The sequence below is a fragment of the Nicotiana tomentosiformis genome, chromosome 3 (assembly GCF_000390325.3).
Source record: "Nicotiana tomentosiformis chromosome 3, ASM39032v3, whole genome shotgun sequence".
Lineage (NCBI taxonomy): Eukaryota > Viridiplantae > Streptophyta > Magnoliopsida > Solanales > Solanaceae > Nicotiana > Nicotiana tomentosiformis.
In genome coordinates this window covers 129723129-129795217 of record NC_090814.1, presented here as the reverse complement: position 1 = coordinate 129795217, position 72089 = coordinate 129723129, and the positions used below count along the sequence as shown (strand labels likewise).

The following is a 72089-nucleotide window of genomic DNA, read 5'->3' as shown; positions in this document are numbered from 1 at the left end:
TTAAAAACAGCCATTCAATTTTTTTTTGACAGAGACCGTACTATTCAATCGACCACTAAGAATTCAATCTAGTGAATCTACTTTACTAATAATCCATTTCACTTAAAAACAAGATTGTATAAGGTCGAAATAGATTTCAGCCTTGGCATGTTCGATCGAGTTCGAAGGGTGATGTATCGAATTAAGATCCCGAAGGGTGGACCAACTAACCTCGAACCCGGGAGGCCGGTCCGTGTCGAGATCGATATCATAATCAAACTCGAATAAGAATCGAACCATGATGCAGGGTAGACCTATTGTGCTAATAATCGAGAGACCAACGAACATTGACCTGGAATCAATTCGAGAGCTCGAACCAGGATCGGGCCCAAACCAAGATCACAAGTTCGAGCCGAAATCAAGCTCAAATCAAAATTGAGGATTCTAAGCAAGATCGAGCTCACAGACAAAAGCCGTTGTAATCCCACTAGAGAGAATCTTGGCAGAAATTATGAAAAAGCTGATTTATCATGAGTCTCCCACTGAATATTTATTTTATTATGCTTGGAGCCAAATCCCTCCACTATAAAAGGGCTTGGTTATCATTTTTGTAGCACAAGTTTTCTAAGACTTACATTGTTATAAAAGTACTACATTCTTCTACAGTAAAGAATCACTCTTTCAGTTTCTTAGATTGATTCTATTTGTCGAATTCTGAGGTTCATTGTTCTTGATAACCTTATCTAGATTGCATTCTCTCCAGTCTACATTTATATTTTATTTATCCTTGCATTTTGTATCAAGTTGCACCACATATCCTCGGAACTACGTATAAATTTAACTCTATCCATTTTTCGGGTAAACAGTTTGGCGCCCACTGTGGGACCGAGGATAACAGTGGTCATTTGATACAAATCTGAAAAAACACGTCATTGTGCTTTGCACTTATTTCCGAAAATACTTTGAATTTCGGGTCAGCTACGAATAACCACCGATCGAATGGCTTCACCGATCAATTACGAAGCCGGCCTCAAGATAAAACCAACAACTTGGCACCCGAGGCTCGAATTGAAGTACTCGAAATTCGAGCCGAAATACCATTGGATGTCAATTCACAAATAGCTTTGGAGGCGAACCAGCGTTCCGAACAGGAAAGAAGCATTCAGGGTGGTACTCGATCCGTAGCCCGAGACACCCCAAACCCAGGGGAAATTGGGGCTAGCTTACGTATGATCTTCGAGATGCTGCAAGCCCAACAAGTAGCGATAGCTCAGCTACAGAGCCAAACTCGCACACAAAGCAGGCCGGTTTCCAATCTATTTCGAGAAGTCACCCCCAGAACAGAGCCTGCCATAGTGAAATCTAACGAGCAAAAATCGGGGACTACTCCCGGAATTACTAAATTGCTCGAGGAACTCACAAAACGAGTCGAAGCCAACGACAAGAGGGTGGAAACGTACAATGCCAGGGTCGACCAAATCCCGGGGGCTTCACCAATGATAAAAGGGGCTTGATTCGAAAAAATTCATACAAAAGCCTTTTCCGTCGAGTGCGGCACCGAAGCCAATCCCCAAAAAATTCCGTATGCCCGAAATTTCCAAATATAACGGTACGACCGATCCTAACGAACATGTCACCTCTTACACATATGCCATAAAAGGCAACGATTTGGAAGATGATGAGATCGAATCCGTGCTGTTGAAAAAGTTCGGGGAGACCCTCTCGAAAAGAGCTATGATCTGGTACCATAATTTACCGCCGAATTCCATCGATTCTTTTGCCATGTTAGCAGATTCATTCGTAAAGGCACATGCTGGTGCCATAAAGGTTGCAACAAGGAAATCAGACCTCTTCAAAGTAAAGCAAAGGCAAGATGAAATGCTGAGGGAATTCGTATCCCGATTTCAAATGGAACACATAGAATTACCCCCGGTCACAGACGACTGGGCCGTACAAGCCTTCACCCAAGGGTTGAACGAGCTAAGTTCGACAACATCACATTGGCTGAAATAAAATTTGATCGAGTATCCAGCGGTAACTTGGGCAGATGTGCACAACCGATATCAATCGAAAATTAGGGTCGAGGATGATCAGTCGGGAGCCCCGTACGAACCCGTTCATCAGAACATGACAGTTAGTAATCAAAAGCAGATCGACAGAGAACAAAGGTCGAACAGAGACCAATATCAACCGTACGTCGCAGATCGGGTGAACAACGGTTCAGCACGCAACGCAGTTCGGAACAATCGAAGGATTAATCGAGGACAAAATTCTCAGGGGCTTATGAGTAAGAACGACTTCGATAAATATGCCGATCTTATAGAAGCACCTCGATTATCAGAATATAACTTCAGCATTGGTGCATCCGCTCTCGTGTCGGCCATCGGACGCATCAAAGATACTAAATGGCCTCGACCAATGTAGACTAATCCTGCCCGAAGAAATCCCAATCAAACGTGTGAATATCATGGTACCTATGGCCACAGAACGGAAGATTGCAAGCAACTAAGAGAGGAAATAGTTCGCTTATTTAACAAAGGGAACCTTTGGGAGTTTCTGAGTGATAGGGCAAAGAGCCATTTTAGAAGTAGGGATTTTAGCAAGCAAAATGAGCAAGAAGAACCGCAGCACGTCATCCACATGATCATCGGCGGCATCGATACCCCTTAGGGACCAATGCTTAAACACACTAAAACATCGATGGTGAGGGAAAAGCGATCTCGGACTCAAGATTACGCACCCATTGGGACTCTGTCCTTTGATGATGAAGATGCAGAGGGGGTCATCGAACCTCACAACGATGCACTGGTAATATCCGTACTCGTGAATAAAACTAAAATTAAGCGTGTGTTAATCGATCCAAGTAACTCGGCCAACATCATCCGATTGAAGGTAGTAGAGCAGCTCGGCCTACAGGATCAGATCGTACCCGCAACTCTGGTCCTAAACGGGTTCAATATGGCATGCGAAACCACCAAAGGTGAGATAGTCCTACCAATAAACGTGGCCGGAACCATCCAGGAAACAAAGTTTCACGTGATGGAAGGAGATATGAGATATAACGCCCTTTTCGGAAGGCCATGGATCCACAACATGAGAGCTGTGCCTTCGACCCTACACCAGGCCCTCAAATTCCCGATGTCGAGAGGTGTCAAAACGGTGTACGGAGAACAACCAGCCGCGAAAAAAATGTTCGCCGTCGACGAAGCTAAACCAGTGTCCTCACTTTCGCCGATAAAAGGATCGGGCCCGGAAGGAGAACGGGACACCAAATAGCAATCACAGACATCGGCTTCAACCCAGCCAGACAACCAGAAAATCGAAGAGGATGGTGATCAAAGGGTCCCTCAATCTTTCATGATTCCCGATGACTCCGATGCCACAAAATCGACGATCGAGGAGCTAGAGCAAGTCATATTAATCGAGCACTGGCCCGAGCGAAAGGTATACTTGGGAACGAGGTTGAGCCCTGAACTCAGGAAGAAACTCGTTCAATTTCTTATCGATAACATCGATTGTTTTGACTGGTCCCATTTAGATGTAACAGGGATCCCGCCGGACATAACGACGCATCAGCTAAGTTTAGACCCCAGGTTCAGACCGGTGAAGCAAAAGAGAAGACCCCAGTCCGATAGAAAGCACGCATTCATAAAGGACGAGGTAACCAAGCTTCTCAAAGTAGGGTCTATTCGGGAGGTGAAATATCCCGAATGGTTAGCCAACGTAGTTGTAGTCTCTAAAAAAGGGAACAAACATAGAATGTGCGTGGACTATAAGGATTTGAATAAAGCATGCCCCAAAGATTCCTTTTCGCTGCCCAATATCGATCGCATGATCGATGCCACGGCCGGCCACGAGATCCTCACTTTTCTCGATGCCTATTTCGGGTATAATCAAATCCAGATGAACCTGGAGGACCAGGAAAAGACTTCATTTGTCACCAAATATGGAACGTATTGTTATAATGTAATGCCCTTCGGGCTAAAAACCGCAAGGGCTACTTACCAACACCTAGTAAATAAAATATTCGAAGAACAAATAGGAAAATCAATGGAAGTTTATATTGATGACATGTTAGTTAAGTCCCTGCGCGCAGAGGACCATATAACTCATTTGCAGGAAACGTTCGAGATTTTAAGAAAATACAACATGAAGCTCAACCCCGAGAAATATGCTTTCGAGGTCGGTTCGGTCAAGTTCCTCGGCTTTATGGTGTCACATCGGAGAATAGAGATTAACCCCGATAAAATCAAGGCCATCGAAGACATCGTCGTTGTGGACAGCGTGAAGGCCATACAAAGGCTAATGGGTCGGTTTGCCGCCTTAAGCCGGTTCATCTCAAGATCATCTGATCGAAGTCATAAATATTTCTCTCTACTCAAAAAGAAGAATGATTTTTCTTGGACCCCGGAGTGCCAACAAGCATTAGAAGAACTAAAGCGATATCTATCAAGCCCGCCACTGCTTCACACTCCAAAAACAGATGAGAAACTTTATTTGTACTTGGCAGTATCGGAAGTCGCCGTAAGCGGTTTCCTAGTTCGAGAAGAGCAAGGTACGTAATTCCCCGTTTATTATACGATTCGAACCTTAGGAGAGGCGGAAGCTAGATATCCGCTCCTAGAAAAATTGGCACTTGCACTGATAAGCGCCTCAAGAAAGTTAAGGCCGTACTTTCAATGTCATTCCATATGTGTATTGTCCACTTACCCGCTTCGTAATATTTTGCACAAACCCGAGTTATTAGGCCGACTGGCCAAATGGGCCGTCGAACTCAGTGGGTATGATATCGAATATCAACCCCGCACGGCCATCAAGTCTCAAATTTTAGCAGACTTCATGGCCGATTTCACACCAACCCTCGTACCCGAAGTCGAAAAAGAACTGTTGAAATTAGGTACATCATCAGAGGTATGGATCCTTTTTACGGACGGGGCTTTGAACGTAAAAGGGTCCGGGATGGGCATAGTTTTGAAATCACCCACGGGTAGCACTATTAGGCAATCTATTAAAACTATCAGGTTGAATAACAATGAGGCCGAGTATGAAGCCATGATTGCAGGTCTCGAGCTAGCTAGAAACTTGAGAGCATAGTTCATTGAAGCCAATTGCGACTCCTTGCTGGTGGTGAGTCAAGTAAACAAAACCTTCGAAGTTCGAGAAGGTAGAATGCAAAGGTATTTAGATAAACTGCTTATCATTTTACGCCATTTCAAACAATGGACTTTACGGCATGTACCACGGGAACAGAATAATGAGGCCGATGTGCTTGCGAATTTGGGGTCGTCGGTCGAGGTAGATGATACGGGCTCGGGGAATGTTGATCAAATTTTGAGATCGGTAATCGAAGAAGGTCACGTCAAAATAAATTCTACAAGCTTAACCTGGGATTGGAGAAACAAGTATATTGAATACTTGAAAAGCAGAAAACTCTCATCGGACCCTAAAGATTCCAGAACCCTACGGACCAAAGCTGCTCGATTCATATTGGCTTCGGACGAAACGCTGTACCGAAGAACATTCGATGGACCGTTGGCGGTATGCTTTGGTCCGGGGGATGTCGATTACGTCCTACGGGAAGTGCATAAGGGTACTTGCGGGAATCACTCTGGAGCCGATACATTAGTCCGAAAAATAATCAGAGCAGGGTATTATTGGATCGATATGGGCAAAGATGCGAAGGAATTTGTTCGTAAATGTGACAAATGTTAGAGGTTCGCACCGATGATCCACCAGCCCGGAGAGCAACTCCACTCAGTCCTATCCCCGTGGCCATTCATGAAATGGGGAATGGATATCGTCGGCCCTCTGCCATCGACCCCAGGTAAAGCCAAATTCATTTTGTTTATGATTGACTATTTTTCTAAATGGGTTGAAGCGCAGGCGTTCGAGAAAATAAGAGAGAAAGAAGTTATAGACTTTATTTGGGATCATATCATATGCCGATTCGGAATACCCGCCGAAATAATATGTGATAATGGAAAATAATTTGTTAGCGGCAAAGTAACAAGATTCCTCGAAGACTACAAGATAAGAAGGATACTGTTGACGCTATACCACCCCAGTGGGAATGGGCAGGCCGAATCGACAAACAAAACTGTCATTCAAAACTTAAAGAAGAGGTTGAACGACGCTAAAGGGAGATGGAGAGAAATCTTGCCCGAAGTCCTTTGGGCATATCGGACAACGTCAAAATCCAGTATGGGGACGACCCCGTTCTCCTTAGTATATGGGTCCGAAGCATTAATACCAGTCGAAGTTGGTGAACCCAGTGCCAGATTTAAATTCACGATGGAAGAATCAAATAACGAGGCTATGAATACAAGCCTCGAACTATCGGACGAAAGACGAAAAGCTGCTCTCGTCCGAATGGCCGCCCAAAAGTAGCGAATCGAAAGATATTATAATCGAAGAACCAAGCTCCGCCATTTCAAGCTTGGGGACTTAGTGTTGAGAAAAATTACCATCAATACCCGAAATCCAAATGAAGGGAAGCTAGGACCGAATTGGGAAGGACCATATCAGGTACTCGAGAACATCGGGAATTGGTCGTACAAGATCGGCATTATAAACGACAAACAACTATCAAGCAGCTGGAATATATCACATCTAAAACGGTACTACTGCTAAGGTACAACCTTTCCATATTCGTTTATATCTCAAAACTGACCCCTGCAGGAGTCCGAACAAGGGACAGATCTCTCGCTAGAAAGCACGCGTTGCACTCTTTTTCCCTTAGACCGGTTTTATCCCAAATGGATTTTTCGGCAAGATTTTTAATGAGGCAACCATTGATCGTGCAGCATTTATGACAATATCCGAGGTCCCGCAAGAAAGTTATTTCACAGCAACAGGGTCCCAATAGGAAAAACTGTAAGAGCCAAATGATCGAAGCGAACCATGCTCATATAGATTGGCCCGAACCCAGGCGCGTAATAACGTGCGAAGAAAGTTCTCTTCTTTATCGGCATCTTATGTCCAATGAAAATTCCTCTATTTTGAGATTTATTGTGCAATCAGAATTAAGATACATTCGACCATTAAGCCTACGGGCTACATTACTTTGAGTTCGAATCATTCACTCGACCAAGCCTACGGGCTATTTTTATTTCGAGTTCGAGCAAACACTCACTCGACTATTAAGCCTACGGGCTACATTACTTCGAGTTCGAATCACTCACTCGACCAAGCCAACGGGCTATTTTTATTTTGAGTTCGAGAAAATACTCACTCGACCATTAAGCCTACGGGCTACATTACTTCGAGTTCGAATCACTCACTCGACCAAGCCTACCGGCTGTTTTTATTTCGAGTTCGAGCAAACACTCACTCGACCATTACGCCTACGGGCTACATTACTTCGAGTTCGAACCATTCACTCGACTAAGCCTACGGGATACATTACTTCGAGTTCGAATCATTCATTCGACTAAGCCTACGGGCTACATTAATTCGAGTTCGAATCATTCATTCGACTAAGCCTACGGGCTACATTAATTCGAGTTCAAATCATTCACTCGACTAAGCCTACAAGCTACATTAATTTGAGTTCGAATCATTCACTCGACTAAGCCTACAAGCTACATTTTCGAGTTCGAGCAAACACTCGCTCGACCATTACGCCCACGGGCTATATTTCTTCAAGATCAAATCATTGACAACTAATAAGCCTAAAGGGCTACATTGCCCCAAGTTTGAGTAAACGCTCGCTCGGTTACAGAGGCTACGAGGTCCAAATTTGATTAAGTTGTTTAAAACATTCATAAGGCGAATAAAGTCCTCGCAAGACGGGAAACAAAAACAGAAGCAAGTCGGCAAAAGGGGAGATATGTCTATACACAAATTTATCTGCATGGGTGATTACAACGTAAAAACTAAGAACTAAATTTCTCGACCGGGATCGGTCTCTTCTTTTTCAGGTTCCCCCCCATTTTCGGATCCGCTCTTGCTCCCATCGTCGTCGTCATCACCATCAGAAACCAGAGCTTCAGCATCAGCTTTGAGTTCTTTTGCCCTTTTTATCTCTTCAGCGAGATCAAAGCCACGAGCATGAATCTCCTTGAGAGTTTCCCTTCTCGATCGACACTTAGCAAGTTCGGCGACCCAATGCGCTCGACTATCGGCGGACTCGGCTGCCTCTCTTGCCTGGATTTGGGCAGCTTCAGCATCGACCCGATAGACCGCCACGAACGCATCTGCATCGGCCTTTGCCTTTTCAGCATCGAATTCGGCCTTGGCAAGTACAGAGGCCAATCGAGCCTCAAGCTCCTCAATTCTTCTTGCTTGAACCAGGCCTTTTTCCTTCATTTTCTGAAGTTGGGTTTCGGACGATGATAACTGGGCTCGAGCAGTCTCTTTTTCTGCAGCAAAGCGGTCCATACCTTCTTTCCACCGCAAGGACTTCATCCTTATCACGTCGACCTCCTCACGAAGCTTCCCGATCATCTTGATTTTTTGCTGCAGCTGTGAGACCGACATGTTAGCTATCGTTCCGGTATCAAGCCCATAGGCTTTCAAAAGCATCATTACCTGCTTAGACAAATCATTCTGATCTCGATAAGCCTTGGCCAGCTCAGCTCGGAGGTCTTTTTTTTCCTCCTCTCTCTGCCCTAAGGAAAGTCTAAGGGAGTTCCTCTCGTCAGTAGCGCAGTGTAGGTCGGCCGCGTATCGATGCAGCTCATTTTGGGAACGAGAACATTATTCTCGATGGACTGCCGCTGCCTACAAAGAAACAAGAAGCGAAGTTAACGAAAAACGAACATAAAGATAGTACCGACAAAATAATTTTAAAGGCTCACCTGATTCAAAGCCTGCCGCAATCCGTGAAAAAGATCCGATTCATCACCGGCACCGGAACGTCCTCAATACCGGCAGACAAGTCACGAAACGGATCTTCTTCATCGTGAGGCATGTCTAGATCGAGGGATCCCAGAGCTTGAGCTTCCCGAATCACCCCTGCGGAAAAAGTGGGAAAGGTAGGCAAATCCTCGATCGCTGCTGCCCCAAATGACTCGCTTGGAGCGTTCCCCTCGGCTCGGAGGGGTTCGAGGGGCTCTTCGATCGTATCCCCTATCGGTTGACTCCGATGAGAGGCGTCTTCGACATCCGATAGTTCGGGGACTCTACCTAAATCTTTCTTCGGTATATCTTCAGTTCAAGGCGGAGCCTCATAGAGCATCATCGATCCAGCCGACGATGAGGCATCGATTTCTCTCTTCATTCGGATCGCCAGCGCGGATTCATTGTTCTCTTCTTCTTCTTCTTCTTCTTCTTCTTCTTCTTCTTCTTCTTCTTCTTCTTCTTCTTCTTCATCCCTTAGATGCAGAACGGATTCCACGTTAAAAGGAATGACATTCTTGTTCGGCTTACGAGCCGTCCTCTTCTTCGGTTTTGGATATTCGGGAATCGAGGCTCTCTTCCTTTTATTTTCCTTCATCGGCTTTGGGACAGAGGTCGAAACATCCTCCTTATTGGACAGGGGCCTCAAGACCGCGTCTTTACCCAAACCTGCATATGGGAAACCTTATAAAAAATATTTTGAGAAATGCCTCGTTCGGATCATTAGAGTCCGAGAAATGAGCTTACCGTGATTTTTGGCCTCCCACCGACCCTTTGACAAATAACGCCATGAGCGTTCGGCGTATGTGGAGGTCGAAACAAGAGCTCGTACCCAGTTCTTGAGATCGGGAACCGCTCCGGGCATCCAGGGAACCGCTACATCACAAAAGGAGGAGTTTCGATAAGAGAATAAATGGAAGAACAAAATAGAAGTAACAACAAGATCACACTTACGTTTCATATTCCACTCCTCGGGAAAGGGCATTTTTTCAGTCGGAATCAGGTCCGAAGTCCTTACTCGAACGAACCTGCCCATCCAGCCCCGGTCCCTGTCCTCGTCAATACTCGAGAACAGAGCCTTGGTAGCCCGACACTGGGGACGGTACAACCGGATAAGATGATCGAGGGTGAACGACATCCCCTCGATTTTGCTCACAAAATATCGGATCAGGATAACGATCCGCCACAAAGAAGGATGAACCTGGCCTAGGGTTACTTGATATTGTCGACAGAAGTCAATAATGACGGAATCGAGGGGACCCAAAGTGAAAGGGTAAGTATATACATTCAAAAACCCTTTCACGTAAGAAGTGATATCTTCGTCAGGGGTAGGTATTATTACTTCTTTTTCACCCAAATTGCAATCCTTCTTTAATAGATCGAGGTGCTTCTCGGTTATCGAACACATGTACCTCGATACCGGCTCATACCGGCCAGGGACCGATGAACCTTTATCAACCTTAAAATCTGAAGTAAGGACACACGCCCCGGGAACACACTCCTCAGGCCGTGGTTCTGCCGTGTCTCATCGGCGACACACTGTGAAGATGAAGCCTTCTCTTTCTGAGGGATGGTTTGCGATGTTTTCGTCATTTTTGAATTCAAAAGTAAGGAATAGAAGAAAGTAACAGAGATTTGATAGAATTGAAGAGGGGTTTTTGCGGAAAGAAATCACAGCTTTACTGGTAAGTTGGAGAGTACGAAGAAGAACTTGGGAAATTTTGGAAGATAGAAGATGTAAAAATGGTAAAAGATAAAAGTAAGGGTTATTTATAGGTTCAAACGATGGCGGTTCAGTATCAGCAGTAGCCAACCACCGCCTGACATGCATTAAATGACTTGAAAGACTAAACCGACGAGACAACTACCAGATGCGTCATGGTCGAACCCGATAGAAACGACAAGATATAATCCGATCGAGCTGTTGGAAATCATATCGTTTCTTGCCATATTCTTTCTGAGAAACGGGGGGACTATTTATATACGGCCGAAATAGATTTCAGCCTTGTCATGTCCGATCGAGTTCGAAGGGTGATGTATCGAAGTAAAATTCCGAAAGGGGGACGAACTAACCTCGAACCCGGGGAGGCCGGTCCGTGTCGAGATCGATAGCATAATCAAACTCGAATAAGAATCAAACCATGATGCAGGGTAGACCTATCGTGCTGATAATCCAGAGACCAACCAACATTGACCTTGAATCAATTCGAGGGCTCGAACCAGGATCGGTCCCGAACCAAGATCACAAGTTCGAGCCGAAATCAAGCTCAAACCAAAATTGAGGATTCTAAGCAAGATCGAGCTCGCAGACAAAAGCCGTTGCAATCCCACTAGAGAGAATCTTGGCAGAAATTATGGAAAAGCTGACTTAATATGAGTCTCCCACTGAATGTTTATTTTATTATGCTTGGAGCCAAATCCCTCCACTATAAAAGAGCTTGGTTATCATTTTTGTAGCACAAGTTTTCTGAGACTTACATTGTAATAAAAGTACTACATTCTTCTACAGTAAAGAATCGCTCTTTCAGTTTTTTAGATTGATTCTATTTGTCGAATCCTGAGGTTCATTGTTCTTGATAACCTTATCTAGATTGCATTCTCTCCAATCTACATTTATATTTTATTTATCCTTGTATTTTGTATCAAGTTACGCCACATATCCTCGGAACTGCGTATAAATTCAACTCTATCCATTTTTCGGGTAAACAATGATTGTCACATCCATGATCATGACCATTACCGAAGAAAATACATGTTTTCGGTAAAATGAAAGGAAAAAAGAAATGGAGAGAAATTATCTCCACGAGAACATATAGTTGAATCTATGAAAGCTAAAAATATCAGTATAACTTGGGCTTTCTCCGTGCCGCACTTATTTTGCCTAATGCTTGCTTCTTACGTTTCCTTCTTCACTTTTGATCTGGTATTGAGTCAAATTAAAAACACAAGGAAACATAAAATAAAAAAGAAAAGGGAACTAAAGTCTAGACTTGAGTTCACTGTATGAGGTTGGAGGTTGCTAATATGATATTGAAGAAGTGGGAATGGGTACCCAAAAAATCAAACCCCGTTACAACTTATTATAGCCTTTGTTTGAAATTTTTCTTCAGATTTTTTTTCAACCAAACACCACCACCACCAACAACAAGAGGTTGTGAGTTCGAGTCACCCCAAGAGTAATGTGCGGAGTTCTTGGAGGGAAGGATGCCGAGGGTCTATTGGAAACAGCCTCTCTACCCCAGGGTAGAGGTAAGATCTGCGTACACACTATCTTTTTCAGACCCCACTAGTGAGATTATACTGACCATGGTTGTTATATTTTTTTTCAACCAAACAACATGAAGTGTAAACTTCAATTTTTTTTAAAGCAAACACCTCGACGTTACAAAGATGAGTTAGCAGAATAAATAGTCGATAATCAATAAAGTAGCATAAAATATTGGATTCGGTGCGACCGTCCAACAACTCAACCCAACTTCCGGAACTTGTACATTTGTCCTTTCCTTGCCATTGTTCTTTTTACCGCAATTTGATTTCTTCTCGTAGGTTCTAGTGAAATCCTAACTTTAAAAAGTTAGAGCAAGATCAAATTCCTACATAAAATGACAAACTGGCTGCTTATCTTTGGATATATCTTAGTTCATCCTTTAAATGTATTTTTGAGCACTTTTGATCTTTTAAATGGATATCAAGCATAAACACATTGATATTGGACATTCTAAATTATTTATATATTTGACTATTAGAGACTAAGTGCTCCCTCTTAATTAAATTGGACAAAAACTGTTCAAAGGTATATATAAAGACTATATTATTAAAACATAAGGGATCGCTTGTCATTTTTTCAGGATTCATGCAATAATTGACACTAGGGGTGTATATGGATCGGGTTGGTTCAGATTTTATCCAATTATATCGGTTTGGATGAGTTCGGTTTTGTCGGATTTTTCGGATTTTTTTGTTAAATGAATATTATTTCAATCTTGCATTATTAAAGTTATAGATAAAATTTTGATAATTGAATATATGTTTACTAAAAATTAAAAAAAATAACAAACATATGATTTATTAAAGTGATCTTATGGGAGAATTGTTTTAAGTAACACATAATAGTTTATTTTCTTAGTCGTCTACCAATAATTTTTGGTTGATGTACGCTTCCAGGGTTAACCAAATTTAATAATTAACACATAAAAATTAATATGATACCTAAATAATGATAGTATGTTCTATGTAATTTTAGATTATCGAAATACCACTTCAAATTCGAAAAACATATAATAACATATGAATATGAAAGAACAAAAAGATGATTGACGCATTTCAATAATACATAATAAGAAAGTGATACAATCTATTATTTAAAGTAAATAAAAATGAATGCAATTTATAGTTCTATTAAATATTATACCCCATTAGAAGATCTCAAATATTTTTATATATTTTTTAAATAAAATTCTATATAAAGTCTTAAAATTAAATATTTATATGTCAGTTTGGTTCAGATTTTTTTTCTCAATACCAAATCAAATCAAACCAAATATAGTCAGATTTTTTAATCGATTTGGTTTGACTTTTTCGATTGGATACGATTTTCCGATTCTTGTATACAATTTCACACTACCGAAATCATTTCTCTCTCCTACTGTCCTACCTTGTCAAAATAGAATGGACTAGTACTAATTTTGCCACGTAGAAACCAATAATTTGAAAGTGACTTCAACAAACATTAATCCGTATCTAAGATTTAAACCGTAGATGTCAAGTCAAACGCCTACTTACAGGTTTTGTTTGCCAACATATTTTTTTACTCCCCGAGGCATCTCCAAACCTCCCCATTTCTTCGGGGCAACTTTTACCATAATGGAGCTCCAATCCTTCCTTTTTTGCCTTCAAAACGAAGATGAATAGTATTCCTCCAAATATGGGGACACTATTCATCTCCCCATTACTATTCATGCACATTTTATTATTATTTTTATTATTTAACTCTTTTAACTTATCTTTTTATATATATCTAATTATATTTATGTAATATTTTTATAATATTAATTTTACATCTTAACTTTAGCATATAATTTTGATAAATTAATTTTCGTGTATTTATTATTTTTATATAAAATTGTAAGTTAATTTTATTATAAATTATAATATTTAATATGAATTTTACCATTAATGAATATGTATTGAATTATCTTGTATCTCAATGAATTCACTTTTATTTGAATTATCCTTTAATATATATAATATATTATATTTGCTTACAAATTATATTATTTAAAAATTTATGGTGTAAAATAATTTTATATTAAATTATATGTGATGAATATGTAAAAAAGAAAAAAAGATAGATTTTCTTTATTAGAAATAACAAAATAAAATTTATATAAAGATAATAATATAATATTGAAGAGAGAGAAGAATATAAAATGGAATATTCTTTTTTGGAGTAAAAAATGGAGTAATGGTTGGAGTAAGAGGGTGTTTGGATTGACTTATTATCTTTTAAACACTATCCTAATTTTTGTGGTGTTTGGTCAAATGATAAAAAGTGCTTAAAAGTACTTACTTTTAGGCATAAAAAGTACAAAAATAAGCCAAAAGCCAAAAGTTGGGTATTACCAACTTATGACTTTTGGCTTTTAGCTTATAAGTTACTTTTTGAAAGCCAATCCAAACACCCTCTAACTTTCCTGCATTTTGGAGGAGAAAATGGAGGTAAGGGTTGGAGTTGGCCTAATATCTAATACTACTATGTTTGCTCCCAACTGATCTGATACTATCTCTTTCGCGTGATAGATAACTAGATTATCGTTGATCAAAACAACGAAAGGTTATATACCATGGAGAGCTGCAAGTCCAAAGTATAGCTGAATTTGCTGCTTATCGTCTAAATATACAGTACCAAATTATACATGCCATTCTACGAATACCGCATTTCTTCTAGACTAACATTATTTTGCACCATCTTGAACTTCCTGTCCTAATAACCGAGGCCGCTTTTCAAAGATTTGGGATGGCCATACATCAGCTGGAGTAGGATATCTGGGCTGTGGTTTCTTCACAGTAGATGTGGGCGTAGCCGTGGACTTTGTAGCATCGGGCGCTGGATAAACCTGGGAATTAGAGCTAAAGGGAAAGACATAAGCAGGGTTCATAATTTGTGAGTCTTGAAACGCATGTTCTGAAGCAGGTAATCTCATATAATTATTGTGTGAGGCGAACTCTGGGTGCTGAATTTCAGGAGGAGCTAGATTTAGGTCAAGATTTGTCTCGGCTTCCCTTGCTTTGACCTCATTCTGCAGTCTGCCAATTTCAGCCTCCAAAGCTGAAGTTTCATCCTGAAGCTCCTTTTTCTCCACACTCAGCTGTCAAGAAGACAGATTTAAGAACATGTATGAGAGTGTAAAATCCGAGAAAGTCGCTAATGCAGATTAGAACAGCGTAACAGCTGAATAAATAAGAAGCAGTCATAACTTTAAAATGCATACACTACAAATGAGTGGATTTAAACATTCTGAATGAGGAATGAAGGCAGAAGCAATCATGCATAGAAAATAAGAAAGAAAAACAAAGTACAGCGTCTCCAAGCTAGTAGAATTCATAGAAATTAGGACACTTACATACTGAGATTCAGACAGCAAAGTTGTATTTTCTGTCCTCAGATGCTTGATCTGAGAAAGCATGTCCTTTACAAATCGAGCAGCTTCATTCAAGATGGAGGCTTTTCCATTCATCTGCTCAGATAGTTCTGCAACAACAAGGCATCTCTGTTAAAAAATTGGCAATATCTAAACTGAAAATGTAGAAATATTAAATAGAGGAGCCACGTTTGGGATTTGTCAATAATGAAAATGGTAAAGTTAGTAAGTAGCAATCAAGACATTACCAAGAGCATTAGCCAAACCAAGGAAAAGCTCATTTAGATGCTCTCTCTTCAGCTTCTCTCTCTCAGCTTTATGAACTCTTTTTGGGGCTTTCTTTTGATTCTTCTTGCCAAGATGAGAGCTGTAACAAGAGAGCTTTACACAATCAGGACTCACTGTAGAAGTGCCACAGATAATGATCAGTAGAGCAGTCAAAATAAATATATGAGCGTGAGTACACAAACTATTACTGTACTTATACTGATATTTGGAAACCTTTATGCGGATCCAAAGAAATAAGAACAGAGTTATGAAGAGGCAGAAGTACATTCTCTAAATTTTTGGGAGGAACTTTTGCAATTTAGTCAATTTATATTCAAAACTCCAGATTCCGTTTTTCCTGTTAAATAGGTAATTCCAGATATCTATTTTTATTGCGATGCTGTGATTAACATTGTAGAGCAGGGTAACAACTTCCAGGTAGTTCATTTTGGGGGAAGCTGGGCTACGATGGGCTCTCAAACTTGAAGACTGCATTCTGTTCAAAATCTTCAGATCCTTCCATGAACAATAAGGGAAAGATCACCAAAACAACAATTCACCTGACAAGCCTAGATGACTAAATGGTCTATAGGTTCTTCTACCCAGCAATTCACCAAGTATTCACTAAACAGTCCAGCTTCTTCTACCCGGCAAGCCTAGATGACTGGATGGATTAACTGAGGGTGATAGCTCAGCTGGATCTCTTTGACAGATGAAAAGGAACAGAACCTCAAATATTATCAACTTTTGGCAGTTAGAAAAAACTGCTGTCTTACTCAAAAGATTTTATTGCTTAGTTCAAACTTGCAGAAAGGACTAAAATTTCTTGCTGAAAAATTACAGGGTTTGCAAAGAGAAAGCTAAAATTATTTGGATTATATAATTAAGCATCCAAATCACAATGCAAACTGCCAAGAAGCATATAATATCTTCCAACTTAAGGCGAGATATCTACAAATTGAGTCATTGGGTAAGGTGGTTTTGAGCTTTTGTATAGTGCAACTGTCTTTTGAAAACAATAGTTTCTGGTATCATCAACCACAAAAAGATCCACGCCTCAACTAGGCCAACAAATTCACATGCACCTTTTCTAGTTATAAAAAAGAAGAAAAAAAGGATCCTCACCTTATCCAGACACACAAGATTTCACTCCATCCATGTGGATACAAAATCTGTTACTAGGGCCCTTGAATAGTTTATATAAATCAGAAGCCAAGCTTCAAATAAGATTCTATTTGGCATCAACTTGGTATACAAATCACATCGTAAGTTGAAAAGTAATTAAAAGGTAAGACACATGCTTATTGCAGATTGCAAAATTTCAGAAGAAAATAGAACAATATGACATTCATGCTACAAAAAGTGAACTTGATCTAAAAGGACTGACCTATCTAGCGAAGTCTCCACAGCTGTAGTATCCTTTTCAACTATTGGAGGATTTTCTGTATCCATCTCTAATTTGAGTCCACCTTGTAGGCGTCGATAAGAAATGCTACAGACTGTCTTATGAAAAGGAGAAAAGGGGACAAAAGAAAAGGTATTATGTTTAGGATAAGATATCCGGTTGATCAAAGATGGACGAGCAACGTAACCAAGGTGTTATTATCAAGCTAAATTCATTTGAAAGTAACAAAATTGACACTTCATAAACTCAGGAGAGTGCTGATCACTACTTTGCAATCCATTTTTCTACGTTTTGCTATTAAACAGCAGAATACAAGTTGTACTGTTTAAATCCAGCGTCATTCACTGATTAAATTGAGGTAACTCATGAGAAGCAGAAGCCTAAAAGAAATAAGTACTCCTTGTTTCAGAACGTTTGGTTGGAAATAACAGCATTTAATCCCCATTTATAAAATTAATTATTTATTGATAAGAAGCATTTAGTCCCCATTTGTTCACCAAAGCAAGAACAGAATTTTGTAAAAGAAGCTCCATGATCCAGGTAAAATATGTACGGCACTAACATTCAAAACCTAAAAGAATTTCGTAAAAGAAGCCCCAAAGAATTAGCATCCTAAATGAAGTAAATCAGTATGAAAAATGAAATTAATAACCAAGGAGATTCATAGCAAGACGAGACCCCCGAAAATTCGGGCTAAAATGAAGAAAAACTAAAAGAATCCGTTAAAAGCAGGTAGAAAGAAATATGAGAGATATGTACCTCTTTGGTTCTTCAGAATATTTTGACTTTTGAGAGTTGCAAAATAAAATTAGGGAAGTTACATAAATAAAATTACATTTATGTAAGAAGAGGAGGGCGTGTGGCGAGCAGCTGCTTGTGGGGAGTATAAAATGGGGAACACATGAGAAGCGTGCCACGCGAGTTGTGTTCTTTTGTCAAATAGCAAAACCATACACGTTCCGTACTTGCATTTACCACTCGCTTCGCCGCTTTGCCCATAGTCCCATACTATACATTTCATTTCTATATTTATATTTACGCTCACACACGTCACACGCACCCTCCTCTCTCCTCTCTTCAATTATTTAACCCAACTCTATCTTTATCCTCCTTTTTTCCCCCTCACATCACATCTTCTCTTTGGCTCCATTACAATTTGATACTCCGCACTTAAGCCGGTAAAATAGAGATACATACTAACTAGTAGTACCTACTTAGAAAAAATTAGACCAAGCTTACAATGGGGGCAAGTGGGCATAGCGCATTTGTGGGGCAAGTACACATATAACCATTCTCAAAGATATTTAGTTAGTATTTAAAAATCTTAACTTCAGGACAATTCAAGGTATCTTTATCTTGAAAATTTGAACTGTAAAACTGAAATTCAAAACGTATTGACTAATTCTTAAATAGTAACCCTTTAGAGTGGCTACATGGTATCTTTTCTACCGCATTTGTTACCAATAATCAGGAGGCATAATGGAGAGGGATGAAGTACGCGTTGAGAGAAAGGAACTCCCTTAGCTCCCCCCCACCCCCCACACCCCCACCCGGGAATGCCAACTTCTTTCGATCTGTTTATAATGTGTTCAAAATGCATAAGTTGGAACTCATATAAGAGTTTTATACACAAAATCAAATATAGAGAGACCACAAGCAAAAACCAAATAATCGAGGGACTGAACTTGCATTATTTTCCTCTTAACTTCAACAGAAAGGTTTTGTTTTGTTTTTTTTTGTTTTAATATATGGTGCTAACTTCTTCAGAACTGTTTATGAAATGCAAAAAGCTGTCTTACAAGACTTTTGTGCACAAAGTCAAATATAGAGAGACCAGAGAACGTACAATGGGGGACCGAGATTGGATTTCTTTCCTCTTAACTCATACACCAAAGATTGTCACTTTTACAAACGTTTACCACAGACTACTAACAAACTTATATGTATAACTAGTAAATTTGTATAAAAAAAACCATATATCAATACAAACACAACATTTTAACTAATGTTTTCTTTTGCTCCTATCTGTATTTCCTTCCCACTCTTCTTATAAAGAGAGAAAAGCAACTCACCCTCTTCCCTTTGCCTGCCTAAAAAAATTATCTCCATATAAGCAAATAAACAGAAAAGGAGAAGGAAAAAAATAAAGCGATTTCAAATAGAGGAGGCTCCTTTTATTTTTCCTACAAGAACACTTGCAATACTCCCCTCCCTCCTCCACATAAATAGTTTCAAAAAAGAAAGAACAATAGTTTTATGGAGCATTTAAAAAAGCAATATATGTCAAGAGTCATTAAAGGGAACATAATCAAATAGGGTAAGTAAATATATTAATTGTCACGCGTAAAACCGCTTGTGAAATCTTATTTAAATAGCAGCTGGCTTCACAGTATAAAGTGCAACATCTATCAAGATCTAAAACTTTTAAATGAAATTTGATCTATTTACGCTTTCAATATTAGAAAAAGTGAATGTGAAAGCATAATATTTCTACTCTTGTGACAACTTTGAAGTTACTGACTACTTTGAAAAGTTTAAATTCTTGATCTTTCACCCTCAAACACCTACAATCAGATTTTGTAACTTTTACGTGACCCAAAAATTAGGAAAAAACATGAGAAAATATATTGTAAAAGCTTAACTAAACATACCTTGATTGACAATGTGATTTGTTAGTCTTAATGTTAAGAGTGACTTCCATATTTGCATCTGACTTTCTACGTCAAGAATGATATTATTTTGTTATGGGACCCACGGAAATAGAGAGATGTCACCATATATTAAACATTGATACTTCCCCAGTGATAATAAAAATAATAATAAAAGGATGAATACCAACAGAAATTGAAATATTTAAATAGACCGGTTTCACCAATCAGTAGAGCAACATATATGTTGTTTCAGAAAAGCTATCAAATTAATACAGTTGAATGAATAAATGCTTATAACCCGAATGAAAACATTGCAAGGAAAAGAATATTATTACCACAACAAAAAATAACTTGCCTCTAAAGAATATCCCCTTCATGAGTTACAGTTTCATAGTGAAGATGTCAAGAAAAGAGGAGTTGTACATACATTTTGTTTTTGTGATGTAATAACGCTGGGCAAGAACCAATCTTGACTTCTGAGAATTGAGATTTTGGAAAGACAAATGGTATAATATAGATATTTGACCCTTTGTTAGCAAATTACACACATTTAATAGTGGCCTTAAATGGGAAGGGAGAAAGAACCAAATTGGTTTGGGAATTGATCTGATTGGTAGTTGTAACTGTTGAAATCTGTTTTTTATCAAAACATAATTGCTAAAAATTGTGATTTATGTTAACCGTTGTTACTGTGCGCCTCCGCACCATTATTGTCATTAATTAATAATTAATTTATTTTCTATTGATGTGTTACGTAGATAGATATTTAAGATTTAAGATGAAAAAGCATTATTTTAGTAGGAAAAGGTGGGAAAAAGTCAAAAAAATGAGAATAAAGATAAATGGTAAAGCTGGCCAAAGAGATATGCCACCTCACTCTTTTTTTCCCCAACTATATATATATATATATATATATATATAGATTTTCAAGTATCATGTAGAAATGTTGGAAGAGCAAACAATACATTGTAATATCCAACTTCTAATGCTCCTAAATATATAATGGAGGCTGAATAAAGCTGTACATCAGAATTCGCATGATCGATCCCCATGGATAGGTGAACACCGAGGTCTATGCCATATCAATAACCTATTCTCATAAGTAGAATATTCACACTTTCGAACAGCCAAGCTGGAACTTGCGGACTTTCATTCTCCCATTCAACGCAAGCGCTAATATGTCATATTCCTCCACATTCCAGAGCTCACTGACTGTTGCCTACAACAATTGAAGTAAACATTATAAATGCAAATACCAATCAAAATCAACCACCAACACTTTTGTCACCCAAAAAAGAAAAGCAAAATTGTAAGAGAACAATTAAAGGGTGGAGTACAAAAACTCTAGGACATACCCTTGGCACTGATAAAATTAAACAATGCAAAGCAGGCCAGAACAGTGTTCCTAAAATACTGGCACAGTCACAAGATACGTTGGCCAAAACCCAATTAAAACTTAGTTTCCATTTCTCTTATCTTTTGGGAATACAGTAGCTATGGACCCTCTATTATTGTAGCACGATAAATATCAGAAACCAATATATTAAGACACCTAGATTCTGGTTAGAATCGTCTCGGGTTTCTCTCCTTATGTGTCTAGTTGGCTGCACAGTAAAGGTTAACTTCAGTACCAGAGAATGCCTTTCTCTTAGTAACTTGATTAAGCCAAACAAGTTCTATATACTACGAATATGAGCTGCTATATGCAAGACATTGTTGTAGAAGTCTACCAAATACACGTTGTAAATTAACAAGCAAAGAGAGATGTCGAATTGACCCTTCATGAGCATTGCAGAGGCTACAGAGCAGAGTCTCCCAACTCTCCAGTGTGCTTAGTTATTGAAAAAAGGTCAACGAAAGAATGGCTGCCTTCTAGCTATCCTCAGGTGGCAGGCACCAGCCAATTTCACCCATTCACTCTGTGCTTTTCTTAGACCTAAAAGATTGCAAGCATTCTTGATTGAAAAATCCCTCCGAGTCCATCTCCTCTCCATCTAATTGTATCTGTTCCCTAGTACAAGAAAACTTAGTAGCAGGAATGGCACTTATCAACACAGAGCATCCCTTGATCTTCTCCACTTTGGTCAATGCCATTGATTATCAAAATCGTGTTTACTACCTTGGAAATCAAAGTCAAGACAAGATGCCTAAGTAAATTTGGTGCGACATATAGAGCAACAGAGATGCCAATTATTAAACCAGAAATATGCTTCTTCGCAGCTGCAAATGATATACTGAATATGGGGTCTAATAAGTGGTCCAAATTTTAGCATCTTAGCCCTGGAGCAGTTCTATGGTATGAATAACCAAACAACAAATTCCTAAGGTCTAGAAGCTCTATATGCAGAGAATCCTATTTGCAGGATGTTTAGAGCATATGTTCTTGCAATCAGCAACTTTGAATTTTCCATGTTACAAGGTCATATAATCCCAAGCCACTGCTTCATCAAAGGTCTACAAAGAATGTCCCAACTTCTTTTGCACCCAGCTATTCACCTACATGACTTTCCCCCAAAAAAAGCTCTAAGGAGTTGTATTATCACTTATCAGTTTGGAGGTTATTTTTAGGTAAAATAACGGAGAGCAAGATTGGCTTCTATATGAAAGTGGGGAGACAACAAGACCACACATGCTCAATATTGCTGCAAGTCTTGCAAACTGTCATCTCATTTTGAGATTCTGAAATTCAAGCTTCAAATTGTTTCTTTCTTTTAAGAAACACATTGAAGTGTATGGGAAAGCAAGCCTCATATTCATTCCAAATGCACAATCATGAGCTCCAGACATGGCAAAGACAAGCACATCATACCAGGGGGGAGGTCAATGCATTCATTATGAGGCAATAAGGATTAATTTAGATAAAACCAAGAATTACCTTAGTGCCGTGGATTTTATTGTTTAATCTAGTCACGAGCTCATGGAGAAATTGGAGTTCTGAAACCTTATTTGCTTCCTGTGAAAAAACAAGAAAAAATTCACTTAACCAAGTGAATAATTTTCTTGGATGAAAATTAACCAAGTGATAATACTCATGGTAAAACTTTGCAACGAAAGAAAAGAGCTCATGCTGAAGTGATGTCTATGTCTTATTGTAGTTATTTTGACCTCAGACTGTGTTGCCAATTTACCTTCCCCAGACCCCACTTGTGGGATTATACTGGGTTGTTGTTGTTGTTGTACTGTGTTGCCAATTTCCCACAACAGCTAACAGTCTCTTTAATTGAATCGCCCTCAGTCATGTTCTTGACTAGCTTGTAAGATTTGAAATTTACTTCCTTTAAACAAGCATTATTGATCTATAGAAAACCTTATTCTGCCAGTTCAAGTTAAAAGTTTGGGTTTTCCCTTATCTCCTCACATTCAAGAAAAATGTTTTTCTCCCTCAATAGAAAGATGCTCAATACTAGGTGGCAAACTGGAAGTGTGGGAAGGATCTCTATCAGGATTTTATTGTTTTCCCTCGTCCCCTTATGTTTTAACTCCTCTGTGAACTATGACAAGGTGTTAAACATCCTGACTTTAATAACTTCTTCTAGATAATAGTCATTTCCTTTTAGTACCAAAAACAACGTGTCATAGGGGGACTAAGCAGTGATTTCTAGGATTAAAAAATTAATGAAACAATGGAAGGCTTGAAATGCAGGCGACAGCTCACAGATGCTAGTGTTAAACTACCTCAGGCCAACTGCTAGGGTGTCCCAGAAGCCTGGCAAATGATGTATGAAGCATTACACCATCATACTGCAGCAACAAGAATGTGTAATTAGCAAATGCTTGAAATCTTGACATACTATTTTAACAGTTCTATCTTGAGAACACAAGACTTATAAATCAAAGATAAGAGTCCTAAAACTTAGAGGGGATGGGGAAGAACCATGCAGTAAGCAATGACAGATTTGTGATTAAAGTGCATAATGGTTTACTTCCCACATTGTTTGATAATATGTGACTTTACTAGCAATAAGTGGTTGAAGTGCTAAGACTTTAGCATCTTCACCAAGATGTAAAGCAGAAAAGGTTTGTTTGGTTCTCACAAGTTGCTTTGCAGGAGCATGCGGAAGAGCATTTCTCAATTTTTGTCGGATAGTTACAGGATCAGTTCCAGAGTCCACCTACAAATGAAAACATAAAATGAAAGTGTAAAAAGGCAGGGAATGCAATTTCACCAACTTATATCTCCTTGAATCTTTTTTTTTTTTTCAACTTAATGATTTCAGCATATGATGACCATTGCAGAATGATGCACCATTTGTAGAGTACCATTTGAGTCAATCATAAGCCAGTAATAAGGGGAGACAAACAACATAAATAAATAAAAAGGGATAACTCATTGCTATGGCCATTGAGATGAGATGAGATGTCGTGATTCATGTACATGGAAAAAGTCAGCGTCTCAATTATGCCACAAGATACACCCAGGTAAATACACATCCTTTATATTGAACATCGTTAAAGTAGGCATGTCTTGCATATATAACTATGTATCTCTTGATAAAGGAATAATAGGTACAGCACTACTTTTACATATAAGACTAAACTACTAGTTGGAAAAGTAGACCTAAAATTCAACTTATACATAATAATCTGAAGTCCCTACTATGTTACATGGATTCGTACATGGTCTACCAGTAAGGGTATGGGTGGTATCTGGTATGGGAATGTGCAAATTTCTTTGCTAATTCTTACCGTATTTTGAATAATACAAGATACCCATAGCATGTCATACCAACATAGATATCGGTGAAGATGAATGATCCAAGTAATGTAGGTCCTTAATCATCTCTTTGCGGGCATAAGTAATATGACATAGAGTGCAAGACTATATCCAGAAGGCAAAGTAATATGACATAGTAATATGCCTAAGAAGAAAGTTTGAAACAATCATTGTATCTTGAAATGATAGTTGAAAATGTCCTACATTCAGGATAGAGGAAAGAACTAAAACTGTAGTGGTGCGCACTAGCAGTATGCTTATCTCAAATATATAAGTACTTTGAAGACTTCCTGAAATACTCCAGAGAGATAGATCAAGTGAAAGAGAGGTAAAGATCAGGGTTTTTTGAAAGACCTGCCAACAACCTACTAGCACCCCAGTTGATGTCAGAACCACTCTGTCTAGGGAAATTTTTAGTGGGCAGATTGTATCAGAAACAGCTCTAACAGCATTTCCTTCAGCTTCAATCTGAGGAAACACTAACAGTGTCAGTTCCATCAACATAAGAGTTCAATGAGAAGAAAGGCCATAAACTAACGTTTCATCCAAAAGCATTTTTACCTGTGCTTCAGAGGCAGGGACGGCTGTTATGTGATGTGAAGCATGGAACATGCTAAAGTGATATAAGCTAGAATTCTGAAACCAAATTGCTAAGCAACAGGCGTATAAGCATCCAAATTGATAGAATAAGAGATGCATAATAAGCGTTTAACACATTCCTCCAATAGTAATCATTAAAAAAGACACCATACCTTTATCAAAATGTGGCGATAATATAGCTCTCACAGCTTCCCTTTACAAAAACAAACGAGGACAAGTGTGAATATAGGAATTCCAAGTTCAATTTGCAAAGTAGAATCATGCATAATTGAACAAAATTGTAAAGTAGCCAACGTTCTCCTTCAAAATAGGCCAACTTGGCTTTCTTAAGAGTAACTAAACGTAACTGTTTTTGCTTCAGCGAGAGATGGAAATTTTTGTGGGAGATTTTTGTCCAGAGAAATCAACATGCAGTACTTACGCAATAGGGACAGAATACTCTGGGTTGAGATACAAAACATTTGCTCGCACAGGGGGGTTTGCAGCCTATACACAGAAGGAAATTAATCACCTTCATGTTAAACATGACAAACGAGCATATGGCTGAATGCTGCTTAATAAGTAAAATTAACCTTGAGTACAGGAGTGACAACTCCATCTTTGAAAGTAAACAGATCTGACAGGGTAAGTGATTGAGTAGTTTCACCCTGTTTGAGGAAAGCAGCTCCGTGCTCCTCCAAGTCTTTTTCCATCTTATGATACAATCTAGACCTCTGCTCCGCATTTGAGATAGACCATTCTGTTCCAACCATTTAATTATTTGTCAATTCAAGTAACAGAAATAGCTTCTTTTTGTGTCTAACACATAGCTAGCTATGATACATAAAATGGTTTCTCCATATATTAGTTCCTAAAGATGTTTTTTTTCTTCTGGATTACATGCTAAAAAACCAGAATTCAGTGTTGCCAACATCATCGTTTAAAAAGGGAGAGAACCTTCTTTTCTGGAGTAGATTCAGTATAGGAGACTCAAAATGACACTGCATTTAAATGTACCATCACTGATATAAGGAAAGGAATGCTTTCCATTAAAACCACTTATAAAAAATAAATAAATAAATAAATAAATAAAATACTCCTTCACAACAACCATAAATAAAACAAGCATAACGAGCAATTTACAGAAAACTCGCGCTCTCAACTTTCATCTAGATAAATAAGCAAAAAGCCTCCCAAATTCAAGTCAGAATCTACTATTTTATTCATATTTTAAAAATAAAAAAAATTATTTATAAATAAAAAACTTTTCGGGCTTTACATAGAGAGAATTACAGTTACCAAAATCCTTCATTTGAGATGTATCTATATCTCTGTCTTTTACACTGCCTATCTCAGTATATATAAATTCAGGCATGGAAAGAGTGTTTATATATACTACTAATATATATGGAAAGTCAATCCGAGCTAATTAATTAAGGATAACAAGAAGCTAAATTATCGGCGGAGAAGCAGATAAGGAAATAGTAATATAGAAGATGTACTTCAGATTAAGAAATAAAGTACTAGTAAACTAAAGAATCAATTTAAGTAATTAATTACTTACTTTCTTGATATAAGCATGGGGAAATCTGATTGCACAAAAAACATAGCAATTTTTTACAAAAATCAAAAGGAAACAACTTGATGAATATAATCTACATTACAATTACCTGTAGAATTGCGGATAGCCATAAGGAAAAGAGCATAGAAGGTAAGGGCAGAGATTAACCAGATCCAAATCACCGGTTTTGAGCAGTTCCTAGCCCTAGCCATTTTAGTCCAACAGATTATATTCATTCATTATCTGCCCAAATTTCACTTTAGTTTTCCTTTTCCACAGATCAATTCATTACCTTTTTTTAAAAAATCAGCACTTAGCGTCAGCTCACCAACTTCACTCTCCGCCACTGTTCATTCATTTCACGCTGGTCCAACACCTGTCAACTTATTAAAGTCGATAATTTCTAACTGAAAGTCACTTATTATTTTATTTTTTATTGCAATAATTCTGATTTTACGTTACAATTCCTCAATATTATTATTTACAAATGATTTAATGATAAGACTTTGTCTTGTTTCTATGTAAACAAATTTTATTCCGAAATATTAGTAAATAGATACCAAATTCACGCTGAAATTAGATGCAATTATCCTAGCATTTCAACTTCTCTTTCTTTCAGGGACAAAAAAGAATGAAAAGTCTTTGGAAATTGACTTCGAATCTATTACATAAGTAACAAAATTCATTAACTTTAGAAAAGAAAAGGAGATTGTTCAACATAAATTTTACAATTTGAATATAAGAAAATGATTTTACAAAAATTCCTTATATATTATTTATTTGTTAATCTTTTGCGTATAAAAAATAAAGATCTCTTGAAATAATTAATACTCTATAAAAACAAAAAAAATTACAATGAACCACAAAATCAATTGGCTCCTCTAAAATATAGTAGCAGTATAATAACTTTGTGCCTTTACTTAAAACTATTACCATCGTATTCAATTTATTTTATGATTTTAAGGTGCTTTTCATTATTATAAAATCTTATTTGAGGATCATAGTAAAATAGTAAATTGACATCGGCAATAGTAAAATGGAATCTTAAGAGGAATTGATAAATTCCCTAGTAAAATGTCATCTTCAGCAACTAATCAGGGTCATGGAGCTTGTCTTTTTCTTTTCCCCGTTCCAGTTGATTGTCTCGGCATCACTTATACACTTGGCTAACAATTCTACAAATTATCCTTTTTTCTGTATAAAAATTGTTTTGAGGCTACATAATTATGAGTACTGTAACAAGGTGTTTTTAACTTCTCTTGTTGGACCGAAATTTTTGTGAAAGAAAATATTATTTTGAGATAACTCAGATTGAACAGTAAAAATAATGTAAAATGGAGGCAAAATTTATCTAATGGTAGCAAGGAGTTTTTAGTTTAAAGAGATTAGTTGATCATACTCTTTTGTCATAATATCATTTGGACTCGTGAGATTGAATATTTGGTTAATATGTGCTTTTTGGACAAATTTAGATTTTGAAAGCCGATAAGTATGAAATTAGGTTCAATTCTCATAGTTTTTAGTTTGTTCAATATGATTTGGCTATCCATTGTCAATGCTTTTAGGCTTTTATTTGCTAAGCCCAATTTTTTGGCTAAAATCCTGCCAATAATCAATTTTCTATTTTTTTTTTGTTACAACCTTTTTATAGAAATGAGGAAGAAAATAACGAAATGAATATATCAAAAGCAATTCAAAGAAAGAAGAAAACAATTGCTTATTGCCTAATAATTGCTTTTTCTCCATGTAGGCTTTGTGAAGTTCTCTCCACTCGGACCAGTATGGCGGAGACGGTGATTGAACATGGCCATATCTTCCACATTCAAAATATTTTTCATCATTCTTGTCTTATTCATTATATTGCATGGTTCTTCTAGGTGGTGTGGTGTTTCTCTCGAAGGTTGCACGGTGGTTCAAGGCGGCTAGGTTTCTTATGTTAATCAAATGTGGTGTTTTGGTCTCATTTGCTTACACGTGAATCACACATATATATAGGGAGATATTTTGACTACACTAATTGGGCCCAAAGCTTCAGATATACCAGTTGGGCACTACACGTTCTGAGCCTGTTTAATAGAGTTATATTGAGTAGGTTTTATCAGCTGTAAATATTTATTTCATATCTGTTAGTTTATTATAAGAGAACAAATAGAATAGGGACAGGTGGATAGGTAAGTTATTTTTAGATTCCATTCTTTCTTGTTAATATACATGCACTGTACAAATTACAATTCATTCAATATACAGAGAAAACTTTTTCTACAAGTTTTTCTTCCAATTTTGTCGTGGTATCATAACATGTCTAATCTGCTCTAATATTTTTCTTCTCCTAGCTCATTTTTTTTACAGATCAAATTTTCAAACACAACTTCTCACTACAACAATGGCTACTGAATCTTAGACCACTGATGGACTAACCCCAGCTACTCCGATTGTAGCTACATCTGTTGCAGTTGGTTCCACTGCAACTGGGTTGTTTGATTCTGGTTACCCATATTATCTTCATCCCTCAGATTATCGAGGGATGAATCTCGTTTCTTCAGTCTTTGATATAAGAGGATATGGAGGTTGGAAGGAGAACTGTTGTCATAGCTCTTTTAGCCAAGAACAAACTGGGATTCGTTGATGGGGATCCTTAGTTGTTCCTGGTGTTGAATCTGGTCTTCAAAGGGTCTGGGCTCGTTGCAATGACATGGTGCTCTCATGATTTCTCAACTCACGATAACAGAGTGTGTCTTGTACTCACAAAGTGTAAAGGATCTTTGGAGTGACCTGGAAGACGGGTTTGGTCAGACAAATGGAGCAAAATTATTCTAACTACAAAAGGAACTAAGTGTTGTTGTGCAAGGTAATTCTAATGTATCAGGCTATTTTACAAAATCAAGAGCCTATGGGATAAGCTAGATGTACTAAACACTTTTTCTGTCTGTGTTTGTGAGTGTGAGTGTGGTGCTAAAGCAAAGAATTTCAAGGCTCACCAAGATGAGAAACTGCTTCAGTTCTTAATGGGTCTAAATGACTCTTTCATAGGAGTCAGGAGCAATATCCTTTTGTCTTCTCCCATGCCTTCACTTGGACAAACATATTCCTTGGTTATCCAAGATGAAAAACAGAGGGAGATACATGTTACACATGATGCTGCATCTTTCATTGCAGCAAATCGGTCACGAGGGGTCAAGAAATACAGTGAATACAAAGGAAAGAAAGGAGGTTTTGAGGGAAAGAAATTTTCTAGTATCCTTGCTTACTGCAAAAAGCCAGGACATAGCATTAAGAAATGTTATAAGATTCATGGCTTCCCTACATATTTTAAGTTCACAAAGCAGAAGAAATTTCATGGATCAGCACAAGCAAACAATGCTTTCAATTCAGGAGAAAGCAGTGAGCAAGGAGCTATCAATGCTACAGATGTGCAGACACTTACCAAAGAGAATGTGACTCAACTGTTGCAGCTGCTCCAGCAAGTCAACATGGGACAACAGAATGTTGTTACTCCTGATGCATATGCAAATGTCAATTGTGCTGGTATAGCTATATTCTTTAACTCATATGCCAGTTTTGTTCAAATAGATGAAAAGTCATGGATAATGGATGGTGGTGTATCTGAACACATGAATTTCAACAAGGGTTTCTTTCTGATTTCAAACCTCTGCCTAAACCTGTAATGGTCACTCTGCCTAATTCTCATAGAGTCAAGGTTACACATTCTGGTTTTGTTTCTATTTTACCTAACTTAGTGTTACAGAATGTGCTCTATATTCCTTCCTTTAAATTTAATCTAATGTTTATACATAAGTCGTGCAAATATCTCAAGCGATATGTGCTTTTCACTCCTACTTCTAGTTTTCTACTGCAGGGCCCTTCACCGAAGAGCCCTCTGGAGATAGGTAAGGAGAAAGGGAGCCTCTACATCATCAAGCCAAGAGTTTCAAAATCTATTTCCAAGAGTTTTCTCAAGTCTAGTAGTAATTTAGTTTCCAAAAATAAGGCAGTTTCTGCTCCTAAGTTTAATTCCTGTTTCAGTTTTTCTAATTCAAATGTAAAAGGCAAGTTATGGCACTATAGGCTAGGCCATATGCCTTTAAGTAGTATGAGAAATATAGCAAGCATTCTTGTTTCTTCTATTTCAAATTTTACTGATCCTTGTGTCATTTGTCCTATGGCAAGACAATCAAAGCTCCCCTTTCCCTCAAGTTCTATTTCAACAAAATCAGTGTTTGAATTAATTCATGTAGATACCTGGGGACCATATAAGAGTCCTACTTATGATGGTTTTAGATACTTTCTTACTATTGTGGATGATTTTAGTAGGAGAACTTGGACCTATCTACTTAGCACAAAATTAAATGCCTTTCCTATTTTAAAGTTTTTTCTAGCAATGGTAGAAAGACAATTTCACACAAAGGTTCAAATTATAAGATCAGATAATGCTTTTGAGTTAGGCAGTGGAAAAACATGAATTTCTTCCCTCCCAAGGAATCATTCATCAAACCACTTGTGTAACCACTCCACAACAAAATAGAGTTGTGGAAAGGAAACATAAGCATTTATTAGAAACATATAGGGCATTACATTTTCAGTCACACTTGCCAATTACTTTCTAGGGAGATTGCCTATTAACATCAATGACGAGTTTCTTGCGTGTATATAATTTAAACTCGTACTCTGTCAAATAATAGTATAGAAAGATGTCGAACCCACAGAGATTGATATATCTATTCTATAGACGTTTCTTGTTTTGATTACTATTTGAGAAAATAAGAAAGAGTTGAGTTGTGAAATAACTAACTAAGAATGCATGAATAGAGCAACAGAAAATATTTTATTTTTCACAAATATAATAAAAAGATGTTGGGATCCTGGCTTCACTTAATAATTTTATTATATAGCAGATATATTTATTCTTCAATTTCTATTTCTCATAAATATTATAAATGCCTTTCACGATTACATTTATATATTATTACTATAGTTGAACAATTAAATGTACTCCTCTCGGTTATACAAATTAATCGTTAAAATAGTAATATTAAAGAACCAAAAATATATACTTGAACTAAAACATGCTCTTTTTAGTAAGTCCCTTTCGGTTACCTTACTTGTTATAATTGATTACTACAATATTCACCTCTTTCGATTACAAATAAGTGTAGAATCAATTTTAACATATAAGAGCTAGATGTCACTAAATACAAATTAACATCTATTAATACCAGAATTAACTATTACTTTTTTCGCCTCTTTCGATTACAGAATTAGTAAGAAGTTAATATGTAGTAGAAATAGATAGATGCTTTATGTTCTAATTCCACAGGTAATTGACAAGCTTTTCCAAAAACTAATCTATAAGGAGATGTGCCTATTGGAGTATTGAAAGCAGTTCGGTATGCCCATAAAGCATCATCTAACTTTAAAGACCAATCTTTTCGAGAAGATCCAACATATTTTTCTAAAATTCTTTTCAATTCTCTGTTGGAAACTTTTACTTGCCCGCTCGTTTGAGCATGATATGGAGTTCCTGTTTTATAAGTTACTCCATATTTTGATAACAAATTTGCAAATTGTCTGTTTATAAAATGAGTTCCCTGATCACTTATGATAACACTTGGAGTTCCAAATCGAGAAAAAATATTTTTCTTGAGAAAAGCACAAACAACATGAGCATCATTTTTTCTAGTAGCTATTGCTTCTACCCATTTTGAAACATAATCAACAACTACTAAAATATATTCACAGCCATTTGATGGAGGAAAAGAACCCATGAAATCAATACCCCAAACATCAAATATTTCACACACAAGAATAGAGTTAAGAGGCATCTCATCTCTTTTTGAAATGCTACCGCTTCTCTGGCATTTGTCACAAGTGGTGACGTAATTTCTTGCATATTTTAAGAGAGTGGGCGAGAAAAAACCTGCTTCAAGCACTTTTGCGGCTGTTATCCTTCCTTCATAGTGTCCTCCTACAGCTCCATCATGACAGTGGCTTAGGATGTTGTTTATTTCTATTTCTGGTACACATCTCTGGATCATGCCATCTGCACAAAATTTAAATAAGTAAGGATCGTCCCAAAAATAACATCTAATTTCTTTTTTGAGTTTTTTTCTTTGTTCATAAGATAAATCTTTTGGGATCCATCCTCCAACTAAGTAGTTGGCAATGTCAGCAAACCAAGGTGGTTGATTTGTAACTGTGGTAATTGTATAAATATGCTCATCAGGAAATTCCTCCTTGATATTTGTTGCCTCAGTTGGAGGATTTTCTAATCATGACAAATGGTCAGCTACTTGATTTTCTGAACCTTTCCTATCTTTTATTTCAAGATCAAACTCTTGCAAAAGAAGTATCCATCTTAGCAATCTGGGTTTGGCATCTTTCTTTGCTAAGAAGTACTTTAAAGCAGCATGGTCAATAAATACTCTAACCTTCGTTCCTATCAAATAGGAAAGAAATTTGTCAAATGCAAATACAACTGCCAGTAGCTCCTTCTCAGTTATGGCATAATTATTTTGAGCTTCATTGAGGGTTCTACTGGAGTAGTAAATAGGTCTAAAAATCTTGTCTCTCTTTTGTCCCAATATAGCTCCAACTGTTGTATCACTTGCATCACACATTATTTCAAATGACTGGCTCCAATCAGGAAAAACAACAATTGGAGCATTAGTCAATTGTTCCTTGAGAATTTCAAATGCTTTCATGCAATTATCTGAAAATTCGAACTTCACATCTTTCATCAGTAGGTTAGTCAGAGGTTTCGAAATCTTTGAAAAATCTTTTATGAACCTTCTATAAAAACCTGTATGCCCTAAGAAACTTCTAATACCTTTAACATTGGTAGGAGGGGGTAATCCTGCTATAAGATCAATCTTAGTTTTATCAACTTCTATTCCTTTAGCAGTGATTTTATGTCCTAAAACAATTCCCTCTGTTACCATAAAGTGGCATTTTTCCTAGTTAAGAACTAAATTTGTTTCTTCACATCTTTTAAGCACCAAAGTTAAATGATAAAGACAATCTTCAAATGTCTTTCCAAAAAGTGTAAAATCATCCATGAAGATTTCAAGAAACTTTTCAGCCATGCCTGAGAAAATTGCCTACATGCCATGTTGAAATGTAGCAGGAGCGTTACATAGTCCAAATGGCATTCTACGGTAAGCATACGTACCTTGGGGGCATGTGAATGTGGTTTTCTCCTGATCTTTTGGAGCAATAGGTATCTGATTATACCCAGAATATCAGAAAACAGTAAAAACCATGACCTGCAACTCTTTCAAGCATTTGGTCAATAAATGGGAAAGGAAAATGGTCTTTTCTTGTGGCCTCATTAAGTCGTCTGTAATCAATACAAACTCTCCATCCTGTGACTGTTCTAGTAGGTATGAGTTCATTATTTTCATTTTTTATTACTGTCATACCTCCTTTCTTTGGTACTACTTGTACAGGACTTACCCAAGGACTGTCAGATATTGGATAAATGATACCTGCTGCTAGAAGTTTCACCACTTCTTTCTTGACGACTTCCTGCATTGCTGGGTTCAGTCTTCTTTGGGGTTGGACTATAGGCTTATACTCATTCTCCATAAGAATCCTGTGCATACAAATAGTTGGACTGATTCCTTTGATGTCAGCTATAGTCCACCCTAAGGTTCTTTTGTGTTTTCTCAGGACTTCAATCAGTTTGCCTTCCTGTTCTATAGTCAAAGAAGATGAAATGAGTACTGAAAATAATTGAGGCTTAAGAAACACATATTTTAAATGAGAACGAAGATCTTTGAGTTCAATTTTTAATTGAACTCGTTCTTGTGAGACTTTCTCATTTTCTGACTCTTTTTCCAGTATTTCAGCTTCTTCTCTAATTATGGGGTTATCATCACTTATGGTACCTGACCTAGCCAAACATCTTTCCAATGAATCATTAATTAACTGATTATCTTTGTATTCGTCTACAAGGTCATCTAGTACGTCAATTTGAAAACAAGATGATGATGACTCATCCCCAGGGAATTTTATCATTTTCTGCATGTCAAAAATCACTCTTTCCTCATCAACTCGCAATATTAATTGTCCTTGATGAACATCAATAATTGCTCTCCGTGTTGCGAGAAATGGTCTACCTAAAATTAATGGTACCTCAGTATTTTCTTCCATTTCAAGCACTATAAAATCTATTGGGAATACAAATTTGTCAACTCTAACAAGGATATTTTCAATAATTCCTTTTGGTCTCTTAGTACTTTGATCAGCTAATTGAAGAGACACACCAGTATCTTTCATTTCACCAAGTTTTAATTTCCTGAAAATTGAAAAAGGCATTAGATTTATTGAAGCACTTGAATCACATAACACTTTTTCAAAATGAGCACCTCCCATGGTACAAGGAATTGTAAAACTTTCCGGATCACCCAATTTCTGTGGGAGCTTATTTTGAAGTATAGCACTACATTTTTCTGTAAGCTTAACCACTGAAACTTCTTCCAATTTTCGTTTACTTGACAAAATTTCTTTGAGAAATTTAGCATATGAAGGCATTTGCATCAAAGCATATGTGAAAGATATGTTAATGTAAAGTTGCTTCAAAATATCTCGAAACTTTGAAAACTGTTTGCCAAGCTTTTGTCTTTTCATCTTTTGGGGAAAAGGGAGAGGTACAGAGTGAGGATTTGTTATCAATTCATTTTCTAGTACATTTTTCCCTTTATTCTTTTGTTCTTTTGGAAACTTAGATTCCATTTTATTCTCACCTTCATTTACCTTTTCCACTTCTTGTGGCTTTCTTTCTCTATCTGCATATGGATCATCAAGAGATTTACCTGATCGTAGAGAGATGGCTTTAAGGTGTTCTTTTGGGGTTTTCTTTGTGTTGTTTGGTAGAGCACCTTGAATTTGTCCAAACATGAGGGTTGCTAATTCGCTTACCTGAATTTCCAAATTCTTGATAGCTGAATGTTGACTTTCAACCTTCTCATCAGTAGCCTTAATGAATTTGTACATCAGGACTTCAAGGCTTTGTTGATGAGCTCTTTGAGGCTGCTGCTGATATTGTTGAAAATTTTGTTGCCCTCAATTTTGATTTTTGAAAATCGGGTGGTTCCTGTACCTGCTGCTTTTGATTAAAAAATCTTTGAGGATTTTCAGCACCATTAGGATTACTCCATTGAAATCCTGGATATTTTTGTGCCATGGGACTACCGAATGAGTAATTATTTCTATAACCAATCACATTTACTTGTTCCTCATTTTGTGTTGAAGCTTGACATTCATGATTTAGATGATTACAATTACAGAAATCACAATTCTCAAGTTGGGATGATGATCGAGCACCTACCTGAAAAGCTTCGACTTTTTGTGTTAAGGTCGCAATTTGTTGTGCTAATGAATTCAAAGATTCAATTTGATTTACTCCTGCCGTTTTCTTGATAATCATTCTATCTGAGGGCCATTGAACAACATTTTTCGAAATTTCATTAAATAGTTGCATTATTTCTGCAGTGGTTTTTTCCATTATTGATCCTCCTGATGCTGCATCAATTATATTTCTAGCAGAGGGCTTAAGATCGTGATAAAAAAATGTATAAAATACCAGGGTCTTGGATACCATGATGTGGGTATTTTCTTAATATTGCTGCTAATCTTTCCCATGCCTGGTATACAGATTCAGTATCTGTCTGCATAAAATTATTGATTTCTTGCTTCATTTTAATTGTCTTTGCAGGTTTGGGTCATTTGGTCCCATGTTGTAATAGAACCTCTTGGTAGGCTTCGCAACCAGGTTTTGGCTTCACTTTTTAAAGAAAAAGGAAAAAGTCGTAAGCTAATAGCGTCTGTTGTAACACCATTGTACCTGGTCTTGCATGGGGATCTTCACTTAAATCAATTAAATGGGCATGGGGATCTTCACTTGCATCACAGTAAACTGACATAACTGTTTGATAGTCTGAATCAAGCCTGTACGGATTTCAAAGTTATTTGCTGCTATTGGTGGTCTCCTTACACTTGATTCTCCTTCAAAATGATCTGGTCTTGCATAATCATGGAGTATTCTATCACGTCATGGTACCACCTCATCAAACTGTTATTCTACTTGATGTGGTGGAAGTTGGTTATTGGGTTCTTCGTTCTCCATTTTCTCTAATGTGAAAATTTGAGATCGTGAGGTTTGTTCTTTTCGCAACAATCGCAAGGATTTTTCAATTTCCGGATCGTATTCGACTAGTTCTCTAGAAGAGGAACGGGTCATACACTTTCTGAAATTTTCGCAGAAAAGTTAAAATAATTAGACAATAAAAGAAATCTCAAATTAGTAGTAAAACAGTTAATCTGTAGTAGACTTTAGCCAATCCCCGACAACGGCGCCAACAATTTGACGAGTTTCTTGCGTGTGTATAATTTAAACTCAGTACTCTGTCAAATAATCGTATAGAAAGATGTCGAATACACATAGATTGGTATATCTATTCTATAGACGTTTCTTGTTTTAATTACTATTTGAGAAATAAGAAAGAGTTGAGTTGTGAAATAACTAACTAAGAATGCATGAATAGAGCAATAGAAAATATTTTATTTTTCACAAATATAATAAAAAGGTGTTGGGATCCTGACTTCACTTAATAATTTTATTATATAGTAGATATATTTATTCTTCAATTTCTATTTCTTAGAAATGTTATAAATGCCTCTCACGATTACATTTATATATTATTACTATAGTTGAACAATTAAATGTACTCCTCTCGGTTATACAAATTAATCGTTAAAATGGTAATATTAAAGAACCAGAAATATATACTTGAACTAAAACATGCTCTTTTTAGTAAGTCTCTTTTGGTTACCTTACTTGTTATAATTGATTACTACAATATTCACCTCTTTCGATTACAAATAAGTGTAAAATCAATTTTAACATATAAGAGCTAGATGTCACTAAATACAAATTAACATCTATTAATACCAAAATTAACTATTACTTCTTCCGCCTCTTTCGATTACAGAATTAGTAAGAAGTTAATATGTAGTACGAAATAGATAGATGCTAACTAATTAAATAACACCCAACTATAAAGCAGATAAAATTTAAATAAAAAGCTTCAGCTCAAGCATGTGAAATTGAGAAATAATATCTACTAATTATAAAGAAATATTAAGACCCATCATTCTCCCAAAACAAAAGAAAATTACTCCATACTGGAGTTAGTACTACTAATGAAAATATTCTTGTCCATTATAAGAAAATAGAAAGAAATATTCAAGAAGAATAATTCCCGCTATTTAATTAAAAGGAGGAACCAAATAATTTCCAATATTGATAGCTGAAAGAAACTAATAACTGCAGACTTCTAAACATAGAAACACTTTATTTGCTTTTTTCCTCCCTCGAAGTCTGTTCTTCGAGCTTTGTAAAAATGACAGTATTTATAGATATTTCCATTGCTTTTGCCGTGTACAACAAAGTTTCACTTTCATCTTTGCCAACTTGCCAACATTGAAATGAATTTTGATGAGAGAATGGTGTACATCAAGTGTACACGTGACTTTTGGTGATGCTAGTTTCTTTCTTTTCCATTTTCAACTTCCTCCTTCATTCTTATTTATTTCTTTATTTATATTTTGATATTACCTACAAGAGAATAATAATATCAGTATTAAGGATTCAATAACAACTCATATTATGCATAGTATTTTTATCTTATCAATCAACCTATTTGATTAATAGATATCCATCCAAAGTTATCCAATACAAAACTCCTTATGAATTGCTTTTCAATTCTAAGCCAAATTATCATAACCTGAAGTGTTTTAGTTGCCTATGTTTTGCTTCCACTTTATCAAGTCATAGAAGAAAGTTTGAACCAAAGACAATTTGTTGTGTGTTCCTAGGTTATCCACATGGAAGGAAAGGATATAAAATGTTAAATCTGAAAACTTTGAAAGCTTTTGTTTCAAGGGATGTTGTGTTTTTCATGAAAACTTTTTTTCTTTTGCTTCTCTGAAGTCAACCGATGCAGGAAATTCTTATTTCCCACTTACTTCTGAGAATTTTTCTAGGTTTGTCAACTCAAATGATGTCCCAATACACACTCATTCACTTATAGAGAACGCACTTCACCCTCACAACATTCAGCTACTCCAGTCAATTCTACTGTCCACATTCCTAATTTTTCATCCACGGTCTCTGCACCTAGTCCTCACACGAGTACTTTCATTAAACAAACAGTCCATGTAACGACCCGACCGGTCGTTTTGAGTACTGCAACCCCGCTTCCCCATTTACTGCTCAAATTAGGCTTTACAGTTATTGTGTGACTTACCGGGGCAATTGGTTCGGGTCCGGTGAGGTTTTGGAATGAATTGGAACATTTAGTTCCAAGGTTTAAAGTTTAAGTTAAAATAGTGACCGGATGTCGACTTATGTGTAAACGGCCTCGGAATTTAATTTTGATGATTCCAATAGCTCTGTATGGTGATTTTGGACTTAGGAGCGTGTCCGAAAAATTATTTGGAGGTCCGTAGTGGAATTAGGCTTGAAATGCCGAAAGTTAAATTTTTGGGAAGTTTGACCGGGGGTTGACTTTTTGATATCGGGGTCGGAATCCAATTCTGAAAATTTGAATACCTCCGTTATGTCATTTATGACTTGTGTGCAAAATTTGAGGTCAATCGGACGTGAATTGATAGGTTCCGGAGTCGTTTGTAGAAACTAGAAATTTCAAAGTTCATTAAGCTTGAATTAGGGTGTAATTCATAGTTTTAGCGTTGTTTGAGGTGATTTGAGGGTTCGACTAAGTCCGTATGATGTTTTAGGACTTGTCGGTATATTTGGTTGAGGTCCAGAGGGGCTCGGGTGAATTCCGGAGGGTTAACGGATCATTTTTGGCCTTGGTGAGATTGGTGATATCTGTTGCTGCATTTTTCTGATTTTCTCTCGCGTTCGCGAGTGTTTTCTGAGTGTGAGGTTTCGTTCTTCGCGTTCGCGAAGGGGAGGACGCGAACACGAAGGTATGGTCTGTGTGTGCATCGCGGACGCGTGAGAGGTGTCGCGTTCGCGAAGAGGAGTGAGGCGATTGGGGACCCCGGGTTCTTGTTCTACGCGTTCGCGAGGTAGCGTTCGCGAAGGTCTGAGCTGGTAAAGTTTCGCGTTCGCGAAGCCGTGGGCGCGTTCGCGAAGGGTAAGATTTGCAAAGCTTCGCGTTCGCCAAGCCACGGTCGCGTTCGCGAAGAGTTAAATTTCTGGGCATTCGAGTTGTGCTTCGCGAACGCGAGGGACCTGTCACGTTCACGAAAAAGAAAAGCCTGGTCAGTGAGTTTAAGTTCTAAAAATGGGATTTCGTCCCATTTTTCATTTTTGACGGATTTGAGCTCGGGAAGAGGCGATTTTGGTGAGTTTTTCAAGGGAAACAACGGGGTAAGTGATTCTAATTCGGTTTTGGTTAAATTACACGAATCTATTATTGTTTTTATCAACAAATTAGTGTTTTGGGTTGAAAATAGTAGAAAAATTCATACACTTTAATTGAGGATTTGAAGGCCGAGTTGTGGTCGGATTTGAGTAATTTTGGTATGGTTGGACTCGTGGTTGAATGGGGGTTCGGATTTCGTGAGTTTTATCGGATTCCGAGACGTGGGCCCCACGGGTGATATTTGAGGCATAATTTCGAATTTTTGGAAAATATTAATATTTTGATATGGAATTAATTCCTATAATTTTTGTGAGCTGAATCAAATTAATTGTGACTAGATTCGAGCCCTTTGGAAGTTGATACGCGCATAATGGGATTTCTGGAACATTGTTTAGCTTGCTCGGCATTGGATTTGGCTTGTTCGAGGTAAGTAACTTTTCTAATCTTGGAGTTGAAGGTATGAACCCTGAATATATGTATTTCGTGAATTGTTGGGCGGTGACGCACATGCTAGGTGACGGGTGTGTGGGCGTGCACTATAGAAATTGTGACATAATTGTTTCTGTGGAAGTTTGTACTTAAATGATCTTGGCATTTTCCATGCGATTTTATGAGTTAAAGAAATTGAGCTGAAAAGCATATTAAAAATCATGTTGAGGCTATGTGCCAGTATTATTGGGACCCACAAAGGTCATATTGTTGTGAAATATTTATTTTAAAATGAAAATTTATACTCAGTCATATTCATTTCATTGCATATCATATCTCTGTCTCTGTTGTTATTTATTGATACACCATTATCATCATTTTTGGGCTATTCTCATGACATTGTGAGCCCATGAAAGAGAGACTGGAGAGATTGACGACTGAGGGAGGCCGAGGGCCTGATTGTGAGGATATTTTTGGGATCGGGCTACACGTCGCAGCAGGCCATGTTGGCTTTATATATATACCCCCAGTGAGCGCAGTCTGTACACCCCCAGTGAGCGCAATCGACTATAAACAGGGATCGGGCTGCACGCCGCAACAAGTATTGTATAGCGCTGAGTGATTGAGTGTGTTGAGCATAGTGAGAGAGAATGCGAGACAATGAGATTGAGTACTCTGAGACTGTGAGTACATGAGTGCAATCTCCAAGATACATTGCATTGACACGCACACGACATATACGCATAGAGATGTGTTTTCCTCATGTTGTATGGTATCGCATTATTCATGATTTTTCACACATGTTGACAGATGGGCATAGTGATGCATTTGTTTCACACTGGTTATCTGGGAAAGAAAATGAGATATTTTATTTACTATTAAAATGATTTTTGGAAGAATTACTATTCTCAAATTATTCATATTTTTGGCAACTTCGGCAAACGATTTGGGTTTTCACTGATGTATTTGAAAGGAAGAACTATTATTTTTGAAATCATGTTGCGGCTGAGCATTTTTATCTCTGTGTTTCTTCTGGTACTATTTGCTTTATGTTGTTATGGACTATTGTGGACTAGTAGTTTTGGACCCGACCTTGGTAGAAGCTCGTCACTGCTTTCAACCTACGGCTAGGTTTGTTACTTACTCAGTACATGAGGTCGGTTATACTGATACTACACTTCTGCACATTGCGTGCAGATATTGGCTGTCGTTGTTGCTGTGCTCGATGGTTGCGGGATCTGAAGATGTACCTGCGTTCCTGTTGTAGCTGCCTCTTGTTAAGGGTAGCCTTAGATTTATAAAAACTCTGTTTGTGTATTATTCAAACAGACTATGTATTTATTTCATTTCCGCTTTGTACACTTTATTCTTAGAAACTCACGATTTGTACTACCAGTTCTAGGGAAGATGTATTGGTTTTAGATATTTTCTTTTAATTAATTTTATTGGAATTGGATTGTTGGAAATTGGCTTACCTAACGGATTGGGTTAGGTGCCATCACGACTAGTGGGATTTTGGGTCGTGACAGTCCACATTCCTAATTGTTCTCCAACTAGTCCTGAACCTATTATGGATAACTTAATTAGAAGATCTTCTAGACCACACATTGCACTTTCTTATCTAAAGGACTACATTTGCAATGAAATTCAACTTACTAATGTTAGTACTCTTTGTTTCCTCTCACCAATCTCACCATCTTCTTTCCATTTTCATGGTCTTTCCACCGCTAACTAACATCTACTTAATGCATTGTCCAATATCCAAGAACCTAGTAGCAATACACAGGCAGCACTACATCCTGGTTAGTAGGAGGCTATGGCAAAAAACAATTACAGTACTTGAGTTTAATAAAACCTGGGAAGTGGTAGAATTGCCCCTAAAAGAAAGGCTTTGTCTTGTAAATGGGTCTACAAGGTGAAGCAACATTCTAATGGGAGTATACAAAGACTGAAGGCAAGATTGATAATTAGGGGAGATATACAACAAGAAGGGATAGATTTTACAGAAGCATTTTCTCCCGTGGTCAAAATAACAATTATCCGGTGTATTCTCTCTATATCAATTAAGAAAGGGTGGGGGCTCTATCAATTGGATGTGAATAACGCTTTCTTACATGGTGAATTGAATGAAGAAGTTTATATGAAGTTCCCAGCAGGGGTTGAACCCTCTTCACCGACAAATGTGTATAGATTAAGGAAATCCATTTATGGGCTTCGTCAGGCATCCAGACAATGGTATGCACGACTTACAACGGCCCTGAATTTCAAGGGATTTTCTCATTCGTTGAATGATTATTTTTTATAAAGTCGGAATCCTCTATATTTATTGTGGCTGTGTATGTAGACGACATTCTATTACAGGGAATGACATGGATGAATTACATGCATTAAAAATATTTCTAGATCAAGAGTTCAGAATAAAAGATCTCGGGGACTTACACTTCTTCCTTGGCATGGAAGTTCTTCGTGAGTCAACCAGATTGATTCTTTGTCAAAGGAAATTCACTATGGATTTGCTAGAGGAATTTGATTCACTGTATTGCTCCTTTGTTTCCTCTCCTCTTGATCCCACTATCAAATTGCTTGCCAAAACAGGGGAGTCCCTTTCTTCTCCAACTTTGTACCAGAATCTTTGGGGTAAATTGAACTACCTGACTCATACCCGACCATATCTTTGATTTATAGTGCAACATTTGAGTCAATATATGCAGGATTCGAGAAAGCCCCATTTGCATGCTGTTCTTCATGTTCTACGATATCTGTTGAAAGACCCATGTTTGGGGCTTTTCATGACAGCTTCCCCGTCGTTTCAACTCATCACTTTTTGCAACTCAGATTGGGGAACTTGTCCAGAAACAAGGAAATCAATGAGTGATTTCTTCATTTCCCTTGGAGGGTCTCCAATTTCATAGAAATCGAAGAAACAGACTTTCATTTCTCTCAGCTCAACAGAAGCGGAATACCGTTCTATGCGGCGTGTAGTAGCAGAATTGACATGGTTAGTACGCCTCTTTGAAGATCTGTCTCTCCCCATTTCTTTACTAGTACCACTTCATTCCGACAATCAAGCGGCGATTCATATCGCTAAAAATCTCGTCTTGCATGAGCGAACGAAACACGTTGAAATTGATTGCCATTTCGTGAGACAACAGTTTCTCGAACTTGATTTCTCTTTCATTTGTTCGATCCTCTTCTCAACTGATTTGTTCACTAAACCGATAGCTGGACCTTCTCATCACAATTTATTGGGCAAGTTGGGTGTTCTTTCATCTCCTCCAACTTGAGGATGGGTGTTGGAGACGGTGGTTCTAATGGTGGTAGTGGTGTTTCTCTCGAAGGTTCCACGGTGGTTCAAGTCGGCTAGGTTTCTTATCTTTTGCAGATGTGGTGTTTTGGTCTCATTTGCTTACACGTGAATCAGACATATACAAAGGGAGATATTTTGACTACACTAATTGGGCTAAAGCTTCAGCTGACTAATTGGGCCCAAAGCTTCAAATATACAAGTTGGGCACTCAACGTTTTGGGCCTGTTTAATAGAGTTGTATTGTGTAGGTTTTATCAGCTGTGAATATTTATTCCATATCTGTTAGTTAGTTATAAGAGAATAAATTGAATAGGGACAAGTGGATAGAATTATACATAAATTTCACTCTTTCTTGTTTATATACGTGCACTGTACAGATTACAATTCATTCAATATACACAGAAAACTTTTTTCTACGAGTTTTTCTTCCAATTATGTCAAGAATCTACGGGCCGTCCTATCTGTAGTAAAATTGGGCTAAAGCCTATAAGTGAACATTTCATTTGAGACTTCTGCATTCTAAGTAGCAGCAACTTAATATGAGCCCAACCAGCAAGCGCAGCCCACCGTTTGCCCATGAGCGCTTGTCTACACTACGACTGAAAAATTGAGCAACATAGCATCTTGTTAACATCTATTCTAAATACTCTTTCTATTTCATTTTAAATATGACATAACATTTGTGTTGCTATAAAAAAAATTAAAGCTTGTGAGCTTAAATAAGTCTCACTTTTCACTGTAAAATTAGAAGTTTAAATTAATTAAGTTTCAAATTTAAGATAAGTCTTTTTATATATATACACACACATACCGGCTTGCTCATCTAGGCCACTTTCCTTCGCTGCAATAATCCAAACTATGGAGCAAATGTGTCATAGGAAAACAGGAGCAGAGTTATTCCACATGGATTGGGAACTCCAAATGGGTGACTGTCACCCTCTATACATGTTTTTGAAGAAAAGGTAAAGTCACAACTAACCAGATTTGACCTGTTATTTAAAGTATGAGAAGATGGAAGTGATGCAATCCCTTTTTCTCCACAAGGAAAACTTCATACATAACTAGTTCAACTTAGATAGCAGCTTAAACATTAGCATCTTTTTCATTCAGTTGGGACAATGAGATTTAATTTCAGTATATATTGATTAATGATGTGCATGCACGCAACAAAAGTAATAAAGAAACGAAAAAAAAAAAAATAGTTTGACACTCTGTCCCTATGGGTGATAAATTTGTCGGTTCTGAACAATATATACATAATTTCTTTAAATGTTTTGGACAGAAGTTCTAAACAATGTAATAATTGAAAGAAGCATTGAATGTAAGTTTTTTTTCAGAAAATATGCCCACATTAAAGGGGGAAGGAAGAGTCTGAGCTAAAAGCTTTCTATGGCAGACACCTTAAGTGAAACACAAGTAGGGAGATTAATGTGCACAATATGCTAGCTGGTATGGCATCTTCTATTGTCTTGTACCTTTTACAATCATGGACTCTCAACTGCTATTTTTACACACTCTTCAGTTGGTTTATAGTACTTCCTACTTAAAAGATTACTACTAGTATATTTTAAAACCCACATTTTCTTTGTTATTATTTTCTGTGCTCTTTGTGTGAGTGATAGAGGTTTCGAACACTTTTTGTCAAAAAATTATACTTATGTCAAATATTAATTTTTAAACATAAATTTTTAACATCGTTGAATATCTTTAACACTATTTCCGACTTTGCCACTAGCCGGAAAAAAAAAACTAAAGAACCAAAAAGTATTTGTAGCCAAGAAGAAGGCTCAAAACCAAAATTTAGTGAGCTATCAACATCATTAATAATGGAAAAGTGGGAATCATAGAAGAAGGGAGATTACAGGGTCAAATTTAGCAAAATTGATGAGTATTAGGAACTTAAAATCACTCTCCCTAATTTGGTTGCCGACTAGCGGGATTAGTTTCCAAAAAGAAGACAATTGTTGGATACATGGTTTAATTTGGATGGTCTAATCATACTATTCCAGGGTTACAAGATTTTCTTTAAGGGACCACTCTGTTGTACCTAATGGTTTCAACCCATGTGCTAGTTTTTGTACAACTATGACAAAATTTCTATATCGATATTATGGAGGTTGTGACAACCAATTACCCCTCCATTCATATTTCACCCAAGTGAAATTTGCCCCTTTTCCCAGGTAAAGTATTAATCCATCCTTAATTTACGTAAAATTATTTTCTTTTTTGTCCGTTTCAAAAACAATGATACATTTTTAAACTTGAAAATAATTTAGTTTAAACTTTCAATTCTACCCTTAATGAGAAGTTTTTATAACCACACAAATACGCTTGACCCCTTTTTGACTTGTTTAGGACCACAAATTCCAAAAGTCTTCATTTTTTTCTTAAACTCCGTGTCTAATCAAACGAGTTCACATGAATTGAAACGGAGATAGTACTACTACTTGTTAAAATGCCGGTCCTACTAGTGTATTACTGAAAATTTTGTAGAGTATGTTACATGGGGGTCATAAAAACTCAGAAAAATCAATCCAAACCGAAAAACGAACCAAATCGACCAAAAAAATTGATACTTTTTAGGTTTGGTTTGGTTTTGGTTTTGAATTTTAAAACCGATCAAATTTGGTTTGGTTTTGGTTTTAACCAAAAAATAACCGAAAAAATCGAACCAAACCAACTATAGAAGTAGCTATTTAAATTTATTATTACACCTATATATATATATATATATATATATATATATATATATATATATATATATATATATATATATGTATATATATGTATGTATGTATATTTTTATATAAAGTTTCTAAAATTTTATGGTACATATTAGTCATTTATATTTTAGTCTAGTTCTTTGTTATTATAATAATCTAATTTTTTGTTTTTATATTCTAGTTTGATTGGTAATTAAATTATTCATCACTATTTGATTCAATTATCATCAATATATCTTGGTAAATGATAGATTTCTCAAAGAGCAATTGGTTTGATAGTGTTACGTTGAAAATGTACTCGTCGGAATATGTGTTTGGTAGTGTATGTTTCATATTTAAGAAAAAAATCGATAAAAAATCAAAAAATCGATAAAACCGACTTAATTGGTTTGGTTTGGTTCAGATATTTGAAGAACTAACTTACTTGGGTTTGGTTTCTTTTTAGGAAAAACCGATCCAAACCGAACCATGAACGCCCCTAAATTGTTACAACACAGTTCAATGTCAGAGCACTTTCTACCAAAGCAAAAAAAAAAATTAATTAATAGGGTTTGGATAATATTTGGTTGTAGTAGAAAGAACATAGCATTTGAATTTGAAGTTGAAGTTTAAGAGAAGAAGTGGAGCTATAGGTGATTAATTGAGAATCCACACACTTTAAATCTTGGCCCCAGCTCTGTTTAAGAGTATTTGAAGATTGAAGTTGTGTCTGTATATGAAATTCACTTCGAAAAGAAGTTGGAGAAATTTCATAAATGGCTGCTCAACTTTTACTCAAAGTCGCTAAATTATTTTCTGAGAAAGTTATTCAAATTCATACACTATCAGGTTACTTAAAAGATAACTACAAGTGTTCACATGAATTTTAATAATATGACATATTAGTAACTTGAAAATAAGACATGTTATGTAATGTGACATGTTAAAAAATAAAGTAGATGACCTTTTACAACATGTTAAAATACATTACTCATAGTGTAACGATTCTTTCCGGTTTGAGTGGTATAAGCTAAATCCGTTATCTGTCTAATATCTGAAATTCTAATGCATCTCTAACTAAGAATGAATTTCATGCAATAGCTATTGAAGCATCTGATTGTTGCCTATATTTGGTAAGGGAATAGACTGTTAAATTGACTCTTTGCTCAAAAACAAGCCTTCCCACGTCATATGCCTAATGAATGGCCGCAGCATGGCAGATTAGTTTTCCCTAAAAAGTTAAGCTTCAAAGATGCCAACTTGTTACAGTTCAGATACTCTCTTTAGTTCTTCAAGGTCCACCACATGACATTTGGATTCATTCAAACTCCTTAAGGAGCCATCAATCTGCCTTTTATTTTTATTTTTTTCCTTCTGACACTTTCAATGTGTTCAAAAGAAGACACTTTGGCTTTTTCTCATTTATTTCACATTTGAAAAGGCACTCATTTATGCAGAGACTTTAAGAAACAAAAGAACATGGCACGCGAGATGAAATACGTAGTCGTGGGGAAAAACTTATCTTAAGCTTTTCTTCAGTTACTTACAGTCATAAATTAAAGTTCAATATACCCGCATTTGGATGAAAATTACAATCCGCGGAGACAACCTAATATATCACTATAGTAGCTAATTGTGACGAGCACATGCGAATCTGAAATTTTAACTCTATGGGTTCAATATCTGAATTTTTTAGTATTGAACCCATTATATTTTTAAAGTTATGGATTCATAGCTACTATTTATTGTAATATTAATGAATTTTTACATATAAATTATTCCCCACGTCAAAAGTACTGGGTTCAGATGAACCCGGTACCATAAGGCTAGACGAGCCACAAACAGGATATTCGTTCCTATAGATGTCCAAGTGGTCACACCAGGGGCGGCCCGACAAGTTTTGTGGCCTAAAGCCAAACTTTACGAGGGCCTTAACTTTTTTTAAAAAATTATTATTTTTTATTTATTTGAAGTCTATTTTCTTGCTAACTTAGATACAAAGTTATTAATAATTTTCTTATAATCAATAACTCCTAATAAGTCTTTCTTAATTGACAATATAACTAATCCATTTAACTTTTCTCAAAACATCGTTGATCTTAGGTAAGATTTTATCAATTTTAATTTTGAAAACTTCTTTCCAATGAAGTGCTGGTAACAAGAGTTATTAACATTATTCCACAAGCAATATAGGCATTAGAAAAATAATCAAATCTTTTTATTTGACCGAGTGTATCAATTAAACTGTTATCTTCTAATTGTACTATTTTCTTAATACTTTTAATTTCGAAAATAAATCTAAACCATCAATATCGAATTGATTATTATGCTTTAAGGAATATTCAAGATAAGACAATATTTTTTCAAATTTCCATGATCTAGTGACCTTAATTTTTACTGCTAAATAGGAAACCAAAAATATTTTCATATGCTTCGAATTGTTCAAATCTATTTTGAAGTGAAAAAAATAGTCGTGTCTATTATGTATAAAGTAATCAACTCCAAATGACTCTTCAAAAGATTTTGAGATTTTATTATCAACATTCTCATCAAGTTGTTATTACTTCCTATATATCACACGTTTCTTACGAAATTCGGGTTCGATGTTCATTTCAAGTGTAATTTTCTTGGCAGAAATCATAGTAGTTGCAAATCCTTCTTCACATAACCTTTTGTTAAACTTATACATAGCCTATTAGGTATAACAAAAAATGCCCTCCTCCCCTCCCCTCCCCCCTCCCCCCTCCCCCCACAAATATAGGGCCTAAAGTAGTTGCTTTATGGAAAGGTCACCCCTGGGTCGCACAAAATTATATTCGATCCAATTTGAACAATATATAAAGTTGCGCACTTTTCAGAAATCACTATTGTTTAGTGGCTATTAATTTTCTATAAAGCTACCAAATACATAATTACTTCTTATTACTATTCAGTTGTTACGGTAGTGTCTGCTGTATTCATGAATACAGCAGCAAAAAGCACCTAAAATCAGGGCAGTCCAATTGTACGCCATGTATTCACATGTATTCGCGTCATGTATTCATGAATACAATAGTAAAAAGCGTCTAAAATTAGGGCAGTTCAGCTGTACGCGCATGTATTCACATGTATTTGCGCTATGTATTCATGAATATAACAGCAAAAAGCGCCTAAAATCAGGGAGTTCAGTTGTACGCGCATGTATTCGCACTGCTATATTCATGAATACAGTTGTGCGCGCATGTATTCACATGTATTTGCGTCATGTATTCATGAATACAGTAACGGCAATACCTTAAAAATAGGTATGTCCAGCTGTCTAAGAGAGAGGAAAAATATAAATAGCGTATTTCATGCCTTATTTCATGCCTCAATGGTAATATATACCATAAAATACTTATTTTGCTATAAAATATAAAAGGTAGCTATAGAAAATAATATTTTAAAATAATTTTAGTTTATAAAAGTAGGGTGTATACATTTGCCATAGGAGGTAAAATTTTACTAAAATAAGCTAACTTTATCTTTATTGTCAACTCATATATAATTTGAAAATAACCTTTTCATAACATATCTCACGGCTTAAGTTTAATTCCTTGGGAGTATCCGATTACACTTTAAGTTTAGACAAGCTTCAGTCCTAATAGATGATGAATCTATTTTATTCGTATTCTATAATCTCCAAAAAGGAGGTATCATTTACATTATTGTGTATTTATTTACCTATTTTTTCTCCTTAGAGTGGGGATGAAAGGGATAGTGTTATGATGGGAGACATTGATACAATTTAAATTCTAGAGACTACACATTTCTCTCAAACTAATCATTCAACGAGCCCATTAAGAGAGGGCCCACAAAAATATGAACGGTCCAGATTAGATGAAGGAGTGGGCCATGTCCAGTAGGGTCATTTAAACCCACCACCGATCTTTTATGGTGCCAGCAATGCTCAACTATTATTATTATAACAAAGAAGAGGAGGAATGATCCACCTGTTTGTCAGTGATATCTATCGTACATTGGTTTAGGAGATGACCAACATGTATGTGGGCCTCACCCACCTGAGCCAACATCTGGACCTGATAAGGTATGGGACCCCACCAATTCCCTGTTACTCAGCCCATCTCTGTTTAATTACTTTATTTTTTAACTTTTTTTTTTCCCTCAAACTAAAAGAAAAATCTTTCATCATACTTTTGCTGCTTGTTACTATGAAAAAAACAGAGTGATTGATGGCAGTCATGATCAGAATCACAAAATTTCTTGCCACATACTTCTCCAACATTAAAGGGCTAGCTAGACTGTTCTATCCCTAGCTACATTATAGGTCTGAAGTCATAGGTCTTGTAACATAGTATAAGTTTAGATCCCGCTGTAAAAAAAATATCTACAAAAGTAGATCACATATAAGTTAATTACAAATAAAATTATATGACATGCATTAAATATTTAATTTATTAAGTAATAATGGTAACTAATTACTATTATATATTAAACTATATTATATTAATATAGTGTTAATATTAATGCATTTGAACTTATTAACAAATGATTTGTCTTATTTTTAAAATACTAATTTCATTTTTTATAGTGAAAAATTACACTATCAACTTATAGAAGCTAAACTCTTTTTTTCCCCCTTCTATAACAAGGTGCACAGCCGAGAGTTAGGGAGTGGGGGTGCGTTTGAACTCGATAGGTGAAAAACTTTAATCAATTTGCAAGAGTAGTAATTAAGTCAATTTTTATGACATGACATAATCCATCCAAAACAGATAGTCTTAATAATTTTATACATGTTACTTTAGAGAAACAAAGATAAAAAGGAATGATGATGAATAACAATATACTCTACAATTGAAAAACAATTCAGAGATTTTTTCAATAGAACAAACAAAATACTCCTCTCCCTTTGTTAAACTGTTGCCCTCTTCAAACTCGAAAGCAAATTAATCACACAAAAAAAGGTGAAAGAAAGAAAAAGAATGTTCAAGGAAAATTCAACAACAACAACAACCAAAAAAAAAAAAAAGAGGAAGAGGAAGAAGAATAAGAAGAAAAATATAAGGAATTTCCGAGAAAATAATCAAACCTCTCACGTGTGTGTTTAATCATCCAAACTTATAAAACACAAGTTGGGAAAGAATGGATGAGTTTGAATTTGATGATCAATCTGCAGCCTATAGCTATGAATGGTGGCTCGTCGTATCATGCCGATCATCGGTGCCACCGCCGTGATGCGACTGTGACCCACTCGCCTGAGATTCCGATACACCGCCACCTGGCCTATACGGATTTAGACCAGCAAACATGCCAAGGTGCCCTTCTCCCAACCCATTATTACTGCCACCACCAGTACTGTTGCCACCGAGCTGTTGACTAGGCAAAAGCGCCACTGGGGTTGGAAAATTCATAAATTGCAAACCACTTGGTATTGTGCCTCTATACAAAGCTGCAGCAGCAGCACCAGAATTGCTTACTGATGGAAACGGCCATATTGGATCGCCTCCCATGACTTGGTTACTAGGAATAGGATTCGTTACCATCCAAAAATTAGCTGGAATTGAAGAGTGGCTTGTTGGCATAGTCCCAGTACTCGATTGTAGCAAATAACTTCCCATTTGCTGTTGATGTTGCTGCTCCAAGTCTAAATCAGATCTCCGTTTCCTATTTAAATTATCCTCCGCATTTGTTTCCGTTAAATCAATCGAATTATCACGCAATTCATTCTTCGCTTGCAACTGCATACTAGGGTTTAAATTTGTTTGAAAGTTCAACAACGTAGTAGCTGAAGTGTCAGACGACAATCCAATTCCCGGAAATAACCCTCGTCGTTGAGAAAGCGAAAAATTTGGATTGAAATACGAGGATCGTAGCTGCGACGGTACGGACATGCTGGACCCTGAGCTACGTAAAGAAATATTAAGCGACGTAAAGTTTGCGGGAATTGTACCAGTTCCTGTTGCGGCTATTACTGCTGGTTCCGCTTGTTGAAGTAGCCACTCTATGGTTTCGCCGTCGGACTTGTGACCTAGCTCGCGTGTGAGCTGAAAAACCCTAGCGGCACAAAGCGCAGGCATGCGGATACGTCTGCCACGACCATCTACCTGTTGACACATAATATAATCAAGCAATTAATTAGTAGTGCTTAAGTTCTTAAATGAGATAGGTCAGATAAAATTCAACAAACCTTAGTGTGGCGGTCTTTGGTGGAGGTTCGTTTTGGGGGCGGCTTTTTAGATGAATCAGCGCCAGAAGCTGAGATTTGGAGAGTGGAAGCTGATGATGTAGTTGATCGAGGTGTATTATTAGGGTTTGTGTGAGTATTATCTGTGTTGGAAATAGCAAGAGAAGTATAGGCTGCAGCAGCGTTGGATGAACTAGAGCAAGCTTCATCTTCTTTTTTCTCAAGTAATTGGAATGGGAAAGTAGCAATAGGGCGATAGTGGTGATGGTGTTGGTGGAGATGATGATCATCACCTCCTCCATCCATGATCACAACAAGTAATTAATGTCTAAAAACTTGCTCTAAAAAACCTTTCTCTTTCTCTTTCTCTTCTTCTTTTTCTCTCTAGGCCAAGTTCTTTTTATGAGAAAATAGTGACAGACACTATATTTAATTCTTTGTGGGTCTGCTTATGTTTCTTTCTCTCTCTCTCACTAGAATGAATGAAACGAAACAAAATGTTCCCTTTTATCTTTTTCCCCTCTTTGTATTAGCTGGGATGAGTATATGTCTCTTTCCCCTCTATAGATTGTTGTATATATGGGATTTTCTTTTGGCATTCGATGTGTAACATGTGTTGGTTGGGCTAAGGGCGAGAGATAGAGGATAAGAGAAGAGAGGGAACGCTTTAAGCATCAACGATAATGAGTGGGAATTATAAGGGGTGAGCTTTAAACAGCGAAAAAAAGTAGAAAAAAGAAATTATTTGCTTTTGTTGGAGGCTCCTTTTTTAATTGTCTTTTTGACAAATATTGATTGAAATGTGTCGCAAAAGAAAAAGAAAGAAAATATTACTACTGATTTTGAGTTTGATTTTCTTTTTTTTTCTTTTTTCTCTTTTCAGGAAATACTTTTTATTGTGGTTGGACAGAACCTTTGGTTCAGACTCCACGTGAGGTGCTCTTTTTTATCATTCAATCCATAAAGACAATGGTGGCCATAGGTGGGGCCCAAACCCAAGTCAATAAAATTGAGAGACTTGGAAAGGGGAAGATTTATCAAAGGTGGAGTGGGTCCTTTTCTTCATTCATGTAATCATTTCCTTTCGCCTTTGGCTCTTTGCCTTTGTTCTGAACCTTTGCCGGGTGCTTTGCCTTCTTTGGGATTCCTCCAATTATTTTCCCTCCCTTTCACCTTATATTATATTATATGCTATTTCTCTTTGGGCCTAATTATCCTATGCTTAGGCTCGAGGATCTCTTCTCCCCCTACTCTAAACTTAGCGGATGATTTAGAATTTTAGAATAATAATGAGCCCGAAATATCATTGCACTCTACTTCATAGGTGAAAGTGTTTGACAATTAGATACAAAATTTAATAAATAAAGAAAGATTTTTCACACATACGTTTAATATATACTACTTATGTAGTACCATTTGACTGAATATATACCTTAAACAATGAATGAAATTTTTTGAAAGTTATGATCTAAAATAAATTTTAAAGATTTGTGTGACTATAAATTATTTTTTTAAGGATAAAATATAATTTTAAATTTTAAAAATTTTTTAAATAAAGAAAGATAATATTTTTTCGAAAGAAACTAGAAAGGAAATGTGCTACATAAATTAGAAAGATGAGGTAGAAAGTACTATAGTTGCTCTTACTATCAGTAATTATTTATTTTTTCTCATAGCAGTAAAAGAATCAACTCCTACTATCAGTAATTACCTTAAGTTGTACTAATGAATAGTAGAGACTTTAGTTATATACAATTGCAACGATCAATGAACGCAAACTTGTATAGAAGTAGCTTCCTCGTTTCAATTTTATCATTGGTCCTAGTCTCCTGATAGAAAAAAAAAATACTTCCACCCTTTCACTTTTTACTTGTCATGTTTTGCTTTTCGAGAGTCAAACTAAATAAAGTTTGACAAATATTTTAATATGTATTTTTTCACCATATTGATCTGAGAAAAATTATAAATTATATAGTACTTTTCATATAGTTTCCGAATGTCTAAATTTTAATTTTAAAATATTATGAAAATTTAATACAATTTAGCTTAAAAAATGAGTTAAATTAACTTTCGAAAAGTGAAACGTGACAAGTAAAAATAAACAAAAATAATAATAAAAAGGGGTAAAAGGGTGTTTGTGATCAAAAGAGAAATTGAAAAGATAAGAGAATGAATGATGGCTAAGGTTGGGTGGATGGTGCTTTAGCATGGTGACACCCTATATTTTATTGTAGACATAAATACTATACACCTTTTCGAGTGGGTATACAGGATGAGGAATGGTATATATATGACTGCAAGACTGGCAGCTATGGGATCGATGCACCTTTCAAATGCTTGTTTAACAAATGCCTAGCCTAGGTATTAGGTAACGCCCTTTGACATTAATACACTTTCTGTCAGTCATGCAACCCCTCTATATTATAATATTACTATAGTATATACTTCAATATATTACTAAAAGCATTTGTTAGGAAATAACTTATAATTTAGTCTGAAGTTATCATGATCATATTTTAATTTGTGCATGTTTCATCTCACTTTTACTCGGAATCTTTAATTTCTGCTACAAGTCTATGTTAGCAATAAGGTACTACGTATGTCCCAATAAAACTGACCTACCTTTATATATTACTTATGATCTAACCTTAAAAGACATGACATATTTTATCAAATGAAAAATATTTTCTTCAATTCGAGCAATTTAATAATTAAACTAATATACCGTGATACTATTTGTATTATCTCAAACTCAATTTACATCTTATTGATTAACCATTAATTTACTTTTTAACAAGCAATCATGAATTAGTTTGAGCTCATTATCTACATTCCAAACTCGTCTAGATTTTCTACTTTCATGTAGTCGTGAATAATTACAGACCTTTTAAGGCAGATTTAATTAGAGTGTCAAATTCAAATGGGAAGCAAAATCTATAACTTCCTCATGCACAACTGTAGAAAGCTACTATAATAGCTTGAAGCAATAGATTGTGGTGCTTGTACATATTTCCTATTTCTGTTAATTACAATTTACACCATAAGCAAATCAAGGGCACATCGATCTAAAGGCTATAGCATTGCAGCATGGGAGTTAATTAAACTTGGACACGTACGTATTGGCTATTTGTGCACAAGATTTACATTTTACAATCACCTCCGTTTTTATCAATTTTGATGAACTCCCAAATTAACATCACGAGAGAAACCTTGCTAGGTTAGACAAAACGGCATGTTTCCCCTTTAAATTTAGATCTATGCAAAATATATAGATTGCTAATGTATCAACAAAAGGTAAGGAGGTATGGCTCCATGTCCTTGTCCTATATATTACTTCATTTCTCATTTAGATATCAATTTTTGGTAGTGTTTAGCCTAAAACCCTAATTATGTATTATACGTGGTGTTTATTTGATTAAAACGACCAAAAATATCGACTATATTGGAAGTCGAAGTCTGAAAAGATTTTCTTTTGTTGAGGTAAGGATCAGGGTCCAATTTGCAGCCGCTAAATCATATTAACATGAAGTATATCGATATATGGTGAAATACTGGGCCTCCCCAACTCCTAAAACCGACATGAAATTTAGCATGACAATTCTGTTGGTATAAAAGCTCATGTAATTAAGGATAAACTAAGAGGAAAGTTAACTTCTTTCAAGATATAAAAATATGCATTTTTTAGACGTACTAAAAATTAAAGAATGCCACAAAAAATGGAACGAAGCATGCAGTTCAAGAGTGATATGTTGCTTCTGAAATAGGGGGAAAATTAAAAAATTAAAAAGGAAAAAGAAATGTAGCAGAGAAGAACAATGACATGTTATAGCAGCCAGTCTGTGTCAATCAATTACCCGATGTCGTAGTATGTTAAACTGTCAACTCTTGTTTGATGAATGTATGGAAAGCATTTATTATTAGATCCATCGCAAGTTCTAGACGGCATCTATTACTAGATTCATTCCAACTAGTGTAATTCTTTTTCTTTGTTCCCATTGCTGTGTTACTAGAAACAAATAAGCAAGGAGGTGTTTCTTTAATTTCTTATGTAATTAACTAAGTAGTTTTTTCTGATTAAAGAAGAATTGCTCTTATAAGTTTGACTTTGTAAAACTTTATATCTCAACTTCCAAGGGAGTCAAACTGTCAAAGTATGCATATTTGGACTTTTCCTGTACTGTCTCCTTTATTTGACCAGGTAGTGCTTCTTAATTAAGTGCTGAGATTCAAAAAAGGAGACTGCTTGAGATATGCTCGATCTCTTTTCTGGTGCTTGCTGATGACAGTCTTTTTTACTGAGAAAAGTAGGAATATAGTTCTTATTAGACAAATTATTTCTTACACCGATAGGTTTGAATTTACATATTGGTTTTTAGTTGATCGTCTGTCACGAAATTTATTAGTAGCAATTTCATAGGATATATATTCTACCAATAGCGGAAAGTCAAGTGGCATCACATCCATGAGCGGACAAGGACAATATTGTCATCCTATACGTTAGGCGTCATATTCACACACACAAAAAAAAAAAAGATCTATGGCTTAATACTACTGTTAATTGCTCAAAGTAAAAGCTCGCTCAAGCTCAGCTTGGACAGCAATGGAGGTCGAAGAGAGAGAACGTTCGAGAAGAAAGAGAAAGAAAGACCGGGAAATAAACCTCACGTGTTATTGATGCCTGTAATGAATATATATACATACTATCCTATCTATTTAACTGAATGTCTTCTTTACAACTAACTAGCCACTTTACATAATTAGGTAATCTCAATACCCTCCCCCTCAAGTTGGTGGTGTGAAAAACACTGCCAACTTGTGCAAAGCTGCTGAATGCTTGACTCCTGTCAGGGCCTTTGTTAGAACATCTGCAAGCTGGTCTGTAGTCCCCACATGATGTAGTGAAATCAACCCCTCTTGTAGCTTGCTTCACACAAAGTGACAGTCAACTTCTATATATTTGGTTCTCTCATGGAATACAGTGTTCCTGGCTATGTGCATGGTAGACTGACTGTCACAAAACACTGTAATGGGCTTGGGAAAAGGGGCTATGAGTTCTTCAAACAATCTACTGAGCCACGCCAGTTCTCCTACTACCTTCCTCAAGGCTCTGTATTCTGCTTCTGCAGAGGACAAAGAGATAGTGTCCTGCTTCTTGGACTTCCAACTAACGAGACTGCTGCCCATCAACACAAGGTAACCACTTACAGATTTTCTAGAGTCCGGGCATGCTACTCAATCAGAGACACAACAGGCTCTGATTGTATAATCTGGATCCTTAGATAAGAATATGCCCAAGGTGGGATCCCCCTTTAAGTATCTGAGCAGATGAAAGGCTGTTTTTAGATGAGGTTTTCTGGGGTTATCCATGAATTGGCTCAAGTGTTGCACACTGTAAGCTATATCTAGTCTAGTGTTGGTGAGAAAATTGAACTTCCCTACCAATTTTCTGTAGTAAGTGGGATCTGTTAATGTTTCTCATTCCTTAGCTTCGAGTTTCACAGTGAGCTCCAGTGGAGAGTTGAAGTTGTTATAACCCATGCACTAATATTCCTTTAACAGGTCAAGAGTGAACTTTCTCTAGGATATTATTACGCCATCATCTTTGTAAAGAACGTCTAGTCCCAAGAAGTAATGCAGCCTCCCCAAATCCTTTATTTTGAAGTTGTTGTTCAAGAATGCTTTTAAATCTTTAATCTCCATAATGTCAGTTCCTGCAACTATAATGTCATCGACATACACTGCTATATAAATAGATGAATGCTCAGTTTTCTTATAAAACAAAGAATAGTCATATATTGAATGTGCATAACCCCTTGAGCATAAAGCCTCAGTTAGTTTGGCATATCACTTCCTGCTTGCCTGGTTTAGGCCATAAAGAGATTTGTTGAGTTTGCAGACCAACTCTGAGTTATCTACTGCTAGGCCCTCTGGGACCTCCATGTACACATATTAATTTAGATCCCCATATAGGAATGCATTGTTTACATCCAATTGGGATATGTACCACCCTTTCTTGACAACAATGGCTATTAAGGACCTTACAGTTGTCATCTTAACTAAGGGGAGAATATTTTTGTGTAGTCAATTCCAGCCTGTTGCGTATATCCCTTTATAACTAATCTAGCTTTGAGTCTTTCTACACTACCATCTACTTTATGTTTTATTTTATATACCCACTTACATCATATGGCTTTCTTTCCAAGAAGTAAGGGAACTAAGTCCCAAGTATGGTTGGCATATAATGCCTCAAACTCTTGGTTCATAGTTGTTTGCCAAGCAGGATTCATAACTGCCTTCTCATATAATGAGGGTTCACTGTCACTGCAGATGTCTCTCACAAGACTTTGACTCTCAGGATTTAAGACATCAGAGGTTATATAATGATTGTTAGAGAATAAGGCATTAAGGGAGAAAAGTACAACATAGTTGCTGTGAGCAATATATGGTGATGATTTTAGCTTAGGGAGTGAGTGTAGGTAGTCTTGTAAATACATAGTTGTCATGTATGGTCTTTATGATTTCCTTAAGGCAACATGTGTGTTGACATGTTGATAGGCTATTGGTGATAAGTGTGGCTTGAAGATTGTGGTGTTCCAGGTTGTGGTAAAGGACTGGAGGAACTCATAGTGGGTAAACTAGTGTTGGACTTAAGGTGTGAGGATTGGCCATGTGTAACACTTATGCCATTATCACTACCATAAGCATGTTCAGTGCCCTTTTGTATATAATCAATGAAGGGCACAAAATTAAGAACAGAAGAAAATGAAGTATTTTTAGGTGATATAGCAAAAGGAAACACATTCTCAATGAAGACAACATCCCGGGAAACAGATATCTTCTTTGTGGCAAGACTTAACACCTTGTACCCTTTGACACCATAGGGATAACCAATGAATATATGTGGGGATGTTCTAGGTTCAAACATGTCTCTATGTACTTTTGGTACTGAAGGGTAACATAGGCATCCAAAACTTCTCATGTGAGAGTATGTTGGTTTTCACTTGTGAAGTAATTCAAATGGGGATTTAGGATAACTGTGGGAAGAGGATAATCTGTTTATGATGCATGTTACACACAAGATGCACTCACCCCAGTATTTTATATGTAATTTTGATTGGAATAACAGTGCCCTAACAGTTTTCAGGAAATATTTATGTTTTCTTTCTATTACCCCATTCTTTTGAGGTGTATAAGGGCAGGTCTTTTGGTGAATGATGCCTTTGGATTGAAAAAACATACTTGCCTCTGTACTGGTGAACTTCAAGCCATTGTCTGATCTGATTGTTTTAACTTTTGTATTAAATTGGGTTTCGACCATAGAGACAAATATTTTTATAACTTGTAAGGCATTGCTTTTGCAGATGAGAGAGTTAGTCCAAGTGGACCTACTGTAATCATCCACCAGTGTAAGAAAGTACTTATAGTTGTCATGTGTTGCCACATGATAAGGTCCCCATATATCTATGTGTAGTAGTTGAAAGATATTTGTGGAAAAATTTATTTTCTGGGGAAAAGGTAGTTTCCCTGCCTGACCATTGGAAAAATGGAACAAAGAAAATGTTGCTTTGAAGGAAAAGAAATGGGGATAGAGAAAATCCCTCTCATTTTGACAAAGGGTGCATGTCCAAGTCTATTATGACACACAACATTCACATTATGATTAGGGGATACACAAGAATTTCGACTAAGGTTTTTATTATTCAAACATGAACCATTTACAGGTGGATGAGATACACACTTATTTGTGGACAATGAACTATGTACAGATGAATCAATATGACAGTGTGAGTTATGTGTGCAATGGGCCTTATTACCAAGGCAAGAGACTGGGTTGCTAATAACAGAACCTGAGTACTTGTTTCTGAGACACTTTGGTCAAAGAAGGTATAGCCCATCACAAGCCTTACCAATCTCCAGAGGTCTCTTCATTAAAAGGTCCTGCAGAATACAAAGGTTGTCAGTGAAGGCTACTATGCTTCTGGGGTTAAAACTGCTTAGACCATGAATGAAAATTAGATTGTATTTGAAAGAAGGTACAAACATTACTTTATGTAAAGTGATGCGAGACACAAATATTACACTACCGATTTCTGTTACTCTCACTTTATATCCATTTGGTAGACAACTAGGAATGGATAGGGCAATGTTATAATGTTGGTTAATAGGGACTTATTGAAGGTTATGTTATTGGAAGCCCCTGAGTCTAATATCCAGGAATCAGTCTTATTTTTGAGACATTGACATGATAATTTACCAAAATCTATAGAGAAAGTAGAGACTATTATACCTGCAAAGTTCACAACTCCATTGATAGGATTGGTGGCACATGCATTTTCTCCTTCATTCCCAGCTTGAAAGTGTTGTAGCAGATTCATAATTTGTCCATATTGCTCCTTTGATAGGCTGGTGTTCTCGTCTTCATTCAAATCATTTTGTTCCTCTCCTTTGTTAGATAACATATCAGAGGACTGATTTCCATGTACATTGGCCACTATTCTCTTTCCCTTGTTGTAATTCTGGTTTCAATTGAAGCCTTGGTTCTGGTTGACGTTTTGGTTTGGATTTTGGTTTTGATTGCAAGGATATCCAGAACTCTTAGGGTAGCCATGCAGTTTGAAATACCTATCCTCAGTGTGCCCTGGTTTCTTGCAGTAGTCACATACAGGTCTTCCACTTTCTTGTCCACCATAGCTGCTGTTGTTGGGCGAATAGTTGGTCCTATAAGTGTTGGGCCTAAAACTAGCAGCATTCATAGAAGTTGATTCGATAAACAACTGAGTGTTTGGTTTGATTTCCCTCGGCTTCTCATCTTGTATTAGGAGAGAAAAGGCTTGAGCTAAGTTTGGTAATGGGTTCATCATGAGGACGCTTCCTCGAATCACAGTGTAGGTTTCATTCAATCCCATGAGGAATTGTATTAGTCGCCTGTCCTGCTCAGTTTTGTAAAAAATTTTCTCCGTGCCACAAGTGCAATTGCAACTGCATTGAGATTTTTTACTCAAGGTGCTCAATTCCTCCCAGAACTTCTTCAGTTTGGTGTAGTAATTGGTAATATCAAGAGTTCCCTGAGATGTATCGTTTATTTTCTTTTGGATTTGGTACAGTCGAGCTCCATTTGTCTGCTCATAGCGATCTTCTAATTCAATCCACAACTCCATAGCATCATTTGCATATTCGACACTGTATGCGATTTCCTTCGACAGAGAATTAAGGATCCATAAAGTCACCATGTCATCACATCGTTCCCATTGACGAAATGTGGGTGAGTGAGGGTCCGGACGCTTGCATTCGCCATTTATAAAACCTAGCTTATTTTTCACTGACAGACCTCGCAACACACTACGCCTCCATGAACGATAAACAACTAGCATAGCACCGGGATTTATCTGACGGGTGCAGATACAAAGGATCACCTAGATCGATTTCGGAATTTCTTGAAACTCCGAAGTTTACTTTTGTGCTAGCCACATCGCTCAAATCATCAACAACCATGAGTGATTGAGATTGATTGTGTTAGTATCACACTTTGGGAGAAAAAAGCCCCTTCTCAGATAGTCAATTAGGGCAAAAACGAGACCGCTCTCAGAAATCGATCGAATTAGGGAAAACGTCAAAATCGACGATCACAAAGGAGAAATGGATAATTGAGAGATGATATATTGGAACAGCCAAGCTCTGAAATAACTATTACTATTCTTAAGAAATTTACCTAAAAAATCTCAATTTTACATATGATATGCCACAGACAGATTACTTATATTGATCCTTCAAGAGTTTGGAGAAGTTGCCTACAGTGGGGAAGTCATAAATTTTATTAAGGCTGTTTAAGATTTAATATTGTGTAATAATCTTTCGACGAAGTATATTTACGTACGTAGTGGCTCTTCACTAGTTGTCAACATCGTCCAGAAATTGGCTGGTGTTAGGCTAGAAGTGCCAAATAATAGAATAATCAAGTTGATTTCATGACATGTTTGACAGCGGAGTGCAACATTAGGTCATCTGAGCTTGTGTTTGAGCTGAAACCAACAAAACCAGCCCACCAAATAAAAGATAGAGAAACTTGTAGGGATATGCAAGTAGGGAAGGTGGGTGGGTGAAAGGACTAAAGGGACAGTTGAAAAATTTATTGGGGTCCAGAATAATGGAGAAGGGGAAATGCAGAAATGCAGAGAGAGTACGAGCAGTAATTTAGAACATGTTGTCACGTGAATGCAATTGTTGGACCTGTTGTCAATGTTACTTTTTCTCAGACCATAACCTTTGTGTTTCCCCTTCCTCTTTTTGCATTCCTCATTTCATTTTCAGTCGCAAATTCATTCCCATATGCTGTTGTCTCTGAATCATATTAGAAGTAATTGTAGTCTCATCGTTGGAGTATTTCATAACAGAAACATGTACACGATATTTCACCTTGACGGAAATATACGTACAAGATTGTCTTGAGGTAGTAAAAGCTGATGAAAGTACAGAAAACTCATGTTTATGTGGTGAGGAAATTGACGTCATCAATGTCTATATTAACAGACTTGGAATTGTTGACATCAACTTTCCCAAAAACTTTGGTCTCGTTTGGTCGTGTCTGTGAAAGCAGAGGTAATAGTAGTCCCACGAATGGTATTTCAGTTGTGACAACTGTTCGTTAATTAGGGCTCGAGTAGATTTCACTTTTATGTATTCCTTGTATTTTTTGCTAAAACTGAAGTGGACTTTCCAAATACTTGAATCAAGAATTTTTGTATTTTATTTTTTATTTGCACTTCCTGGACGCATGATAAGGACGAACAGTCATGACATCCAATTAGCACAAAGAAGGAGGCCCCTCCTCACAATGCTTGTTGGAAGAGTTACCAATCATTGAAATGCTCAAAATAAGAGGTGATATTTAAGCTTTAACTTTGTTTACCTCAGAATTCCAGAACTACAATATCCAAAACTTGATATGGGGTTAAATCCACCTAAAATTGTTTTAGACTTTCTAGCAGAAGCAGAGCTACATGATTTGAAGACGGTAATTAAATTGAAGCTTTATATTGTACAAATAGAGTAATAATGTAACTTTTTCTGAATATTTTATAAATTGTGGAATCCCATCGACATAAGCTACACTTGTAGCATAGTGACAAAGACGATTATAAAATTGTTTTATGTTATTCATTAAAATTTCAAAGTATACATGTATATATTCTTACCCTTAATGAATTCATAGCTTCTAGTTATGTGATTGGAGATTTTGAACATAAAATATTTTTGGAGATTTTGCACTAGTTTATGCATGTCTCCTTTTTCTTTAAATTGGAGAGAGAGAGAAAGAGATCAGCATAGAGTATAGGGTCCATAATCCATATGCAGAGGTAGTGCTGAATTTGTTGTGGCAAATACTATTTGATTTGGTGCGTTGAAGACGGTTAGAGATTGGTTTGTCCGAGTTATTCTTTTGATGCTAAAAAGAAAGGCGCAGCTAGCGGAACAAATCTGTCCTTTACAAATTAAAAAGCACAATCTGTATATTCCTTGTCCTACTCACCCCATTAGTTTTGTTTAAAGCAGACCAACTGATCTTCCACATATTATAATACATCATCATTAATCTTCCTTTTCTTTATGTGGATTTTCTTTAGTTTATATATACTATCATATTAGGCCAAGCTGTTTAAAGATCTTATCACTGCCTCAACTATATTAAAGTGTCAGAGATATGATGAGCAACATTAGCCCGTACAAACTTTCCTGATTCTAGCTACCTCTTCTTTTTAATGTTTTATAGAAAAAAAAAATTAAACCAAGATTTCTTACCAAGGCGTTTATATTCTTTGTCATATCATATATATATATATTGGATGTTTTTTTTTCTTTTTCTAATTTTCTGATGTGGAAGCTAGTGGCATCAAGTTAAAATTAACGAGGAAGGAAGAAGAACTAGTCAAAGTCCTAAGGACCTCAAAGTCTTGGATGTGAATCATGTGATAATTAACAAATCTGGAAATGTGATAAGATATTATTATAAAAGGATTTAAACATGAAAGATTAATAGACTGAAGTCATTTTCCATTTCCTTTTAGTCCGTTGTCTTTACCCCAAATTCCAAAAGCCACCACGTAATTGCATCTTATCCAAACAAGCTCCACAGGAACCAATCAAAATACAGCACATAAGGAAACCCGACAAACAGAAATATGGAGAATAGACACATATCTTCAATAGTGGGATAAGTTACACTTGTCACCATATTCTTAATTTCCATACTATATTGTTGAAAAGCACCCACTGATCTAATTGGATCTGGTTTTCCGAAGAATTATTACTAGAACGTATATAGTTTTCTTTGTAAAAGTTAATAGTATTATACAATCCTAGAAAATAATATAGAGTTTTATATGGATCGATGAATATGAATATTTATACACTGAAATTGACAAAGCTTTTAAAGTTTTCTATAAACGTGTTTTGAAAAAATTCTTTTGAAAAAATAAAAGAAGTTTTTTTTTGGGAAAAAGGAGGACCTCCTTTATGTTCGTTAAACGAATTATTAGGCCCCGTTTGTTCATAATTTTTTTTGTCAACTTTTAAAAAAAAAAATATATTTTTCCATGATATTTTGCACGTTTTAATTTTTTTTTTTCGAAAATATGTTTTTCAAAAATCAAAAAGTGATTTTTCAAAGAATTTCTCTTTCGCCGCTCAAAAACTGAAATGCATGTCCAAATATAATTTCAAATTTCAAATACCATTTTTCAACTTAACTCTAAATACTACTCCCTCCGTTTTGAACCTATTTCCTTTTTAGTCCGTGCCAAAAAGAATGATCACTTTCCCTATTTGGAAACAATTTACCTTTATACAATGATTTATAGTCACACAAAAATATATCTGCCTCATTTTACACTACAAGTTCAAAAGTCTTCTCTTTTTTCTTAAACTCCGTGCCCAATCAAATAGATTCACATAAATTGAAACGGAGGGAGTATTTTTTTTTTCTTCAAAAATTACAATTTTTATGTACAGACGCCTACTTAATTGGAACTTAATCATTTTTTCCACAAGGAATTAGTATTTGGAATCTCTTTACAAAACAATTAACTTGATGAGCTGACTAGTTTTGATTGTCGGGTTCATGATTAAAGAAAAAATGATGGTTACTCATTCGTGATGATAATAAAAGCAAAATAGAATGATTGAGACATTTTTTTTGTAGAAAATCACACGTCAGCAGAATAAGTAACAGGGGGACACAACGATTAGGAAAGCTCATATCCTCTTTAAAGAAAAGTCAAGAGCAAATGCAATTTGCTAATTAAGTGCTTACTACTATGATGCAGACATGAAATTTGTAGAAAACGATATCTCCCAAACATAATACTCGTCCCAAATATAGGGCCAAGAATGGAATCCCTCTTATCTCCACCATTCTCAATTCTTTCTTCATCATTTGTTTACTTCAATATCAATTAAAGTTTAACTTATATACGTCGTTATTGTAAATTCTTACCATCATAAGGTTACCTTTACCTGATATAGCAAGTAAGAAAATTAAATATCCTATTAATTTGTTTTCGAAGAGAAAATTTATATGTCCAATTAATTGGGATTGATATCAAAGAATCGTTACTGTCCAAAGAAGGTTATATAATTAAATAAGGCAAAATTGCTTGGAACTTCGCTTAGGGAAGGAAGCTACCAGTGTTTTAAAAGGCGTGAGTGTAATGCGATGCGTTTTACATATGCCTCATCGAGGCGTAAGCCCCATATGTATTTAATTTTTAATATTTTATAAAATAATATAATTACAGTAAATATTTATAAAACATGTAAAATTACATAAAAATGAAGAAAACTATATATATAAAACTATATATATAATTACAGTAAAAATGAAGACAACTATATATATATATATATATATATATATATATATATATATATATATATATGTGCTTCATCCCCACAAAAACTAGTCAAAACAATCTATTATACGCTACTTAGAAGCTCAAGTAACTTGAGTCGAAAAGAATAAAATTTTCTACATGGAGGAACAAAAAGGATGACTAACCTTCAATTTGAACTTTGAACTATGAAGGAGAATGGAGTTCTCTTTGTATTTTTAAAAGGAAACTGAATATTCGTTGTTTTTGGGAGATATTAGTGGACAAGGTAAAGAATTGAGAAAGACCATGAATTGGGGTTTCAATCAATAAAAAAGGTATTGACTTTTAAATTTAATATATTTCAGTTTCTTTTTAAAACTTTTGAGTAATTACCAAGCTGAATTTTAAAATATTTGGTATTATATGGACTTATTCAACAAATTTTGTTTTAATTTGAAAAAATCTTTGGGGCTTACGCCTCACTAAAAAAACTCGCATCAAACACTCCGAATTGCTGGGCGTACGCCTCTTGAAACTTTCGTCACACACCATCGCCCCGTGGATCGCCCCGAAAACGCTTTTCAAAACACTGGAAGCTACTCCTTTTGTTCTTCTTTAATTTCTGGCATATACATATGTATGCTTTCCTTTCTAATCCGTTTTTCCACTCTTATGGAGTCAAAGTTTGACTATGTGCTTGTACTAGATGCTTTCCCAAGTTATATCTTATATCTTGTTGGGTAAAACTGTAAGAAAATAGAACTACAAATAATAATGCATGGCATTTCTGGATCCAGATTTTAATAGTGTTGAAAAAACGACTTATGGATATTGATAGATTGAACTATAGGTTCAATACGAAAATAAAGTAGATTAGTTAACAACACCTCTTCATACACCAAAACTATGAATCATCCATTTCATCCTAGGATGTACATTAGTTGATCTTGTAACTCCTCTTTTAGTTCCATGGCTCAAAAAGTTTGTAACGTGAAACTTAAAGGTAGTGGTGAAGACTCGCATCATTCTCAAAAAGAAAGTTATAGATCTATATATGCACTCTTTAATTTTTAGCTTGTGGTATTTAGGCCTAAAATTCAGTGGTACAGCATTTGGGTTACAAACTGGTTTTGTAACTTTGTCCAATATCTGGCCGAATGAAGCCCAAATGTAGATACACAAAGCGCGAAGTGCACCAGTGGCCACTTTTAAGCCTGCTATTTAGAACATATTCACAATTTACAACGCACTTAAAAATTAGCCAATTTGCCCAAACTTCATAATTAAGTATTCTGAACTGTTGTATCCTGAATTTTTGAACTGCTTATTTGAAATTCAGGACTTAGTGCCCTAAATTTTTAAGTTGCTCTTTTGAAATTCAGGACTAAGTTTCCTGAATTTCTGAACTGCTAATTTAAATTCAGGACATAAGATTCGAATTTTTGGACAAAATTTTTAAACTTTAGGAGACAATGTCCTGAAGTTTGGGAGAACTGGCTAATATTTAAATATATTGTAAATTGTGAATATATTTTAAACAATATGCTCAAAAATGGCTATCTGGTGTCATACCTTATGCGCAACTAACCATCTTAATTCTTGATTGGACGGTGAATACATTTCTCGTTCATTCACTAAAAGAGTGGACCTGAACTCTTCTCCACCCTCTTGGGCTGTTAATATTGAACTTGAAATTGGTCCCGAAAGAGGTTGGAATATTCTTGAGAAATTTTCAGAAACCACTATTTTTAGTTGCTATTAACTTGCTGTAGCTACCATTTACTTAATTATTTCTTATAACTATCTTTTCACTTGTTATAGAGTGTATTCGATGTATTCAAGCTACTGTATTCATGAATACAGTAGTAAAACTCGGCGAAAAACAGGGAAGTCCAACTAATATAGACTGTATTCATATGTATTCGCGAGCTGTATTCGTGAATACAGTAACGGAAATCTGCGAAAAAAGGTCTCTCCAACTGTTTAAAAACGGTAAGTGAATCAATCAACGTGATAGACTCCTAATATAACTCAAGAAACTCAATTATACTTATTACAGTGACTTTTGACTGTTGTATTTAGATGTATTTTATTTCATTCAACAACTTTTTAAAATACACTAGTTGTTCTAGTTTTAGTTATGTATTCCAACTAAGTATTTTCATCTGTATTCTCAAGCAAACTGTATTCTGCTGTATGTATTTGCTGTTGAACCTGCAAATACATGTCTCGCTTGAGTGATTTGCAAATCGAAAGATGGCCCTTCGAAATTGAGTGCTTTGGTGGGTATATCTTGGGTAACCCTCTTCTGAGTTGTTGAATCAGCCATCAGAGATGAAGTTTCGAGTTTTTTGGCGAAAGCATAACAATGGTGATTATTTATAAAAAATTAGTAAAGAGAAACAGAAGAAGCACAGTACCAGCGAAAATCTAACAACTTTAACACTTACCACAACGTTTTGGAGAAAATAATATTGAAAATTGAGTGAGACAATGGAGATGAATCAGTGGAGAATCGTGGATATAGAATGAGGAAGAGACTGGCATTGTGAGAGAGAGATAGTGGAGAGATAAGTTGGATGCTATACGGTGATCTTGTGAGAGAAAGAATAGAAAGTAGGAGAGAGAAAAATATTACACAGCGTATTTAATGGCTTAACAGTCGGAAGTGACCATATATATATATATATATATATATATATATATATTTTGCTATAAAAACTAAAAGGTAGCTATAGAAAATAATATTTTAAAAATATATTTATTTATAATTAATAAGGTGTTAAGCTTTGTTATAGGAGGTAAAATTTTCAATATTCTTTGACCCAGAAATTTAAATGTTTTGCTTCTTCCTTTTGTTTTTGGGGGTTAAAAGGAAGAAAAAGATTTTGTTTTAGATAATAAAGGAAAGAAAACAAAAATAGAAGAAAAGAGATACTTTAAAATGAAGATTGTATGGAAAATGAAAACACACACGAGCAAAGATAATGCAATATATCATTTGTAGGAAATGAGAGCAAAAATTTTAATGATAACATTGATATAATATTCTGTGTAAGCGGATACACGAGTTGACTTGAGTCGTACTAGGCATTGTCTTAAAAAACTATTTTAGCAGTATGAAATATCTTCCCAGAATTAAACAAGTCTACCTCTATTTAAGAGAATACGGGAATCAGCAAAATTAAATTACAAACCCAACTAGTTAAAAGAGAAAACCAAAAGAAATTAAACTACTAATCTTTGAGAAGAAAAAATAAAGGAAAGGTGATGAAGACCGAAATTAGAAGGAAAGAAGTAGAAGGATTTCTTTGTCTTGCTAATAAATGATTTTCTTGTCTAGTTAAGAGCCTATTTATAGGCACATGTGCATGGATCCATATGCTAAGAGGAAAGAACGTGGCAAATGCGATTGCCACTTTTCAAAAGCTTCTTGCCATTTATCTCATAACTTCTAGAAGGGCTGCCACATACTTTTGTTTAAGACATTTGTCAACAAAGGGCTTTAAAATATTGCTAGTCCCCCACTATTTTAAAGACCTTCAAAAATAAACTTACTGGATTTGTATGGTCTAAATGCAATAGGTTTGGTATCTTTTGGACTATGAACCAAACTCGGACCGATAAAATTTAACTCACAGAATTACTGGTGAATTATAATATTTTTATGAACCAATAATTCTTATTGTAAGTCAGAGATTTTATCAATCATATTTCAACCCTCACAATTTCGTTGTTCAACGTGGTTTTGCGCCACTAGGTGTGAGCACCTAATTTTTGCCCTAATATAAAATTACTCCTAAAAAATTTAAAAAATAGCTTTAAATTATTTTTCTATATTTTTACTTAGTTTGCTTTGTACGTATTCATGTTTGATGCATTTTTAAGTTGCATTTTAAATCCTAAAGAAAATACAAAAATATTTTTAATTTTTATATTTTTTAGATTTTAATTGCATAATCAATTGCATTTATAAAATAATAAAATACCCCCCCCCCCCCCCCCCAAAAAAAATACATTAGTAACTATACATGCATTGGTTAGCTAAATAAATTATTTATTTATAGAAAAATAGGTCATTAGATTAATTTTACAAATTAGTTGAAATTAGGAGTGTTAAATAAATTGATTAGTCTTGCAAAATACAAAGAAAGAAAAGAGAAGGCTATAGGGTCTCATTACAGCTTTGGGCCAGGTGCTTCTAGTGGCCCATTTTCCTTCTATTCGCCCAAGCCCGCTACCCGCCGACCCAATATCCCCCTTCTTCCCTAAAATAGACCCTAATTTTTCCTCTCTCACTCTCGAACCACAACAGAGAATGGGCTCACTCCCCCCACTTCCTTCATTCCCATGAAGAAGAGATCAGATTCCCCCCTTACACATAAAACAACCTAGCCGCCGACTTCTTCTTATCCATTCCCTTCGAGCAGCTGTCCCCTCTCCCACCCGAGTCTCAGCAAAGGGACCGAAAGCACACACACATACACACACAAAAGCTTCGAACAAGATGAGTGAAAGGGATCTGGATAGTCGCTTCAATTTTTGCTGGTTTTGCGCTACATTTTTTTTGAAAGTTTTAAGGCCTAATCGGGCTGGAATCATATTATTTCTGCTGCTGTTTTACTCGAATCTGCTGCTGAACTCCTACCCTACTGCTTCCTTCAGCTTTTACTTAGTTGCGTTAGCTTTGTTTCCTACCGATCCAGGTACTAGTTTCATTCTCAGATTATGTATTGCCATGCGAATGTTTTAGCATTATAAAATTTGCCTCAGTTTGTTCATCTATATGTTCGCTGAATACTCCTTCACTGTTTAACTTTAAATTCGAATTGGACCGAATACACTAAGAAATAAGGATATGAAGTGAATTCATAAATAACTGTATGTGTTGTTTGGATATTGTTCGAATTCCTTGGATTTTGAATTTTGGAATCCTGTTTGTTATTATTTTTTTGTGTGTGCAGAATTAGTATGAAATGAACCTGTAATGACTATATTTTGGGTTATAGTGATTAGCAAAATTAGTATGTGAGTGACTGTTATTTGTATATATTTCCTAAGAGTCAGCTAGCTCATTTATCTAGCATATAACAGAAACATGAAATTAGTTTTAGATTGGGGAATCTTATAGTTCATAAATGTCACTTGCTGAATCTCCGTGATTTTGAGTTGAACAGAGTTCTTAGACCATGAATTGTTTTTGTCTTGGTGACCATGGCTAGCACTCAGTACTGGTGGGCTTGTTACAGAAGCTCAAACTCTTTGAAACATTATGAAGTTTCTTTTAAATCGCTGTAGGCGCATATGAGCTTATATAAAAAATGACCGCCAAAGCAATTCTAGTAATTCTAATGCTTTTCTCCAAAATAACTTTATTAATAATTTAAAAGAATGAACTACTCTCCACATATGAAGATCCATGAATTCTAGACTTCACACTTAATCCTGATCATAGAAAGAAATACTAATGAATATCGTAGCTTGCTTTAGACGCGATTAATAAATCATCGTGATTATGGGTACGGTTCCCATAGCATGGTCACGATACGTAAATCCCAATTCGAGTGTGCGTTCCACGTGACTCGACCAGA

The 72089-nt window shown here is 36.1% G+C and overlaps 5 protein-coding genes across 17 annotated transcripts; all 5 read right to left on the bottom strand.

The window, feature by feature from the left end:
- Positions 1-14631: 14631 nt before the first annotated feature.
- On the bottom strand, positions 14632-18097 carry LOC104106077 (transcription factor bHLH47). 3 transcript variants are annotated; one of them, XM_009614560.4, is made up of 5 exons: positions 17890-18097; positions 17113-17228; positions 15707-15825; positions 15441-15568; positions 14632-15185 (listed from the first exon to the last, which is right to left on the bottom strand). In XM_009614560.4, the coding sequence occupies exons 2-5, from the start codon at positions 17175-17177 to the stop codon at positions 14772-14774; spliced, it is 726 nt and encodes a 241-aa protein (XP_009612855.1). In that variant the 5' UTR covers positions 17178-17228; positions 17890-18097; the 3' UTR covers positions 14632-14771. The 3 variants fall into 3 exon arrangements, with proteins under 3 accessions (XP_009612855.1, XP_009612854.1, XP_018629631.1); XM_009614559.4 differs by having other exon boundaries at positions 17113-17224; XM_018774115.3 differs by lacking the exon at positions 17890-18097 and having other exon boundaries at positions 17113-17840.
- Positions 18098-20614: 2517 nt separating this feature from the next.
- Positions 20615-26991, bottom strand: LOC104106076 (uncharacterized). Its single transcript, XM_009614558.4, has 10 exons — positions 26745-26991; positions 25668-25834; positions 25517-25581; positions 25248-25288; positions 25057-25145; positions 24850-24963; positions 23816-23893; positions 23457-23522; positions 22657-22734; positions 20615-21000 (listed from the first exon to the last, which is right to left on the bottom strand). The coding sequence occupies exons 1-10, from the start codon at positions 26869-26871 to the stop codon at positions 20893-20895; spliced, it is 933 nt and encodes a 310-aa protein (XP_009612853.1). The 5' UTR covers positions 26872-26991; the 3' UTR covers positions 20615-20892.
- Positions 26992-28803: 1812 nt separating this feature from the next.
- LOC104106079 (uncharacterized) lies at positions 28804-43887 on the bottom strand. 11 transcript variants are annotated; one of them, XR_011414988.1, is made up of 7 exons: positions 42898-43884; positions 36477-36879; positions 34117-34326; positions 32550-32672; positions 30060-30130; positions 29614-29882; positions 28804-29407 (listed from the first exon to the last, which is right to left on the bottom strand). XR_011414988.1 is itself a non-coding variant. In XM_018774112.3 (6 exons), exons 2-5 carry the CDS (start codon positions 36553-36555, stop codon positions 30075-30077), a joined length of 468 nt encoding a protein of 155 aa, XP_018629628.1. In that variant the 5' UTR covers positions 36556-36879; positions 42898-43884; the 3' UTR covers positions 28804-29407; positions 30060-30074. The 11 variants fall into 11 exon arrangements, 2 of the variants coding, with proteins under 2 accessions (XP_018629628.1, XP_070053688.1); XR_011414989.1 differs by having other exon boundaries at positions 29614-29701; XM_018774112.3 differs by lacking the exon at positions 29614-29882.
- A 7388-nt stretch (positions 43888-51275) lies between these two features.
- On the bottom strand, positions 51276-53097 carry LOC104106074 (transcription factor TCP14-like). Its single transcript, XM_009614557.4, has 2 exons — positions 52637-53097; positions 51276-52553 (listed from the first exon to the last, which is right to left on the bottom strand). The coding sequence occupies exons 1-2, from the start codon at positions 52937-52939 to the stop codon at positions 51633-51635; spliced, it is 1224 nt and encodes a 407-aa protein (XP_009612852.1). The 5' UTR covers positions 52940-53097; the 3' UTR covers positions 51276-51632.
- Positions 53098-61155: 8058 nt separating this feature from the next.
- Positions 61156-61863, bottom strand: LOC104106078 (uncharacterized). The gene has a single exon (XM_009614562.2). The coding sequence runs from the start codon at positions 61861-61863 to the stop codon at positions 61156-61158; it is 708 nt and encodes a 235-aa protein (XP_009612857.2).
- Between the last annotated feature and the right edge of the window lie 10226 nt (positions 61864-72089).

Coding starts and splice junctions, on each gene's coding strand:
- LOC104106078 (XM_009614562.2), bottom strand. CDS start 61,863: ATGGTGACTTTATGGATCCTTAATTCTCTGTCGAAGGAAATCGCATAC.
- LOC104106077 (XM_009614560.4), bottom strand. CDS start 17,177: ATGGATACAGAAAATCCTCCAATAGTTGAAAAGGATACTACAGCTGTG. Junction 15,569..15,706: donor TGGTTTGGCTAATGCTCTTG/GTAATGTCTTGA, acceptor TTGTTGTTGCAG/AACTATCTGAGCAGATGAAT. Junction 15,186..15,440: donor TGCTGTCTGAATCTCAGTAT/GTAAGTGTCCTA, acceptor TCTTCTTGACAG/CTGAGTGTGGAGAAAAAGGA.
- LOC104106079 (XM_018774112.3), bottom strand. CDS start 36,555: ATGTCAGTTTACTGTGATGCAAGTGAAGATCCCCATGCCCATTTAATT. Junction 34,327..36,476: donor AGATCCCCATGCAAGACCAG/GTACAATGGTGT, acceptor CTTTGACTATAG/AACAGGAAGGCAAACTGATT. Junction 30,131..32,549: donor CGCAAAAGTGCTTGAAGCAG/GTTTTTTCTCGC, acceptor CATATGCATCAG/GAGTAACAACATTCTGTTGT.
- LOC104106076 (XM_009614558.4), bottom strand. CDS start 26,871: ATGAATATAATCTGTTGGACTAAAATGGCTAGGGCTAGGAACTGCTCA. Junction 25,582..25,667: donor TTGTCACTCCTGTACTCAAG/GTTAATTTTACT, acceptor TTCTGTGTATAG/GCTGCAAACCCCCCTGTGCG. Junction 24,964..25,056: donor TCCCTGCCTCTGAAGCACAG/GTAAAAATGCTT, acceptor GTGTTTCCTCAG/ATTGAAGCTGAAGGAAATGC.
- LOC104106074 (XM_009614557.4), bottom strand. CDS start 52,939: ATGGATGGAGGAGGTGATGATCATCATCTCCACCAACACCATCACCAC. Junction 52,554..52,636: donor CCAAAGACCGCCACACTAAG/GTTTGTTGAATT, acceptor ATGTGTCAACAG/GTAGATGGTCGTGGCAGACG.